This window comes from Tasmannia lanceolata, unplaced genomic scaffold, assembly GCF_043159265.1.
Source record: "Tasmannia lanceolata isolate RefF3 unplaced genomic scaffold, GAP_Taslan_0.1 ptg000037l, whole genome shotgun sequence".
Lineage (NCBI taxonomy): Eukaryota > Viridiplantae > Streptophyta > Magnoliopsida > Canellales > Winteraceae > Tasmannia > Tasmannia lanceolata.
Genome location: NW_027518714.1, coordinates 43202947 through 43275035, shown reverse-complemented (window position 1 = coordinate 43275035; position 72089 = coordinate 43202947). Strand labels below are relative to the sequence as shown.

The window sequence follows — 72089 nt, the reverse complement described above, 5'->3', positions numbered from 1 at the left end:
CAGCCATATTGTTGGTGGAGTCGAATTCTAATTTGATGGAGATTGGTATGTGCTCATCCCAAGGTGAGACAAGAATGATGCCAACTCCTCTGCCTCTTGAGTTTGATGCTCCGTCAAAGTACATAGTCCATGTAGTGTTACTAGGTGCATCTCTGGTCGTCATGATCCCTTCATCTTGAAATTCACGGCTCAGCTCTGTATCTTTAGTAGGTGCATCAGCTAACTGTTCTGCAATGATTTTGCCTTTGACAGACTTCTGGGTGACATATGTGATGTCAAACTCCGATAACAACAACAACCAAATAGCGGTTCTGCCAATCAGGGCGTGTTTCTCGAATAGATACTTTATCCGGATCCATATGAGATATGATGAAGATTCTCTGTGATAACAAATAGTGCCTGAGCCTTTGGGTAGCCCATACTAATGCTAGACAGGTTTTCTCCAGTTGAGTGTAATTCAGTTCATATTCCAACATCTTCTTGTTGAGATAATAAACTGGCATTTCTTTCTTCGATTCTGGATCTTCTTGTGCCAACATACATTCGAGAGATGTGTCAGTGGTTGAAAGATACAGAAGTAATGATCGTCTGGTGACAACACTGGTGGTGATGACAGACATTCTTTGATTTTCTCAAAAGCTTGCTGACATTCAGGGTTCCACTGTTTGGAAGCATTTTTCTTTAGAAGCTTGAAAATCGGCTCGCATGGACTCGTAAGCTGAGTTATGAAACGGCTTGATTTTCTCAAAAGATTGCTCAACCAATGGTCAAATCATTGAAACTCAAGTTGAGATCAAAGACATGAAGAAGGCATCATCAACACAATGGCAAATCAAAGCAAGAAACTCAAAGGCAAGACAAGGTCGAATTCAAGCCCAAAAAGGATGAACATCAACTCAAAGCCTGAAGCTATGCTCAAGCATCAAAAGAGTTGATTGAAGACAAGTCAAAGCATCTTCAAAGTGCCAACAAGATTGAAGACCAAGCTAATTTTAGAATGTATATGGTCAATCATTAATAGTCTAGGTCAAAGGCACAAAAAGGAGTTAAAATGAACCCATACTTAAACTTAATTGGAGAGTGAATGATCATGGTGTTGTCCTCACATATTTGGACCCACATGACATTCTATTTAACAAGGTAGATATGAGTTTCGAAGGCCCAAAGAAATCAACACTTAAAAGTTGAAAACATGTTAAAATAGCCTTCTTAGAAATCTGAGAATTATTCTCGAAGCTCCGAGCTCGGAACTCTGAGACAATTTCTCGGAGCTCCGAGAAATGTTCCAGGTTTAAAAAATTAACCTGTAATGGTCATCTTAGAATTCCGAGGGCGGACTCCGAGACGACTGTTGGGGAGTCTTAAAAAGGCCATATTTTCATCTCCCCTATATATATGAACCTTGGGGCCTTTAGAAAAATATTTAATGAGATAACCTAACATTCCTTGAGCATTTAAAGGCATATTTACTCATTCTAACAAGATTTTCACTCTCCCCTTCTCTCTTGTGCTTTGACCTTAGATTATTCTTGAGATACCTTAGGCTTTTATTTGTTCATCTTCTTTTTAAGTGAGAGTGAGTGCTATTTACTTGTAATCAGCCTATCTAGAGGCAAGTGAGCTACATCCTTCATTCTCTTCATTGTACTTGGCAACAAAGGGTGCCGAAGAAGACCCTTGGAGCTTGGAAGCTCGGTTTGTACTTGGCGAAAGGAACGCCGTATTTAAGTTCCTTGGAAAGAAGATAGTGGGTACCTCTTGGAGACAAACTTGAGAAGAGTGGAGTAACTTTTAGGTTAAGACCGAACCACTATAAACATCCTTGTGTCAAGCCTCTTGTCTCTTTTCCTCTCCTCTTGCTGTAAGCGCTTTACTCTTGTCTTTGAATCTTAATTTTAATTTTCTAATCAATCTAAAACTAGTGCAAACAAAGTTTTTTAAATCCTTATAATTTGAAAAGACACCCAATTCAGCCCCCTCTTTGGTTGCTAAGTGAAATTTCACTTGGTATCAGAGCTTAAGCTCTTACATATGATTTCTCTTGAAAACCTACAAGGGAAAGATCCAAATGGCAACCTTCTCTCAAAGTAGTGAGGGGCAATCCACTGCTAGACCTCCTTTCTTCAATGGCTCAAATTACCCTATTAGAAAGCTAGGATGAAAGTGTTTTTAAAATCTTTGGATTTTGATGTATGGAGAATCATTAATAATGGATATAAAGAACCCACAAGTGACATGAGTCTTTGGTATGATAATGAAAAGAAAGAATCTACTATTAATGCTAAAGCCATGAATGCCTTGATTTGTGCCTTATCTCCCGAGGAGTTCAACCGAGTTTTGACTCTTGAATCGGCTAAGGAGATTTGGGATATGCTTGAAGTAGCACATGAAGGAACAAATCAAGTCAAAGAGTCCAAAATGAACCTTCTCTTTAGAGAATATGAACTGTTCATGACGGACACAAATGAAACCATTGCCGAAATCCACACTAGATTCACAAACATAACCAATGGTTTGAAATCTTTAGGTAAACAAATGTCTAACAAGGATTTAGTCACTAAAATCCTTAGATCTTTACTTAGAGAATGGGACCCTAAAGTGACCGTCATTAAAGAAATAAAAGAAGTGTCTAAAATTGGACTAGAAAACTTGATAGGATCATTAATCACTTTTGAAATGGTTCAAAAAGGAAGAGACACATTAACCAAACATAAAGATGATATAAAAAAGAAAAGTATAGCTTTCAAAGCAAGAGTTGAAAGTGAAGAGGAGAGTGAAGAAAACATACAAGATGATGATCTTGCTCTCTTCACTAAGAGGTTCAAGCAATTCCTCAAGTACAAGAGAGGATGAAGCACAAGCCAAGGTAGAAATAGGCCTACAAGCAAAGAAGAGATGCGTTGGTACAATTGTAGGAAGATTGAGCATATTAGGCCAAATTGTCCACTCAACCAAAATGATGACAAGAACAAGAAGAAGAAAAGAGTTGGCACGAAGGCTTTATCTGCGTCTTGGGATGAAGGTAGTGCCTCTTTCGAAAATGAATCAAATGGAAAAGATGAAGACGACCTTTGCTTCATGGGACTTGCCGAGGTAACAAACGACATCTCCATTTCCAAAGTAAATGAACTTAATGATATTGAGCATGAATTTTCTAATGATGAATTGTTAATTGCTTGTGAAAAACTTCATGAAAACTTGGATTTGTCACTTGCCAAAAATAAAACCATTAAAAACTCTTTGCAAGATATAACTAGAGATTTTGCTTTCTTGAAAAATGAACTTGATTTGCAAACCAACACAAGTGAAAATTGATTTTGGAAAACAAAGCCTTGAATGAAGAAATCGATAAGCTAATTTTTGAAAATAAGAATTTAAAAGAGGAAAATGAAAAAATTGATTTGAAATGCAAGGAACTAGATCTATCTTTTAGAAAATTCTCATGTGAAAAGAACAAGTTGGATGAGATTCTTGAAAACAAGCTTGTCTCTTTAGAAAAAGTTGGTCTTGGATACCAACCCTTTTTCCAAAGGAGAAGCCTCATTCAAGAATAAGTTTGTAAAATATTCTTCTCACATGCATGCTAGTTCTAGCTCATATTTCCTACTTGTCACTACTGTGGTAGAGTAGGACACTTAATATTTGCATGTAATGTTAAGAAATCAAAAACATCTAATTTTGTTTGGGTTAGAAAAGATGAACTTTATGATGTTGCTAACCTTGAAGGACCCAAGAAAATGTAGGTACCTAAAGCTTCAACATGAGTTTTAATTTTTGTAGGTTTGCTTGAAAGGAAAGCTCTCAAAGGACAAATGATTTTTGGATAGTGGTTGCTCAAGGCATGTGAAGGGAGACGTAACCAAGTTTGCCTTCGTCACCATGAGCCACCAAGGAAATGTCACATTTGGGGACGAAACAAGAAGCAAAATCATCGGTGAAGGTACCATTAAAATTAAAGATATATGGGTTGAACATGTTTTGCTTGTTGTTGGTCTTTCCTTTAATTTGATAAGCATTAGTCAACTATTTGATCTTGGTCACAAAGTTCTCTTTGAAAAAGATAGATGCAAGATTTTGAATGCTAAGAATAATGAAGTAGAATTTGTTGCATATAGAGATGGTAACATGTACTCATTGGCCTTAGAGGACCTTGAGAATAAAAACATCAATTGTCTCTCCGCCATGGAAGATAACCCTTGGTTATGGCATAGAAGACTTGGTCATGCTCACATGGATTTGATCTCAAGATTGTCATCTAAGAATCTTCTGAGAGAGCTACTTAAGCTCAAGTATGTAAAAGATAAAGTTTGTAGTGCTTGCATTCATGGAAAACACACTAAAGACTCTTTCAAACCCATAAGTGTGATATCTACATCTTGTCCACTACAAATTCTTCACATTGACCTATTTGATCCCATGAAGACTCGTAGTAGAGGTGAAAGTAGATATGTGTATGTGATTGTTGATGATTATTCTAGATTTACTTAGGTGTTGTTTTTAGCTAGTAAAGATGAAACCCTCAAAAGTTCTGTCAACTTGTGCAAAAGTTTTCAAAATGAACAAGGGATTTTCATAAATGAGATAAGGAGTGATCATGGAACTGAGTATGAGAACATTGAGTTTGACACCTTTTGTAAAGAAAATGGAATCGAAAACAATTTCTCGGCTCCAAGAACACCTCAACAAAATGGGGTAGTTGAAAGGAAAAATAGATCACTTATTGAAATGGCTAGAACTATGTTAAATGAGCACAATGTTCAAAGAAATTTTTGGCCTGAAGCCGTTCGCACGGCTTGCTATATTTTAAATAGAGTGCTCATTAGACCTCCCCTTAACAAAACACCTTATGAACTATGGAGTGGAACACCCCCTAAAGTTAGCTATTTCAAAGTTTTTGGTTGCAAATGTCTTCTTTTAAACATGAAAGATACTTTGTATAAGTTTGATTCAAAATCCGATGAAGGTATCTTCTTAGGCTATTCTACTCATAGCAAGGCTTACAGGGTTTATATCAAAAGAACTCAAATTGTTGAAGAGTCCGTGCATGTTAAATTTGATGAGTCATTTGAACCTCCTAAAGTCATTGATGAAGATGATGATGATGCCATCCTTCTAGAGCCTCCTAGTCAAATAGATTCTCTTGTTCAACTCTTAGAAAATCTTGATTTAGAAAGTCAACCCATAGAAGAAGTTGAAGTAAAAACAAAAGATAACTTGCATGGACTAGGCATCCACTTTAAATAGTAAGACCTGACTTAGTAACTGGACTGACCATAATGACTGACTCAACATAAAATAGTAAATGACTAAAACTTTAACTTCAACTGCTACAACTGTCTGGCTTTGGAGGCTCTGCGAAGGCTTCCTCATAACTGGTACTTTCAGCTTCTGATTCTTTTCATTGCAACTAGACCTGTGCTTCTTTGAACTCTGGGTTGTCTAAGCATTGAGATTTCCCGGCAGCAGTACCGCATGGGTCGGCAGAGGGTTATTGACGGTATTGGGCCTCTGCTGGAATGCTAATAATTTATCATCAATCAGTTTTTGGATCCTAAATTTCAAGGCAATGCAATCATCAATAAGGTGGCCAGGGCCTCTATAGTATTCACAATGTTCATTTGCTCTCCAATCTGCTGGTAAAGGATTAGGAGGAACCCTAATGCCAGGTAGGGTAATGTGGCCTGAAGCTAACCCTTGCTGTAAAATGACTGATGGTGGCAACGGGAGAGGGGTAAATTTTACCTTGGGCTTTCGTCGAGATGTAGCCCTTGTTTGATCATGTCCGAAAACCATGGAGTACTGCAACTGGCCAGTCTTTGATGCATTACTTATTTCGGGAATCTGAGCTGGTATAGGATCCTTGATATTTTTCGAAGTAAAATTGCCCCTATTATAAGCCCCATGTGCCATGCCCTCTTTAATTTCTTGACTCGTGGAGATCAGGCTTGCAGTATTCATAGTGCATTGATGATTCTCATTTTGATGATATTTCATGGGTTCTTCGGGCGACAAGGGATGAAAGAATCCATTTGGCAACACTACGTCCAATTTTCCTTCATCATCTGAATCACCATCACTGTCACTGCTACTATTGAGTTCGATTATCGGATCCACTTTGGAGAACTCGAATCTCTGATTTCCCACATCCGAAATTTTTTGTCCCTTATTCTCGACCATTTCAGATCATCGGATCATGGGATTAGGAGGTTAATGAATTCTCATATTCATTTTTTAAATGATTCTCCATGATCATGTTCATGAGTTAGAGGCCTGAGAGGTTCTTTTGAACTTTGACCTGCCGAGTTCCATGTAACAACACTTTATGCTCTATCATCCTGGTGGTCAGAGTCTTGAGGTTGGGAATAATGCATTTGCTGCTTCATTTGATGAAACTCATGCGCCAGGGCGGTCACTTGTCTAGAGAGATTCGCAATCAGTTCTTCAAAACCCATAGCTATTGAATTTTGAGAACACTCATATGCCATGGAAAAGCTAGGACCTTTAACCTTAGAAGCAACAGTGGTTGGACCAAATTTCTCAGTCAGTTGAGCTTTGATGGATTGATTTTCTTCCTTCAGTTCCTTCATCTGCTGGACAAGAAGGGTCAAGGTTTCCATGATATAAGACAGCTGGAAATTTTCCATAGAATCTGCCATGAGTATGCAAAGAGGAGATTAGGGATGCTTCCAAAGAAAATGGGGAATTAATTTCCTCGCTAATAGATTCAAACCCAAAGAACTTTCCTGGATTCTCAGTGGTGAACAAACCTGACATGGAAACAATAAAAATGATATATGAGCTTGACATTCATGGAGTGTTATCTCTCAATGACTGAAAATAATTACGAATAAACATGTAATGGGGATGATAGAATGAATCCTAAATGACTGAGATATGATGATGAAGACACGACTGTGCAGGGGGATGCCCCTAGTTTAAGGACTATCAAAATGAACTCTGAAGGGCTTAGCAGATGATCTTGAAAAGGGTTGCCCCTAGAGTAAGAAGGGATTGTCCCTAAACTAGGGATGTTATGATCCTAAGAGAAAGATGACCTAAGTAAAATGACCGAGAATGGAAACCCTATCCTAGATAAATGAAATGGCTTACGGAAACTCTAAGCTACTAGACGCATGACCTTTAATGATAGAAAAATAAGTACCAAGTGATGAACAGAATGAGACTTAAATAAAGACTCACAAAAAGAAGACCAAATGGATGACAATGAAGGTAACCATCTATAAGAAAGACTAGATACCCTAAGAAATGAATTTTTCTAGCCTAGGCAAACGATAGAGATTATACAAATTAGGATTGCCTATTGTAGACACCCCATTTTGCTCCGCTTTAATCAATGAAGTGGTTAGTGTCTTTCTATCTGTTTTCTAGTGTTTTTTATTTTCGTGTCCATCTCTTAAATCTTTTCGGTCATTTCCTTCATGTTTTGCGTTTTCCTGCTAAGTGTTGAGAGGGATTATTCACAAGAATCTAAACAAGAGAGAATTTGGACCCACTGGGTGGGCCCGCATTGAACATTTTTTATTGGAATGGGATCAAGCAAGTGTGCCCTTCATTAATTTTCATAAAAAAAACATAATGTTCATTTAATATGGAATGGGACTCACTTGTGGTTTAATTCGGCAAATTGGTAATTGGCCATTCTCAAAGTCCATTCGGATTTTCTTATTAAGATCTTAAACCTTAACCAACCAATGGACATCCTTCTTGTGATTGTGGCCAGCCAAAAGGAAGCTACTATGTATTTGACATTCTAATATTTGGGGTGATTTAAAGAGGCAAGCATGTCCATCTTGAGGATAAGGAAAAATTAGCAAGTCATCTTCTGTTCTATATATGTGGACGTTTCCACAAGGAAAAAAAGATTACCACTCTCTCTCTCATCGGTTACATGGGGGATGGACTTCTAAATATTTTGGACTCTTTAACTTTTGAAAGAAGGAATTATTCAACTCCAAGAATCCTTCTCAGATACTTTCCAAGTCAGCAATCTCATATTTTTGGGAAAGTTATAACATTGGGCAACTCATTCCTCATCTTTCTAGATCTCAGCAACACTTTCTATTCTAGAAATCTCGTCAATTTTGGAATAAAAGTCTTTCCCATCCCATACAATAGGGGTAATGGCAATACCTTTTTACACTTTCTAAAAAAGGGGACGAGGCCTCTTCCTTTTTTTACGACAGCTACCATACCCCAGGTGGAGAGATGGAACAAAACCTTTAATTCTCTGAAGGGGGTGACTGGGATAGATGTTCAAAAGAGGATTCCCTGAATTTGTGCAAATTGGAGACGGGCAAAAGCTGCAGCTCATGAAAATCTCTTCCGTCTTCTTTATTACTCAATCTCTCTTACACGAATATGGTCTTTCTTTTCTTTGTTGAGTGAAGAAGGATAGCATAAAGGAATAGTTTCTCTAGTTCTCTTTCTCTCTGGGATTCTCGTCCAATACCTCCTCTTTCATCCGGGTTAGAATGCAGCCCTCACGCCCTCTCTCTATTGGCGGGGTTGAACACGCTTTCTCATTCCTTCTGTGGACAAATCCCCTGATCGGATCTCTCTTCTCTTCCAAGTGTGGTTCAGCGCTTTACCACAAGTAGGTTCAATTTTCCTGATATTATGATCTAATTTGCATGATGGAAATTATATTCTAGAATAAGCTTTCATGTTCTAATTGCATAATTACATATTCTAATGGAGATTTAGGCATGTTCTAGTTGTAGTTTTTATTCTGAATAATTTTATATTTTGAATGTAATTAGGACTATTAACTAGAAAAGTTAGGTTTCTTGAATTCAAAGCTCTAAGGATTTTCCAAGCTCTTTGGGCGAAACTAATATTTTTTTAAAATACATATATACCCAAGAACTCAAGCTCAAAAATCCAATTATGCAGTCAAAAAACCCATTCAACCTTTGCAACCATCCCAATTTTTCAGCCCACTCAATGATTCTAAACCCAATTTTGTAGCCTGTTCAATTAACCCGAAACCCAATTTCGCAATTCCTTTTCCAATTGACACCCATAGGCCCAATCTCAATTGATATTTGGAGACCCAATATCCACCGTTGATATTCACACTCCCTTTCCCAAATGATTTTCACACCCAATGATTTTTTAATGCCCTACATCAAGACCAGTACACTCATGAAATCCACATCAACTAAAATCCAAAACCCAAGTCCTTGCAAAGCCCGACTTGTTTAGAACCAAAATTTAAAAGCCCATTTCGTTCCAGTTCAAAACGAGTTCAAATAGAGCAAAAAGACTAAATAAAAGAAACTAATAAAAAAAGTAAAAGTTAAAATTATCCACCTCTTTTGTAGCTTGGGTCACTTCTCCTACAATAGCTATGACTACTCTTTTTATATTGAGGGAGTGATTTGGGTGACGAAAGGGGGTAGATACATCTTTTCCTAGGAAAACTAAAGGGTAAGCAAAGAAATGACATAGACAGATCCATGTTCTGATGACTGCATTACCATATTTATTTCCAGGGGAAATGATATAAGCATAACCATGTTTTGCCATTTTCACCCTTGCTTCTTCACTTTTAGTATGTGAGGAGTTTCAAAAGTCATCACATTTCCTAAAAAGCTCTCACGTGTCAATTATAAAAGAAGATACAAGCTTGGTTCATGCAATTAATAAAACATGGTAGTGCGAATAGCATTCCCGCTATAGGGCTGGCTGCCCATCTAGTGAACAGATTTTGAAAATTCAAACAACATATTCACAGAAAATGGTAAACTACAAAGTTGTAGCCTTTTAAAAGATTTTTAAACGCATATTCGTACGTTAAATTTTGCTAAGCTGTTAAAAAGTTATGATTGTTTTAGTGGGCTGTGTTCATTAGATTTTTAAACGGTCAAGGTTTTGTCGAATTTTCCTAATTGTCGAAACATGGTTGTGTTAACGTCATTTTCCAAATAAAAATCAAAAGACACTAATGTAAAATATACCGAACCTAAAAGTCACAAATCTAAAATTTACCCATGTAAAAAACCATCGCTCTAAATCCGTTAAAAGCCATTAACCAAAAGACTACTCTCAAGTGAAACTAAAACCTTCTAAATAAACAACTTTAAAAGCTACCAAAAACACTAAATACCTTCAGATAATAAAAAGCTTCAAGAAAACTCATAAAAGTCTCAACAAGCCCAGAAGAATTCAAAATTCCTAAGAGCTTTTGGATTCAAAATTCCTTTAGGAACCTTTAGGGCCCCTTAGGAACACTTACGTCATGTCGTGTCCTAGGTTTTAGGGAGTCCTAGAGTTAGGGAGTCCAGCCTCATCACGGGTGTTTGCTATGGATAGCAACCGTGCCATAGATCTAGTTACACTAGTCACCCAATTTTTTCCTAGGACAAGCCTAGTTACCTAGGATGTAGGTTAACTTGCATTAGTCTAAGGGACAACTTGCATTTAGATAGGATCATATAGCATCTTAGATGAAGTCCTAGGATAATAAAAGCTTCAACTTGAATTAAAATAACTTCTCTTAAAACTGTTGAAACAGTCAATCCAGTCTAGATCGGTGTCTTAGATGAGTTAGGCATAAGTAGCTTAGCTTAGGTGCACCGAACTATGTCGACTCTGATCCCAGTGAGGCTTGGGTACGTAGGCAGCTTGGATGCTTGATGGCATACCAATCACGAGTCGCCCCACACATAAGTGGTTGGGTTTTGTACATTAATCCTTAAATTAAAAGTAATGAAATCACTTAGGACTTTCCATGTAATTAGAATTTTAGGAGAACTTTCACTTAGATTGAATTCAAACAAATTAAGAAAATTAAGATGCACATTTAGGAATTACACTGAAATTAGATCTTAGGATGCATGTCACGTAGTTCGCACATTAATACAGAGTTAAATGAGCCATTTAAAAGAAATTCAAAAGAGTTAACTTTTGGAATTGAAGACCGATTATCGGGCAGGAATGATGCATGTGGTGGTAATTCCCCATACCTTCCATTCTCGTAACCAAGTAACGAGTCTAGATTTCTGGTCAATTATGGGTCCTAGATCCCCATCTAGGTGGTGACTCTGTCACTCTCTTTTGCGTGGAATTCGGATTGCCTTAGTGATCCCAAGTTCACGGAAAAGATGAATTAAATCACACCTTGCAAGGCTCGGCGGCTTACCCCTGCCCTTATAGGTACTGGGTTGCATGTTTATTTGCACCCTATGGCTTGGTTGCTGTCTGCTTGGTTGGGTAATTAAAATCAATAATAAAAAGCACACGCCATTCACGTGGGTACGAAAGACCAAGGGAGAGTGTAGCGCCTCGCGCGCCGCGACCCTCTCATGGGATCGGGTCCCACAGTTTGACGACTCTGCTGGGGATCACCTAACTTCATTAAAATTTCAAAAGATAATTCATTTCAATTTATTTTAATTGGCTCATGAAAACTCTATGCTTGCTAGGTAGTTTGTTTACTTTATTTTTTCTTCACATAATACTCTAACTTAATCTAACAAAACCTGAAGGCATCATAGATTGCGCAAACATATTGCACACACTTACATCACTTGCATCTAAACTCTTGCATCTCACATGCACACACATCCTATTTTAGGAACCCGGAGTGTTATCTAGCATGGTTGACTGGGATTTCATCACCTGGTGCCTCTGTGCTAGAGAAGCATTCCACTCTTAGCCTAGTATCTTTATGGTACGTAAACGGATCTCTTGTTCACGTACTGATACACCGGACACTGGTACAGTATATTGAGCACGAATTCGCGCTAAGGGAACTCTTGGCCTTACCCCTAGATTAACTCACACATGCATGTAGTATACGAACACACGTGCATCAAGTGTGTGAGCCTAGCTTAGGATATCCTACCCATTTGTGTCTAGATTAGGCCGTAGTCCATCTTCCAATGGCTACGATCGGTCCTTAGGTACACAAACAAAGTAATGAGTCAAAATTCTCTCTCCACTCCGCTAGATTAGGATTAGGGTTTGATGCCTTCAGGCAACATTGTTAAAATGTACGAAGATTAAAAAACTTTCCCTTTGGGGTTAGGATATAAATCCCGTCTTTCCTAAGATCGCATAGGATTAGTTATTCTTGATCTACCCGTTGAAAGTAACCTTATGTAAGCTATCTAATCTTTTGATCATGTATCTATCATTCGCCTCTTGTGTGATTCGATTATATCTTTATTCCCTTTCTCAATTGGCAGGAATTGTGTCCCAATCATTTGATTATGCAATCTTGATGATCTGATCGTACTTGTACCCTTAGTCTCTTCTTACTCTAAGGGCAACTTTTTTCAAGAATATTTTGCTAAGTCCTTCAGAGTTCACTCTCATAATCCTTGAACTAGGGGCATTCCTCTATATGAATCTATCATCATTGTCATGTCTTGGTCCTTTAGGATTCATTCTACTGTCCCAATTACTTGCTTAAATGTGTAATCTTTTTTTCAGTCATTGAGAATGAACACTCCTTGAATGTCAAGCTCATATACCGTTCTTATTGTTTCCATGTCAGGACTGTTCAGAACTGAAAATCCAGGAAAGCATCTTGGGTTTGAATCTATTCGCGGTCAGTGAGGAAGCTAATTCCCCATTTTCTTTGGAAGCGTCTCTAATCCTCTCATTCCATACTCATGGCAGACTATATGAAAAATTCACAGCTCTCTTACATCGTGGAAGCCTTGACCCAGCTCGTCCAACAGACGACGGAATTGAAGGAAGAAAATCGATTCATCAAAGCTCAACTTACTGAGAAATTTGGTCCAACCACTGTTGTTTCTAAGGGCAAAGATCCGAGCCTCTCCATGGTTATGGGTTCGGAAGAACTAATTGTGAATCTCTATAGACAAATGGCTGCGCTAACAGAAGAAGTTCATCAGATGAAGCAACAAATGCAAACCTGGTATTGTCAGTCCCAAAGTTCTGAACATCAAAGTCCTGGATGTTGTTACCAGGAACTCTGTCTCTCAGCACCAGCAGGATTCTGTTGGGCCCTTAATTCTTGAATATGACCAAGAACCATCATCTGAGATTCCTAAAAAAGAATTCACCGACTTGCCGATCTCGCGACCTGATGCTTTGAAATGGTTGCTCAAGGAAAGAATGATAACACTATTGGGACCAGAGCCTGTCCCTAATCCTCTTCCCAGTCCCATGACCTTCCAAATGAAAGAATTTTGTGATTACCATTTACGTCCTGGTCATGCTACTGATAAATGCCTCAGTTTGAAATATGATATTCAAAACCTAATAGACATGGAGCTCCTCGACCCTCAAAATCTTTTGTCAAGCGGCGAAACTCCATCCTTTCCTGATGATCGCAAACCGTGGTTTGAGCAAATGAAGAGAAAGTCTCACGATAATCACGACCAGCAATGTACAATGATGGGTAGAAATATGTTGAGCCCGGTCTCCATAGGTCAGGAAATCAAAGTGGCCACAACATATGGGGCTTATAACAGAGGTAATTTTACTTCAAAAAAAAATCAAGGAGCTACAAAATCCTATGGTATTCAAATACAATCAGTTAACGGCTACACCTAAGCAAGCACTTAAGAAGGAATTGACCCCTCTCTCGTTTCCACCATCAGTCATTTTGCAGCAAGGGTTCGCTTCAGGTCACATTACCCTACCCGGGATTAGGGCTCCTCCTAATCCTTTACCAGCAAATTGGAGAATGGACCAGTATTGTGAATACCATAGAGGCCCTGGCCACCTTACTGATAATTGCATTGCCTTAAAATTTAGGATCCAAAAGTTGATTGATGAAAGAAATTAGCCTACCCGAATCATGCAGTATTGCTGCTAGCCGATCGCAATGCTTAGATAACTGAGGGTTCAAAGAAGCACAGGTTTGGTTGCAATGAAAAGAATCAAAAGTTGAAAGTACCATTTATGAGCCAGCCTTCGCCGAGCCTCCAAAGCTAGACAGTTGCAGCAGTTAAAGTTTTAGTCATTTACTATTTTATGTTGAGTCAGTCATCATGGTCAGTACAATTGTTGAGTCCGATCTTACAATTCGAGGTCAATGCCTAGTCCAGGCAAGTTATCTTTTGCTTTTCTTTTTATTTAGAGTTGTGAATCCTGAGCATGTTCAAGATAGGTCGTCAGATGTAATAGCTTTCTCTTTAAATAAAATTTCAGTCCCAATAGTTCATTTGTGTCTGTTTCTTAAGTATGCTTTTGATTTTAAAGTAAGACTCCCTCCTCAAATGAGGACAAAATTGATGAAACTCCACTTGAGTCACAACAATTACTTGAACAAGAGGAGGAGCGTCAATCCCAGCCTTTCAAAGATGAAATTGAAGTGGTAAACATTGGCACTGAAACTTTGATTCAGTGAATGCCGATTGAAAATACATTACCCTCTGAAGAATGTGAGGAATTGATAAACCTATTTCGAGAATAAAGAGAAGGTCCAGTAAGCGCTACCATTAATGCCAGGAGAAAGACCCAAATAGAAGGTTCAAGAAAGAATGAAGTGAATATCACATGCTATACAAGGGGCATGGATTCGAAACAACTTCCATATCTCCAGTCAATGGCCCTGGTCACAGGTTTCACCAGTGACAATGTAAAGCCATCAAATTCAATATGAAAAGTGCAATAGCAATCATCTCAGAGTGATCATCAAAATATCAAGGGCCACCAATTCAAGGATGAAATAATGTCCAAAAATCAGTATACACCTCAAAGTCAAATTACTTGTCAATATCCAGAAGGAAGAAGAATCATTCTCTCTTACCGGGAAATGCCGTCAAACTCCGTGAAAAAAAAAGAGAAAAAATGAATAAATAATCACTACCAGAGGGACTCTAGTAACCTAGATCGATTCCCAATCTAAACATCGGAAGGCCTTATTTGGCCGAATAAATCCCAAAAGCATAACCGAACGTCAAAAGAATACCGGTTTCCAAACCCTTCGAGCCTGAATGAAATTTTCTTGAAAACCCATCAAACTAGGGGCATCCGCCCCGAACTACGCGAGACCTGATCCCTACACTGAGGTACGTAGGCAGCTCGGTTAAACCGAGTTCGGTCGATTCAAAAAAAGAAAAGAAATTCAATCTTTCCCGAAAAAAAAAGAGGGACAAGTTCCAAAAGAAGAGAAGTCAATCATTCCAAAAAGAAAGGAAAAAAAGAAAAATCAATTAACCTTCAAACAATTTATCTTCAAACTAGGGGCATTCGCCCTGAACTACGCACGACCTGATTCCTACCCTGGGATACGTAGGCAACCTGTTCACAGGTTCGGTCGAAATCTTTGTTGAACCTTAAGCCATTCTTTGAAAAGCCCTATCCTACCTATAAAGTCCTTCCGGTGTTCAGAATTAATGATCTAGGTCCTGAAACACAAAAAAGTGAAAAAAAAAAGAAAAAGAAAAAAAGAACGGAGTTTGAAGATCTGCTAGACTGAAAAACTTGATAGGGCGGTCTAGGCAAAATTTAAGATCATTCCCCTGCTAAGTTGAAAACCCGAAAGGGCGGCTTAGGCAAAAGCTAAGGGGATAGCCTGCTGGATCGAAAACCTAGAAAGGTGGTTCAGGCAAAAGTTAAGGCTAACACGGTCCGCTAAGTTAAAAATCCCGAAGAGGTGACTTAGTCACGGTAAGAGAATCATTATAAGAAAGCTACAGCCGGTATCAAGACTGAAGATCAAAAAGAAGTTCAAGCGAGTTCAAGTGTCATCCTAGAAATTGGGGGCATTGAAACCAAGCAATCATAGGAATGGTAACTAAATCCTTAAGGCATTACTGTTTTAAGGAAGAAGTCCAGTGTTTATCAATTGAGAAACTACTCTTTGAAAGGATAGACTTACCAAACAAAACGTTAACTAATTCAGAAGCATCACTATGTCTGTCAGTGTAGTTAGTCAATCTTTGTCATCATAAGTTCACACTTTCAGAGTTCCTCAATCCTTTGAATAGTGTCCGTTACCCAAATTTCTTCTTTAAGAAGAGTCAACCGCCGCCCTTGTGTCCAAATGATGCAACTGTCTCGGTGAAAGAGGCTCAGTGTCGTCAGCTCCCTGCGGTTGTACCTGCGCCAAGTTAATCCTGAAGGAAAGATCTTGAGCATCTAGTCAAAGAGCTTCGTTTTAAAGAATATCAGCTCAAAAGTATTCCGAAGTAGAAACATCGGGAAGTGCAGTTTCCATAAGAGGACCATGCCCCAGAAAGGCACCTGAGGCTTGGTGGATTCCATATGTGATGATGGTTGGGCCAGTTTCTCCGAAAGATGAACCCTTAAAATTTTTAATTTCCTTCCTGGTAGTTGAATACTATCCTGGTCAAGAAATATTTATCTAAATACCTGTCAAAGGAAAATTTTCACTTCCCAATTTTTAGTATCCAAGAGAGCCGTTGTTCTAGATTACCAATCCCAAGTAGTTAGATCAAGGTTTCAGTTGTCAAAATCCCCAGAAGACAAGACCAACAGTCTCTTTGTGAAAAATCTTGTTGAAGCTTCATGAAAGTGTTCCTAAACCATTCTCATTGCTCATGCTTCTTCGTTCCTAAGGTTTGTCGTCTCATCATTCGTCAAAGTCTTAGTTTCCAATATCTTTATCAGGCACGATCTCTATTATCCCTGAGTTCATTGAGTTCAAAAAATCTAAAATTCATCAAATCCAATCTTACGTCAAATTCAAATTCATGAAAATTCTCTAAATTCTTCGTTGTTGAATTCATCAATCGAAGCTATCTCGTTTCTTTGAGCCCATTTGAGAACGGTGTCTCATTTTTCGAGTCCGTTCGGGAATGGTCTCTTATCTTCTTCGAACCCGTTTGGGAACGGTGCCTCATTTTTCGAATCCATTTGGGAATAGTTTCTTATCTTCTTCGAGCCTGTTTGGGAACGGTGTCTCATCTTCCGAGTCCATTTGGGAATGGTCTGTTATCTTCTCCGAGCCCGTTTGGGAACAGTGTCTCATTTTTCGAGTCCAGTTGGGAATGGTCTCTTAAAATTCTTCAAGCCTGTTTGTGAACAGTATCACATTTTTCGAATCCATTTGGGAATGGTCTCTTATCTTCGAGCCCGTTTGGGAACGGTGTCTCATTTTTCGAGTCTATTTGGGAATGGTCTCTTGTCTTCGACCCGCCCGTTTGTGAACGGTATCTCATTTTTCGAATCCATTTGTGAATGGTCTCTTATCCTCTTTGAGCCCGTTTGTGAACGGTATCTCATTTCTCGAGTCCATTTGTAAATGGTCTCTTATCCTCTTTGAGCCCGTTTGTGAACGGTGTCTCATTCTCCGAGTCCATTTGTGAATGGTCTCTTATCCTCTTTGAGCCCGTTTGTGAACAGTGTCTCATTTTCTGAGTCCATTTGTGAATGGTCTCATGTCCTCCTTGAGCCCGTTTGTGAACAGTGTCTCATTTCTCGAGTCCATTTGTGAATGGTCTCTTATCCTCTTTGAGCCCGTTTGTGAACGGTGTCTCATTCTCCGAGTCCATTTGTGAATGGTCTCTTATCCTCCTTCAGCCCGTTTGTGAACAGTGTCTCATTTCCTGAGTCCATTTGTGAATGGTCTCTTATCCTCTTTGAGCCCGTTTGTGAACGGTGTCTCATTCTCCGAGTCCATTTGTGAATGGTCTCTTATCCTCTTTGAGCCCGTTTGTGAACGGTGTCTCATTCTCCGAGTCCATTTGTGAATGGTCTCTTATCTTCTTTGAGCCCGTTTGTGAATGGTGCCTCATTTTCTGAGTCCATTTGTGAATGGTCTCATATACTCTTTGAGCCCGTTTGTGAACGGTGTCTCATTTTCTGAGTCCATTTGTGAATGGTCTCATGTCCTCCTTGAGCCCGTTTGTGAACAGTGTCTCATTTCCCAAGTCCATTTGTGAATGGTCTCTTATCCTCTTTGAGCCCGTTTGTGAACAGTGCCTCATTTTCTGAGTCCATTTATGAATGGTCTCTTATCCTCTTTGAGCCCGTTTGTGAACGGTGTCTCATTCTCCGAGTCCATTTGTGAATGGTCTCTTATCCTCCTTCAGCCCGTTTGTGAACAGTGTCTCATTTCCTGAGTCCATTTGTGAATGGTCTCTTATCCTCTTTGAGCCCGTTTGTGAACGGTGTCTCATTCTCCGAGTCCATTTGTGAATGGTCTCTTATCCTCTTTGAGCCCGTTTGTGAACGGTGTCTCATTCTCCGAGTCCATTTGTGAAAGGTCTCTTATCTTCTTTGAGCCCGTTTGTGAATGGTGCCTCATTTTCTGAGTCCATTTGTGAATGGTCTCATATACTCTTTGAGCCCGTTTGTGAACGGTGTCTCATTTTCTGAGTCCATTTGTGAATGGTCTCATGTCCTCCTTGAGCCCGTTTGTGAACAGTGTCTCGTTTCCCAAGTCCATTTGTGAATGGTCTCTTATCCTCTTTGAGCCCGTTTGTGAACAGTGCCTCATTTTCTGAGTCCATTTATGAATGGTCTCATGTCCTCCTTGGGCCTGTTTGTGAATGGTGTCTCATTTTTCGAGTCCATTTGTGAATGGCCCCTTATCCTCTTTGAGCCCGTTTGTGAACGGTGTCTCGTTTTCCAAGTCCATTTGTGAATGGTCTCTTATCCTCCTTGAGCCCGCTTGTGAACGGTGTCTCCTTTTCTTCTAAAAATAGTTTGAGAACGATCTTTGTTCCTTCTCTTCAGAATCTATTCGAAAATGATATCTCATTCTCTCATTGCCCGTTTGTGAACGGTGCTGCATCATAATTATCTTTCATTCTGAGTTGCGTAATTTTTGCAAATTTGATTGGATCCATTTCTCCATTATTCTGAACCACCAAGTCATGGTGTTTAGAGTAATTGATCTTGATTATGTTCTAGGACTTCATCTAGGGTGTTGCATTAGGTTAGGTTGCATTGTCTAGTGAATCCATTGTTGATTAACGCTGCGCAAAATGGTGTTGTCACTTTTGCTTTGGTATTCAACGACTACATCAACTCTACCAAAGAGGGGCATCTGTAGACACCCCATTTTGCTCCGCTTTAATCAATGAAGTGGTTAGTGTCTTTCTATCGGTTTTCTAGTGTTTTTTATTTTCGTGTCCATCTCTTAAATCTTTTCGGTCATTTCCTTCATGTTTTGCGTTTTCTGCTAAGTGTTGAGAGGGATTATTCACAAGAATCTAAACAAGAGAGAATTTGGACCCACTGGGTGGGCCCGCATTGAACATTTTTTATTGGAATGGGATCAAGCAAGTGTGCCCTTCATTAATTTTCATAAAAAAAACATAATGTTCATTTAATATGGAATGGGACTCACTTGTGGTTTAATTCGGCAAATTGGTAATTGGCCATTCTCAAAGTCCATTCGGATTTTCTTATTAAGGTCTTAAACCTTAACCAACCAATGGACATCCTTCTTGTGATTGTGGCCAGCCAAAAGGAAGCTACTATGTATTTGACATTCTAATATTTGGGGTGATTTAAAGAGGCAAGCATGTCCATCTTGAGGATAAGGAAAAATTAGCAAGTCATCTTCTGTTCTATATATGTGGACGTTTCCACAAGGAAAAAAAGATTACCACTCTCTCTCTCATCGGTTACATGGGGGATGGACTTCTAAATATTTTGGACTCTTTAACTTTTGAAAGAAGGAATTATTCAACTCCAAGAATCCTTCTCAGATACTTTCCAAGTCAGCAATCTCATATTTTTGGGAAAGTTATAACATTGGGCAACTCATTCCTCATCTTTCTAGATCTCAGCGACACTTTCTATTCTAGAAATCTCGTCAATTTTGGAATAAAAGTCTTTCCCATCCCATACAATAGGGGTAATGGCAATACCTTTTTACACTTTCTAAAAAAGGGGACGAGGCCTCTTCCTTTTTTTACGACAGCTACCATACCCCAGGTGGAGAGATGGAACAAAACCTTTAATTCTCTGAAGGGGGTGACTGGGATAGATGTTCAAAAGAGGATTCCCTGAATTTGTGCTAATTGGAGACGGGCAAAAGCTGCAGCTCATGAAAATCTCTTCCGTCTTCTTTATTACTCAATCTCACTTACACGAATATGGTCTTTCTTTTCTTTGTTGAGTGAAGAAGGATAGCATAAAGGAATAGTTTCTCTAGTTCTCTTTCTCTCTGGGATTCTCGTCCAATACCTCCTCTTTCATCCGGGTTAGAATGCAGCCCTCACGCCCTCTCTCTATTGGCGGGGTTGAACACGCTTTCTCATTCCTTCTGTGGACAAATCCCCTGATCGGATCTCTCTTCTCTTCCAAGTGTGGTTCAGCGCTTTACCACAAGTAGGTTCAATTTTCCTGATATTATGATCTAATTTGCATGATGGAAATTATATTCTAGAATAAGCTTTCATGTTCTAATTGCATAATTACATATTCTAATGGAGATTTAGGCATGATCTAGTTGTAGTTTTTATTCTGAATAATTTTATATTTTGAATGTAATTAGGACTATTAACTAGAAAAGTTAGGTTTCTTGAATTCAAAGCTCTAAGGATTTTCCAAGCTCTTTGGGCGAAACTAATATTTTTTTTTAAATACATATATACCCAAGAACTCAAGCTCAAAAATCCAATTATGCAGTCAAAAAACCCATTCAACCTTTGCAACCATCCCAATTTTTCAGCCCACTCAATGATTCTAAACCCAATTTTGTAGCCTATTCAATTAACCCGAAACCCAATTTCGCAATTCCTTTTCCAATTGACACCCATAGGCCCAATCTCAATTGATATTTGCAGACCCAATATCCACCGTTGATATTCACACTCCCTTTCCCAAATGATTTTCACACCCAATGATTTTTTAATGCCCTACATCAAGACCAGTACACTCATGAAATCCACATCAACTAAAATCCAAAACCCAAGTCCTTGCAAAGCCCGACTTGTTTAGAACCAAAATTTAAAAGCCCATTTCGTTCCAGTTCAAAACGAGTTCAAATAGAGCAAAAAGACTAAATAAAAGAAACTAATAAAAAAAGTAAAAGTTAAAATTATCCACCTCTTTTGTAGCTTGGGTCACTTCTCCTACAATAGCTATGACTACTCTTTTTATATTGAGGGAGTGATTTGGGTGACGAAAGGGGGTAGATACATCTTTTCCTAGGAAAACTAAAGGGTAAGCAAAGAAATGACATAGACACATCCATGTTCTGATGACTGCATTACCATATTTATTTCCAGGGGAAATGATATAAGCATAACCATGTTTTGCCATTTTCACCCTTGCTACTTCACTTTTAGTATGTGAGGAGTTTCAAAAAGTCATCACATTTCCTAAAAAGCTCTCACGTGTCAATTATAAAAGAAGATACAAGCTTGGTTCATGCAATTATTAAAACATGGTAGTGCGAATAGCATTCCTGCTATAGGGCTGGCTGCCCATCTAGTGAACAGATTTTGAACATTCAAACAACATATTCACAGAAAATGGTAAACTACAAAGTTGTAACCTTTTAAAAGATCTTTTAAACGCATATTCGTACGTTAAATTTTGCTAAGTGGTTAAAACGTTATGACTGTTTTAGTGGGCTGTGTTCATTAGATTTTTAAACGGTCAAGGTTTTGTCGAATTTTCCTAATTGTCGAAACATGGTTGTGTTAACGTCGTTTTCCAAATAAAAATCAAAAGACACTAATCTAAAATATACCGAACCTAAAAGTCACAAATCTAAAATTTACGCATGTAAAAAACCATCGCTCTAAATCCGTTAAAAGCCATTAACCAAAAGACCACTAAAAATCTCAAGTGAAACTAAAACCTTCTAAATAAACAACTTTAAAAGCTACCAAAAATACTAAATACCTTCAGATAATAAAAAGCTTCAAGAAAACTCATAAAAGTCTCAACAAGCCCAGAAGAATTTGAAATTCCTAAGAGCTTTTGGATTCAAAATTACTTTAGGAACCTTTAGGGCCCCTTAGGAACACTTACGTCATGTCGTGTCCTAGGTTTTAGGGAGTCCTAGAGTTAGGGAGTCCAGCCTCATCACGGGCGTTTGCTATGGATAGCAACCGTGCCATAGATCTAGTTACACTAGTCACCCAATTTTTTCCTAGGACAAGCCTAATTACCTAGGATGTAGGTTAACCTGCATTAGTCTAAGTGACAACTTGCATTTAGATAGGATCATATAGCATCTTAGATGAAGTCCTAGGATAATAAAAGCTTCAACTTGAATTAAAATAACTTCTCTTAAAACTGTTGAAACAGTCAATCCAGTCTCGACCGGTGTCTTAGATGAGTTAGGCATAAGTAGCTTAGCTTAGGTGCACCGAACTACGTCGACTCTGATCCCAGTGAGGCTTGGGTACGTAGGCAGCTTGGATGCTTGATGGCATACCAATCACGAGTCGGCCCCATACATAAGTGGTGGGGTTTTGTACATTAATCCTTAAATTAAAAGTAATTAAATCACTTATGACTTTTCATGAAATTAGAATTTTAGTAGAATTTTCACTTAGATTGAATTCAAACAAATTAAGAAAATTAAGATACACATTTAGGAATTACACTAAAATTAGATCTTAGGATGCATGTCACGTAGTTCACACATTAATACAGAGTTAAATGAGCCATTTAAAAGAAATTCAAAAGAGTTAACTTTTGGAATTGAAGACCGATTATCAGGCAGGAATGGTGCATGTGGTGATAATTCCCGATACCTTCCATTCTCGTAACCAGGTAATGAGTCTAGATTTCTGGTCAATTATGGGTCCTAGATCCCCCATCTAGGTGGCGACTCTGTCACTCTCTTTTGCATGGAATTCGGATTGCCTTAGTGATCCCAAGTTCACGGAAAAGATGAATTAAATCACACCTTGCAAGGCTCGGCGGCTTACCCCTGCCCTTATGGGTACTGGGTTGCATGTTTGTTTGTACCCTATGGCTTGTTTGTTGTCTGCTTGGTTGGGTAATTAAAATCAATAATAAAAAGCACACGCCATTCGCGTGGGTACGAGAGACCAAGAGAGAGTGTAGGGCCTCGCGCGCCGCGACCCTCTTGCGGGATCAGGTCCCACACCTATGACTAAAAATTGTGGAATACAATGATGGGGAATGACATAACTAAATGAGAGAAGGAATTTATAGAATTTGAGAATTATGAAATTGAATGAGCAGGAATTTATTGGATGATGGGATCAAGAAGAAATTAAGAAGGATACAAGTGCGGTTGGACTATTAGGAGAAAGATCAAAACTTATGATCGAATGATTTGGCGAGATCGCGGAAAATTGATTTGAAGGAGAGATCAAGAAAAGACTAGCCTATGAGATCTTGGAAAATATGAGATTTATATCCTAATCTCAAAGGAAAAGTTTTTAAATTTTCTTACATTTTATCTGATGTTACCTGAAGGCATCACATCCTAATCCTAATCTAGCAGAGTGGAAAGAGGATCTCGACTCATGACTTTGTTTGTGTAACTAAAACCGATCGTACCCATTGGAAGATGGACTACGGCTTAATCTAGACATAAATGGGTAGGATATCCTAATCTAGGCTCACACACATGATGCACGCGTGTTCGTACTATATGCATGGGTGGGGTAATCTAGGGGTAAGGCCAGGAGTTCCTTTAGCGTGAATCTGTGTTCGATATACTCTACCGGTGTCTAGAGTACCAATATGTGAACCAACGGATCCATTTACGCACCATAAAGGTACTAAGCTAAGGGTGGAATGCTTCTCTAACACAGAGGCACCGGGTCATGACCTCCAAGTCAACCATGCTAGATAATACTTTGGGTTCCTAAATAGGACGTGTGTGTATGTGAGATGCAAGGGTTTGAATGCAAGTGATGTAAATGTGTGTGCAATAAGTTTTCGCAATCTTTGATCCCTTCATGTTTTGTTAGATTTTAGTTTGCAGTATAGTGTGATAAGAAAATAAAGCATAGCATACAAACTAAGCAACACAAGCATATAAGATAGAGTTCTCATGAGTAAATTAAAATAAATCCAAATGAGTTATCCTTTGAAATTTTAATGAAGTTAGGTGGTCCCTGTGGGACCCGATCCCGCAAGAGGGTGGGGCGCGAGCCGCCACGCTTTCTCTTGGTCTCTCGTACCCACACGAATGGCGTGTGCTTTTTATTATTGATTTTAATTACCCAATCAAGCAGGCAGCAACCAAGCCATAGGATGCAAACAAACGTGCAACCCAGTACCCATAAGGGCAGGGGTAAGCCGCCGAGCCTAACGAGGTGTGATTTAATTCATCTTTTCCGTGAACTTGGGATCACTAAGGCAATCCGAATTCCACACAAAAGAGAGTGACAGAGTCGCCACCTAGATGAGGGATCTAGGACCCATAATTGACCAGAAATCTAGACTCGTTACCTAGTTACGAGAATGGAAGGTATGGGGAGTTACCACCACATGCACCATACCTGCCCGATAATCGGTCTTCAATTCCAAAAGTTAACTCTTTTGAATTTTTTTTAAATGGCTCATTTTAACTCTATATTAATGTGCGAACTACGTGACATGCATCCTAAGATCTAATTATAGTGTAATTCCTAAATGTGTATCTTGATTTTCTTAATTTGTTTGAATTTAATCTAAGTGAAAGTTCTCCTAAAATTCTAATTTCATGGAAAGTCCTAAGTGATTTAATTACTTTTAATTTAAGGATTAATGTACAAAACCCCACCACTTATGTGTGGAGCCGACTCGTGATTGGTATGCCATCAAGCATACAAGCTCCCTACGTACCCAAGCCTCACTGGGATCAGAGTCGACGTAGTTCGGTGCACCTGAACTAAGCTACTTATGCCTAACTCATCTAGGACACTGATCTAGACTGGATTGACTGTTTTAACAGTTTAAGAGAAATTATTTAATTCAAGTTGAAGATTTTATTATCCTAGGACTTCATCTAAGATGCTATATGATCCTATCTAAATGCAAGACGACCATTAGACTAATGCAGGTGAACCTACCTCCTAGGTAACTTGGCTTGTCCTATGAGAAAAGTGAGGTGACTAGTGTAACTAAATCTATTGGCACGGTTGCTATCCATAGCAAACGACCATGATGAGGCTGGACTCCTAACTCTAGGACTTCCTAAAACCTAGGACACAACATGACGTAAGTGTTCCTAAGGGGCCCTAAAGGTTCCTAAAGGAATTTTGAATCCAAAAGCTCTTAGGAATTTCGAATTCTTCTGGGCTTGTTGAGACTTTTATGATTTTTCTTGAAGCTTTTAATTATCTGAAGGTATTTAGTGTGTTTGGTAACTTTTAAAGTTGTTTATTTAGAAGGTTTTAGTTTAACTTGAGATTTTTAGTGGTCTTTTGGTTAATGGCTTTTAACGGATTTAAAGCGATGATTTTTTACATGGGTAAATTTTAGATTTGTGACTTTTAGGTTGAGTATATTTTAAATTAATGTCTTTTAATTTTGGTTTAGAGAATAATATTAACACAACCATGTCTTGACAATTGCACAAACTCAAAATCTTGACCATTTGAAAATCTAATGAACACTGCTCACTAAAACTATCATAACTCTTTAACCGCTTAGCCAAATTTAATGTACAAATATGCTTTGGAAAGATCTTTCAAAGGGCTAAAACTTTGTAGTTTACCATGTTTCATGAATCTGTCGTTTAGAAGTTCAAAATCTATTCACAAGACGAGCAGCCAGCATTATGACGGAAATGATGTTGGCACTACCACGTTTTGATAATTGTACAAACTCACCTTGTGGCTTCCTTTTTTGTATTTATTTATTATGCCATGGTTGTCATCTTGTCTTGTTATACTGTACCTATGGATTTTTGTCTCATTATGCTGTCTTTCTTAATTGTTAATTTTGTTTTATTTGTTAACTTTGTTTTATTTTTGTTTGTATGCTATTTTTTTTTTGATTAGTTTTTTATATTACAGTTGAGATTCGGATGAGATGGGTTTGATGGTATGGGTAATATGATTATGCGAATAAGGTGGGCTTGTGTAAACTTTAGACAAAAGAGGTCTATAGGTGCTGTTGGACATTACATGGGATGCATGGCTTTATGGAGTGGCTGTGAATATTAATAAAATAAAATAAAATAAAAAAGTGGGTTGTCTCTATCAATATGGAATGGGCTGTTATTATTGGGTTCTTGAGATTGAGTGGGGGCTGTTGTTATCAACTTGGAAGTGGAGCTGTTGTTATCAAAATGGAATGGAGGCTGTTATTATCAATTTGGAGTGGGGGCTGTTGCTATCAATATGGAATGGGCTTTCTAGTTTATGATCTTTCAAGTTAAAAAATCATTTTTTTATTTTATTTTTAATGGCTTTGTCCAAAAGATTCGAAAATCCCTAGAGCTAATAAATCCAAAAATCCTAATCAAACTGGGGAATCCTAATGGTTTTTCAATTTGGGTTTTGATTAAACAATCTTTTAATCATGCAATGATTAACACTAGAACATGTAAGTAAGGGACAGAAATTGAATTGAAGCATATGAAAATTATGACTAAAAAAAACAACCCTAATCATGCAACAAAATTCATTAAATTTGGTACTTACCTTGAGATGGAGATTCAATGACCCAGAGAAAGGAGATGAATCCGGCCACAAGAGATCTAACTACTACGAGCTTTTGATAGCCAAGATTTCAATCACCAAGCCCTTTAATGGAATTCAGCCAAAATGGGTTTTTGATCACCAAGAGATTTTGTCCTCCAAGAGATTAACCACCAAGTCAATATTACGTCGAGAACAACTAGGCCTAAAACTTTGGTGGTTCGGTCACAAAATAAAAGTGATAAGGAAGATTAGAGATGATGAGAGGTGAGATGAGATATGAGAGGGCTGATGAGAGATGGGATCTGTTCAGAGGAGAGAGGGCTGAGGGAATCTTCTGAAGAGAGAGAGAGAGAGAGAGAGAGAGAGAGCTCCAAGAAACGTGAGATCGGAAGAGAAAGCCATAAGCGTGTAAAAAAATTCCTCCCTGGCGGAAACCCGCTGTCCTTTTAAAAAAAAAAAAACTTGCTTCACGTGAGGTGCTTCCCACTTTAGAAAGCCACAAAGAGATTCTTAAAAAAAACTCTCCTCTTCCTAAATTACCGAGTACCATGAGCTTCTCCAAAATAGAAAGGAGATCAACCTACTTTCTTTACTTTGCACCGATAGATGCCCTTTCTTAATCGAAGGGACTAAGGATAGAATTACGTTGATCATAACTCATGTATCCCTAAGTGGACATTTCCACTAATGGATTAATTCAATTTTTCTACCGTTCCTTGTGGAGCTAATTATCAGTCCTATTTAGCAATAATGATTGTAGTCGGTGAATGTTTCCCACAAATGATCTTCAACATGTCCTGTTGACCAAGAAATAGCAACGTATCCCTCCTTCAAAATAGAAATATCCAATCCCATACGTCCAAAATTAGGAGTTGTACGGGCTGCCCATAATAGCAATGCAATCAGCACCTCTACTTTGACATATCTACAAATTTTTAGAATTTCCCAATTGAGCCACCCTAGCAGCTTGTTGCCGCATCTAAATCTGGCCGCTCATCTTGCCATGCGTGCTCACCCATTTCTAAAACTCAAAGGATTTTGTGTGGGCATTTGTTCCCCACAAGTTGGTACCCATTCTAACTTTGCCAAAATCCCATGCAAAATAGAATTTAATTTCTTTAAAGCTTTAGTGGGTCCATTTTGGACAAAATTCAAAATCATGGACAACCCCTAAATATTGGCCGAATCCTTCTTGGACCAAAGTTCAAAACTCCATCCGATCTGAACCGTTCATTTAATGGGGTAATTTGAACCACTCAATCGATGGATCACAATGGGAATGGGTGGCTCACTTAAAACGGCCTTAATATCACTGTACTACCCTCACCATAGTTTATCTAAAATTGCACATTTGATTGGGCCACAATGTAAATTGATGTATCCCATAAATCATATTCGTGGGATGATCCAAACCGTTCATTTGGTGGACCATGATATAAATTGGGTGCACCCCTTCCTAAATCAGTCTAATGAGATAATCCAAACGATCCAATTGATGAGCTTTGATGTAAATTGACCGTGCCCGCCAAACCATTTACATAGGTTGATCCGAAGTACTCAATTAATGGGTCGCCACCTTAATCTTGAATTACAACAATAATGAGCCCATGCAAGATTGGCCGAAATACACTACGCCCGCCATGAAAAAATGACTTTGCTCATTAAATCCAAATAAGTTTAAAAATTCATGTTTTCATGAAAAACAATGTAGGGCACACTTGCTTGATCCAAATCTAATCAAAATATTCAATGCGGGCCCACCAAATGGGTCCAAATTCTCCCTTCTTTGGATTCATATGAATAACCCTTCTCCACTCTTGGCGAAAGAAATGCAAAACATGGCGGAAAGGACCAGAAAAGTTTAAGAAAACATAAGAGACGGACACAGAAATGGAAAACATTAGAAGTGACCGATAGAAAAATACTAACTTCTTTGTTGATTAAAGTGGAGCAAAATGGGGTGTCTACACTCCCCAGCAGAGTCGTCAATTTGTGGGACATGATCCCACGAGAGGGGCCCGACCCGCCTCTCTCTTGGCCTCTCATACCCACGCGAATGGCGTGTGCTTTTTATTATTAATATAAATCAACTTTTCCGTGAACTTGGGATCATAAAAGAAATTTAAATTTCATGCAAAAGAGAATGACCAGAGTCGCCACCTCGGTAAGAGACCTAGGACTCATAAGTGACACTGCAAGGATCTGTGATCCCAGAAGTCTAGATTCGTTACCTGATTACGAGTATGGAAGGTATGGCGGATTACCACCATATGCATCATTCTTGCCCGATAATCCGGTCTTCAATTCCAAAGATTAATTCATTTAAATTTCTTTTAAATGGCTCATTTAAACTCCCTTTATGTTCAAACTACGGGACATATATCCTAGATGATCTAATTTCAATGTGGTTCTTAGATGCATGTTTTGATTCTCTTGAATTAGTTTGGTTCAATCTATATGAGAGTTCTCCTAAAATCTAATTTGAAAAAAATCCTAAGTGATTTAATCAATTTAATTTAGGGTTTGAAAATGATCAAGAAATAAATAAAATAAAACCCTAAAACCCTACTGAAGTGTGTGTAGGGTCGACTCGTGCTTGGTATGCCATCCAAGCATCCAAGTTGCCTACATGCCCATGCCTCACTGGGATTAGAGTCGACGTAGTTCGGTGACCTAAACTAAGCTACATGCGTAACTCATCTAGGACATCAATCTAGACTGGACAGATTATCTTAACAATTTTAGAGAGATTATTTAATTCAAGTTATTATATTTTATTATCCTTGAACTCCATCTAAGATGCTATATGATCCTATCTAAGTGCAAGACACTCCCTAGACTAATGTAGATGGGTCCTACATCCTAGGTTAACTAGGCTTGTCCTATAGGGAAAAATGATTAACTAGTGAACCTAATCTATGACTCAGTTGCTAATAATAGCAACCGGCCGTGATGAGGCTGGACTCCTTACTCTAGGACACGACACAATATCAGTGTTCCTAAAGGGGCTATAAAGGCTCCTACTAGATGGGACCGTGATCCAACGGTTCCAAAATCGATTTGGACTTGGGTTTGCCCAACCCAAATTATTAAGTTAATAATTTTTTTTTACTTTTAAGCGATTCCTATGACCTAGAATTCAAAGTATCCTAAGGCTCTAAGGGTTGGCTATTTCCATGCTTGGGTTGAATTCATAGAAGGAAATCGTGCTTTCTACCCTTATACTATTCAGTAAATAAATTATGAATTTTCTCAGGATTTCCGTGGACAAAAACCTCGGAGTCAACAATATATTTAAATTTAGATATTAAAAAGTCCAGGGTCGATCGCAATGAAGAAACAATTATGAATACAACCCTCTCATCTAAGATGACCTAGAATAGCAAGTTATGAAGGAAGTTAATGATTTTTAAGGTTTCTGCTCCAGTAGCTTAGGGATTACATGCATTCTGGAAAGTTATGGTATTTTACAATTTTTCATGATTTTGAGAACTAAAATGTATTTTTAATGATTTTGACAAAATTAGGCCAGATTAATGGTGTTACAAAGCAACAAATAACAAACATGCTCCAAATCAGTCCAAATTAACACTAGAACATGCTCATAATAATAGAAAATCACAGTAGAAATTTCACACATTATTTCTGGATTTTACTATTTTTAACATATTTATTTTGTCACACCTTGTATACGCGCAAAAGAAAACCCAAAGATCGCCAAATATAATCCGCTTTGACGTATGTTGAAGAAGAGATGAAGAATTCCAATTGTGCTTTGGTGAAGAACACTTGTGAGAAGCAACCAAAACCACACAATGAGGGGGACGAAAAAAATTTATTAGGAGATAGGGCTGGACGAAAATCCAAGAGTGTGCCCAATGATTGATTGGCTTGTTTTTATAGAAAAACCTAGGGTTGAGTGAGAATTGGAAGTTTCCAATTTGAGCTCTCTCTCTTTTAGCGTGTTTCTTAATTGTTCCATTGACTTTCTTTCTCTATTGTTTCCAATTTGAATTTATTTCTTAATAGTGTTTCTTGCATGCTAAGGCATGCCATTATGCATAAGAGAGATCTTTCAAAATCCTTCTAGAAGCTCTCACATATTGGAAACAACCTATTATCACTACAACAAAGCTGGGTTTTCCCTACGAACAAATCCATAGGGAAAAGTACCAAAATCCATAGGTATAGGGTTTTCCCTACGGATATTCTCGTGCACAACTTCCGTAGGCTAGGTGAGGGTAGGGAAAGCCCTTTCCCTACGAATTTGAAGTGCCGTAGGGATAGGCCACATTTCCCTACGGAATATTCCGTAGGCACAGGACTAGACTTTCCCTACGGAAGCTAAAATAAATCGGTAGGGAGAAGGTGTTTTTCCTTATGGAAGTTCAAATAAATTGGTAGGGAGAAGGTGTTTTTCCCTACGGAAGTTCAAATAAATTGGTAGGGAGAAAGATTTTTCCCTACAGAATTTCAAAAAATCCAAAGGTAAAAAGTGCATTTCCCTACCGAAGTTTGAAAAATCAGTAGGTAAAATGTTTCTTTCCCTACGGATTTTCCAAAAAAAAAAAAACCATACCCTATGGAATTTCAATAAAAAATCCGTAGGGAAAAGGTACATTTCCAAACAAATTTCATAAAATCAATACGTAGAAAGTGTTTTTACTAACAAAATTTCCAAAAACTCAGTAGGGAGAAGTTGCTTTTCCCTACAAAATTTCAAAAGAAAGTAGGGAAAATGTGTTTTTGTAGGGAAAATTCATGGATGTTTTTCCCTACAAAATTTTAAAATAGAATCCATAGGGATAGCCATTTCAATTTTTTTAATCCATTAAATAACAATTTCTTGTGACATATTGTAGCTGTATATTCCACAAACAATCTATGTATAACATCAAAATTTTTACAATTACCACATCCATTTTACCATAACATCACTTACAAATAAAAAGAATAACTGTTTTAATTAAATATCTTTAAAATCACAATTCATGAATAAAAAATGTCTTGAAATTGTTCCCTCAACAAAATAATACATCATTCAACATTCATCATTTAATGATTTGATAACGTCATCTTCATCATCTCCTCTTTATCTCCTCTTCCATTGCCATAACCATTTGAGATTTAGTGATTTAACCTACAAACAAAAAGCATGTATATATTAATGATAAATCAATGCATGCATAAAAAGTAAATTCACTTAAAGAATTTATCTTGCCATTTAAGACTAATTTTACATTTACAAATGCATGAGGCCAAGCAACGTTATTTCCTAGGGTATCCGCAATGATTTGCAATTTTCTATTGGGTCTTAGCAAATTCACTTGTCGGGATATATTTGAATCAAGGCACGGCACAAGATTATTCATTTTCTAAATTATATAAAGTCATTTAAGTTAACCTCAATTTGCTAGACGCAGATAAGATGGATTTTGGATTCATTAGCAAAAAAAAAACAATTAGAAGCAAATAACTAGACTATCTACTGTAACATGCAGTATAGGACACACTTTTTAGTACAAATTCAAAACAAAAACATCTAGTATAGTGATAAGTGTAAGTATGCACTGGTGAAATTACGCACCGATTGGGTTTCCTTTTTTGGAATAATTGACACAAAATTTGAGTACTTAAAGTAGGTGTTCAAAATGGACAGAATGAACGTGTGGAAGTACCGGTCATTTATGTCATTACTAAGAGTTGAAACCTTCTTGAAATTATGTAATGCACTACGTAAGATTGATTTACCTACTACATGATATAGTAAAACACAAGGTTAGATATATTTATAGGTGAGTGGATCACAATTTCCTAGTTTATAACCATACCATATTCCACTATATTGCATTGCACATTCATTTCTTTCCCAGAATAGAGTTCAGGTTGTGTTTGAATAGAATCAGTGTACTCAACAAATAGTAAGGACATGAAAACATTGAAAAAGGAAAGTAGAACTGCAACATCTATGTAACTAAAATCAAATTCTCCAACTTATGGTGAATCAAGCAACTTGAATACATGCAACAACTCATTTGGAATTTTTCCGGGTATTTAGATATGTTACAACGAGAGAAAGTCATAAACATGGTTTAAAATTTCGGTTTCGGTAACCGTTTCGGACCCCACCGCCAAAATTTGGTAATTTGGTTCGAAATTCCGGACCGAATTTCTAAAATTTCGGACGAAATTTTGTAACACTTTTTTTTAATAAATAATGGCACTTAATCAAAATTTCGGATTGAAATTACCGAAATTACAAAAATTTCAGACCGAAATTCGGTAAATGGCAAAAAGTGAAATTTCGGTAAATTTCGGTTTCGGTCCCCACCGAAATTCGAAATTTCGGATTTCGGTAGAAATTTAAAACCATGGTCATAAATACCTCAAATAAACAAAGAAGCTAAGAAGTCTACTACCATGGTGGAAGACTTCATAAATACCTCATAACCTCGAGGCTTACTATAAAGGATTGCTAACCAATCACTGATAAAATCAGAAGCAAAATATCCCTATGGTCTAATAGGCATCTTTCCAGGGCTGGGAGGGTAGAATTGGTTAAAATTATACTTAGTACTTATCAGTTATACTTGTCAGCAGCATTCCACCTCCCTGCTGAAATCATAGGTGATATTGAAAGGTTGCTAAGGAACTTCATCTGGTCAGGGTCAGACCAAAAGAAAAACTTCCACTCTCTATCTTGGGAAACAATTTGCAGGCCAAAGGATGAGGGAGGTTTGGGTCTCACGACGCTTTCCGACATAAACCTTGCTTCTCAGCTTAAGCTTCTCTGGCAAATAGTTGGTAACAAAAACTCCCCTTGGGTGATCTGGTTCCAGCGCAAATACATCAGGAGAAATAGTTTTTGGAGCATCAAAATGCCCAATCGTCCTTTTTCCTGGGCTGCAAGGAGCATCCTAAAATTAAGAGAAATCGCTAAACCCTTCATATGTCATGTTGTAGGCAAGAAAAACTCCCTCCTTTTCTGGTCAGACCCCTGGCATCCAAATGGCCCTATAAACTCTCTGACTTCATTGGGAACCACTTTCAATTCCATTCCTCAAAATTCAACTGTCGAAGATGTTATGCAAAATGGCTGGTTGGAAAGGATAAATGATGAACCTTACCTTCAAGAGTTGAAAATCCTGATCAAGTCAGCTCTTTTCACTTCAGGATCTGATCGAAGGCTATTTGGAAACCCTAGCCAGATGGTTCCTCTAGTGTGAAATGTGCCTGTAACACTGTCAGAACCAGAAACCCAAAACCTCCCTGTACCAAATCTTTATGGTTCCCTAGGCACATTCCTAAGCTTAGCTTTGTTACTTGGCAGGCTATTCTAAACAAATTGCCAACCAGAGATAGGCTCGCATTCCTGTCACCCTCAGATGACCACTCCTGTATTCTCTGCAATGCAACTCCTGAATGTGTGGATCATATCTTCTTCAATTGCAGCTACACTGCTTGGATCTGGAGATCACTTCTGTGGAGGATTTCCAACAGAAAGAAACAAAAAAAGACTCTTTTGGAGGAAGAAGAATGGATCGAAGGAAAGTTCAAGCACAAGGGTCAAACAGGAATTCTAGCAACAGTGTTATTCACTGCATCTGTCTACTTCATCTGGATGGAAAGAAAGAACAGATTGCACAATGGTATCAAGCAGCACAAATAGTTCATTTTGGAAAAGATTCTTTCAGCTTCAAGACAATGAATGCTATTCCTCAAGCTTAATGATCATGACGAGGAAGAAAACTCCAGAATTGCAAGGAATATAAACATCCCTTTATTCCATTACCTTGCCTCCACCAAGCAATGCAAATGGGAAAAACCTGCAGACTAACCAAGATAAACTCTGATGCATCCTTGAGTTCTGATGGAACTGCCATTGGAGGCATACTGCGGGACAAAAATGATTACCCATCAGCCCTCTTCTCTATCAACTGCCCTCCCACCACGATCCAAGAGCTCGAAATTGATGCAATTCAGCAAAGCATTCGTCTTGCGGAGGCAAAAGGAATTACCCATATTTGGATTGAATCAGACTCCCTCCTTGCTGTGAAGGTCATCCTCAATGAATGGCCATGCCCTTTGACCAAGATTCCAACTCTTGAGAAATACATTGCTCCCTTCAAAAAATTTCTTACTGGAACCTCACCCATATTTGGAGAGAAGGCAATCGAGCTGCTGATTTTCTATCTAAAACTGACTGTATTTGTAAGGGGGAAGACATCCCCATCTCTTCCATTCCCGAAAGCCTTGAAGAAATTCTTTGTGAAGATGCTTCGGGGCTTTTGTATTTCAAACTGTAATTCTCTCTCTTGTCTATAGAATTTCTGGTCAGGGTCTGCCTAACCCCAAATTACCGATCAAAATAAAAAAAGAAAACAACATGTCCAAGAAAACAATATGTGTAATCTAAATGTAAACTTAGATCACATCTTACATGTGGAATGCCAATATTAAGGGTGCAATGCTCCCATTCTGCGGGTGGTGGAATGGGAGGGCTAATTAGAGATCATTCTGGGATGATTATAGCCATGTTCTCTCTACTGGAAGACGATGAGCCGATTTTTTAACTTGAACTCTCTGCCATATATCACGGATTACTGCTGGCCAATGCTCTCAATATTTCTAGAATTTGGGTGGAATCGGACTCCAGTTTTGCGGTGGACATTATTCAAGGCAATTCAAAAGCGCCATGGAGGAAAGAAATGTTGTTCCATCATATTCTTTATCTAAAAAGTCATCTTCAATCCTTTCGCATCACTCACATTTGGAAGGAAACAAACAAAGTTGCTGATATCCTTTCAAAAAGACACTTCCCCTTCAAGGATTCTTCAGTGCCAGTAGTGTTATCGCCCCCCTCTTTACTTGAAATTGTTAGCTCGGACAGAGAAGAAGTGGATTGTTGTAGATTTTGATTTTTTTTGTTGCTATTTTCTTGGCCCTTGGGGTCCCATCTCTTCTTGTACTATCTTTTTCTATTAATATATCTGGTTGAGGTCCTGCCTAACCCCAACTTACTCACCAAAAAAATAAAATAAAATAAAATAAAATAAAATAAAATATATATATATATATATATATATATATATATATATATATATACATGAGGAAAGTTTTTCTAGTCGGCCGACTAGAGAAGCTTCTCTAGTCCGCCGACCAAAAAACACAGTGGGCGTTAGGATGATCCTATGGAGATGGTTTTTTAGGCACATCCTATATATATATATATATATATATATATATATATATATATATATATATATATATGAGGAAAGTTTTTCTAGTCCGCCGACTAGAGAAGCTTCTCTAGTCCGCCGACCAAAAAACACAGTGGGCCCATGTTGTTTGGATGATCCAAAGCATTCATTTGATGGGCCCTATCATAGATAGGGTGTGCCCAAAAAATCAGCTACATAGGATTATCCTAAACCTTTGATTTGTGGAGGTTAAAAATGGATAGATTTGTGGAGTTTATACGCGTCCATTTTAACCTCCATAAATTGAAGGGTTAGGATGATGGAGATGATTTTTTAGGCACATCCTATCTATGTCAGGGCCCATCAAATGAATGCCTTGGGTCATCAAAACAACGTGGGGTCACTGTGTTTTTAACCTCCACTGTCCATTTTTAACCTCCACAAATCGAAGGGCTAGGATGATCCTATGGAGCTGATTTTTTGGGCACACCCTATCTATAATAGGGCCCATCAAATGAATGCTTTGGATCATCCAAACAACATGGGCTCACTGTGTTTTTGGTCGGCAGACTAGAGAAGCTTCTCTAGTCGGCCGACTAGAAAAACTTTCCTCACATATATATATATATATATATATATATATATAAATGCACTAGAGTGACGTGCAACCAATGGGGGAGTCCTTTCATCTCATTTTTGCAAGGCTCGCTTCAGTCTAGCATTCCTCATATTAGGATTATGAATAACATGAACTCAAGGCTAAGATCCCAAAGCTCCAAGGTCAAATAGGAGAAAAAAATGACATCTGTAACTTACATTATGAGTGTTGATAATACATAACATGTGATTAGCTTGACTTATGCCTGTCATGGAAAGGAAAGTGTATCATCAGAACAAATAATAATGATATCAAGTATACCCATAAAATGTTTTTGTCATTATCACATCCAAAGAGAGAAGAAGATACATTGGAAGTTTGCAACCAGCGTAGAGCAAATACATGTCCAAAAAAAACAAAAACATTGGAGGTCATCAACTCATTACCGACGCCAAATGAAAGTTGATCACATCTTTCTGTCAGCATATATCACCAAGCCACAAAGGCATCAACTCCAACTTGACTTCTTCATTACAGTTAGAATCGTCATCAAGGTCCAAAATGGTGTTGGACAGGTGTTCTTGTTGCTACACAGATTTATGCTGCAAGATGAACAAAAAATGTAAACCCTATAACTGAACTACACCATCTGCTTAGTCAGAAATGACAACTACACAGATTTATGAGACTATAAAGAGGAAGGAAAATGAACAAAGCCAGTAAATTGTAATGCTCTTTACCACTATCGGATTGCAGTCAACAGAGGAGATTAGTACATGGGACTCAAACACATGGTGGGCCCGACTTGCCACTGCCATCTGATCATGATCAGATAGGGGGTACTTAGCCTGCACACCGAATTTTCAATGTACAGTTGACATGCAAACTGTGCTTCTTAAATATGGAAATCTCTGATTAGCAAACCCATATTTGTAAATTTTGCGTGGAAAATGCCAAACCAGCACCAGAGACTATGAATTCAATGATGCTAAATTTAGCATGAACTACATTGATGCTCAGATAAAATATCCTGAAAATCCCACAAAATGATCATAATTATAGCATGTTCCAGATGGAAAGGAAATCAACAAAATCAAGAACAGAAGTAACCAAATAAATTGGAAAATAAAGTCGAGCCATCAGGTTTGCCGTGCCGATCCTGACGGCTTCACCGGAAGCTAATCACAGAATATGTAGCTGCAATGACCCTAAAAACATTCAAGGCCTCAAAATTGATTAAACTAATAGTGAACTATGATCGAGTCATCATAGTAAAATTACTGGTCTAATGAATTCTATTAGGGGTTGAAAACTATTTCCAAAACCCCTCTTATAGGCCTAGGCTTCCCCTGGGCCTTCGAGAATTTCTGGAAGGGCTCCATCAAATCAAGGGTAAATCCCTACAATTCTTAATTTTAAACATTTCTTCTACCTAGGCTCTAACCCATAAGGTGTTAGCCTCATAAAAACATGGGTGTGTCAACTTCATCACCCTTCCTACAATGTGTGATGCAAAAAAACCTAAAGATCAAACCGTTTTGTTCGGATAAACTTCTGTTGGCCCGAAGCTGCCAAAGCACTTCCTAAACACAGCGCCCTCCAGTATCAGACTCGTTCTTGGAAGCCATGCCTCGTCTAACTAATTTAAATTCTTACTTATCGCCTTACAGCTTGGGGAAGAATTGAAGATCCGAGAATTCTTGGGTTCAGAGAAACACAAGAATTTCAAGAACCAAAAAACAATGGCATTTCCTTCCAAAGTACAAGAACTTCTATTGGACTAGAATTGTAAGCTTTTATCTAGAAGATAGACACGCAGATCATTCTCCTCTTCCAACCCAAAATATTGATGAAGAACATAAATCGCAGAAAAAAACCCAGAATTTTGAATAAAATAAACCCTAATGAAGAAATCCTATCAAACCCTATTAGAATTATTATCTACTTCTAACCCCGTCAAATCTCTCGTGCAAAATGAAACCCTAATGAAGTCCAGTAATTTAGAACAGAGATCTCATCCCAAGAAATGTTCTATGCAAAAACCAACAAAAAGAAAGAAAAATGCAGCACAAAACATACTTGCGGAGGATTAGAAAAGAGATGGCGAGAGAGAGAGAGAGAGAGAGAGAGAGAGAGTTTACCGGAAATAGGGTTTCGTGAAGGGGAAAGTTAAAAATAGAAAGTCTAATGAGGGAAATCTTCAAAAAGGGCAAGTATGAAAGTTCACTTCTTTTCGTGGATCATCTCAAGTAGGATCACTTGGAAACCCCTGAAAATGCCCAAAATGCCCCCTAGAACACAAAATTTCCAAAAAAAATGAAACCCCTGAGAAATTTTAAATGTAGCAAGTTTCCCAAAATACTTGAAATCATTCATGATTTCTCAGACACACTTAGGGGATAAAATAGTTCTCACTGGAAATGACTAAAATACCCCTAAGAGTCAGAAAATGATAAAACTGGGAAAAACCCTGAGAACCCTATGTCAAGCAGATTTTCAATTCTTGTTTTTGGGCTTCCAACTTTACACCAAGTTGGGATTGTTATGAGGGTTCCAAAGAGTTGGAACACCACAAGGACAATCACTTAACCATTTAGGGTGTGTGTTTATTTACTTAATTTTTGCCTCTTAAAATCTAAAGCTAGGATTGGATCTTAAACATTCTAATATGACTTCGATCTTCAATTGATTCTTCAAGTCTTCATTCGTCTTGGATCTCCAATGTCTTTGGCCTTCATAAGCGGTCCAATGAGAGCTTCTTGGCCTCAATCTAAGCAATCTTATCTTAGCACAATTAAGATCTACAACTTAGACATGCAAACACATTAGTGATCTTAAATCACTTGTGTATTGGAATCATCAAAATAAGATGGGAATGCCAAGGTGGGAACCATTAGGCTTACAGAGTCCTCTGAGGCATCCAACTGGTGTGAGTCCCCTGACGCATCCTGAACAACCAAAGTCTCCCTGAGAGCAAATGCCTAGAGGCTTTAAAACTATGGAAGCTCACTTAGGCAGTCCAAATCAAAGCAAATTTGTTACCACGCGGTAGCTCTCCATGGTAAGTCCATTTCTACACGGTAACCCTCCGAATAAGAGCAAATCTGTCACCACGCGGTAGCTCTCTAGGGTAAGTCCGTTTCTATGCAGTAACCTTCCGAATCAGAGCAAATCCGTCACCACGCAGTAGCTCTCCAGGGTAAGTCCGTTTCTATGTGGTAACCCTCCAAATCAAAGCAAACCCATCACCAAATGGTAGCTCTCCAGGGTAAGTCCGTTTCTACGCAGTAACCCTCCAAATCTGAGCAAACCCGTTATCACACGGTAGCTCTTCAGGGAAAGTCCGTTTCTATGAGGTAGCCCTCCAAATCAGAGTAAGTCTATTACTACGCGGTAACTCACTCAAGATCAATAACCCTTAAAAAACCATAGGTGAGATTTTATAAGAAATTCTCACCTTTGTAAGTGTTTGTACCCGTACAAACACTAGTCTTTTGGCGAACCCTCAAGACAAATCAACTGTAGATGTCAAAGAAACATCTTTTCAAAATCGAGACTGTTAGAATACAGTATCACATCACATCAAATCACTCAACCAAATCAAAGAGCAAATGATAGTCATGCATCTGCTCTACTCAAATTAAAATCCCACTAGGCAACCCAAGAGGGGGGTGAATTGGGTTTCTTTAAAATGCTTATCCTCTTTAAAAACTCTTCACCATAATTACTCTAGTTTTAACTTTTCTCAATCAAGTTAGTTTGATTAATTAAGCTTAATAGTAATGATGTAAACTTTATTTCCTATTTGATTTTATAACTTGATTAGAATGATGAGAGGTTTAATTAGCAAGAGATGAATATGCAATTCAACTTAAGTGCTAATCACTCACTCAAGCAAGGGTATGATTATTAAAGCACATATAAGAGAGAGTAAGAGAGATATGTACCAATCACCAATCAAGATAAAGAGGTAGAGAGACACGAGGCTTTGACACAAGGACTTTTATAGTGGTTCGGTCTTAAACCCAAGACCTACTCCACTCTTCTCAAGTTTGCTCTCCTTGAGGTATCCACTATCTTCCAAGGAACTTAAATACGGCGTTCCGTTCGCCTTGTATAATCCGAGTGTTCAAGCTCCAAGGGTCTTAAATACGGCGCCCTCGCAAAATACAATGAAGAGAAGGTGTTGTTTACTTGCCTCTAGATAGGCTAATACAAAGTAAAGCTCACAATGCACTCTCAAAGATGACTACAAGTAATGCCTAAACCAATCTCAAATGATTTTCTCAAATCAAGGCACCAGAGGTTGGTGAGAGAAAATTAACCCAAAACTAGTTTCAAGTAGTTTTCTAGGGTTCTTTAGAGTTGGAGCATATTTATCAAGTCTTTTGGACCCTTTGAATGGGTTTATATGAACTCCCAACTCCATATGACCGTTTGGGAGGCAAAACAGTCAGAACTGGGTCAAACAGTCAACTAGCCGTTGGGCCTCCAACGGCTATTTTGTTTTGAACAAATACACTGCTCGGAGTTCCGAGAATTTTCTCCAAGTTCCGAGCTCGGAGCTCCGAGGGTATTCTCGGAGTTCCGAGAAACCAAATAGGGATTTAATTTTAATAGCCTGGAGCATTTCTCGGAGATCCTAGAATTTTCTCAAAGTTCCGAACTTGGAGTTCCGAGACTGGATTTCCAGCAATCAGTGTCCAACTTGAAAAATCCATATCTCCTTCGGATTTTGACGTTCTTGTACTCTACGGATATGAGAGAAATGAAAGCTATCTATTACAAATATTTTCCAAAATATTTGAAAATGTTTTAAACAAGTTCTGATAGGATTTAATTGTTGGTCCAGGTTGTTCACTTGGAACTCTGTTTTGCTCTTGTAGACACCCTCATTTCCCCCCAGCTCTAGTATCACATGTCGTTGCAGTATTATCCAGACTTCAAACACTTTATCGTGGCAGGCACCCAAATAGAGGAGGCTATGGCTCAAGGTGTATTCAACCGAAGTAACCCGAATACCAGAGAATTCAGGAAGTCTCCATCAGCTGAAATTAATAACCTTTCCCGCTCCAAGCCTCAGCCTTCAAAACCTCAGAACCCCATGGTGATGGATTATACCCAACCTGTTGTCGCATCTCGACCACAGGCCCAGACAGAATTTACCCCTCTCCCTCTTCCACCATCTGAGATATTCAAGGAGTGTCTAGCCTCAGGTCGCATAATCCTGCCCGACATTAGGGCTCTTCCTAATCCTTTACCAGCAAATTGGCGAACAGATCAACACTGCGAATACCATAGAAATTATGGCCATCTCACTGATAATTGCATTGCCCTAAAATTCAGGATCCAGAGGTTGCTCGACAACAAAGATCTTGTGTTCGAGCCAAAACCCGATAACCCATTACCTGGTCATGCAAACCCTGCTGCTGCTGTCAGTGCTATAACCATAGGGGACCCAAAATTTGATCCTCTCACTCTTACCTGTGCCTTAGAACCTACCTGTGAAACGTCTGCGTCGGAACCTTTTGAAGAAGAAGAAGATACAGACAGTGAAGATGTTCTAGTAGTTGCTATCCTGATATGAACCAGCCTTCGCCGAGCTTCCGAAGCTAGACAGTTGCGGCAGTTAAAGTTTTAGTCGTTTACTATTTTATGTTGAAGTCAGTCATCATGGTCAGTACAATTGTTGAGTCCAGTTTTACAATTCAAGGGTAATGCCTAGTCCAGGCAAGTTATCTTTTACTTTTCTCTTTATTCAAAGTTGTGAATCCTGAGCATGTTCAGGATAGGTCATCAGATATAATAGTTTTTTCTTTAAATAAAAATTTCAGTTCCAATAGTTCACTTGTGATGTTTTAGGTTATTAATATCTCGATCTGACTTTACGGATCATCAATCGGGACAAAATAAGCTAGGGTCACTTCACAGCCCGGGACCTGATTCCATTCCGAGACCCGATTTCCGTAAATCGTTAGATCAAGGGCAGATCTTAACCTGGGTGTCTTTCCTTACTAAGAATTTGTGATCATTTAGTCAAAATAGGATCGATCAAGGTTAATCTCAAATTCAGATTAAACATTGTGTCACTTAATTGAGCAAAAACCCAGTGAAAAATCACGGATCAATGTGGGTGAATGAGAGCCGTCGAAATAATTTAACCAAATTATCAACAACAGTGCTTTCAGTACTTTAATTGTTGTCAAAATTTATATTTCAAAGGTTAGGATCATTCATCAAAAATTGATTAAGTTGGTTGGATCAATCGAATCGTCAATTTGATCAACGGTTGGAAAAACGATTCGCTGTTAAAAACCGACGGCTCGCATTGGTCAAAAATTCTGAAAATAATATTTCTATGGCAACATTGGGCTTAAATGAAAGAGGAAAAATCAACGATTTTAATAGCGAAAGAATTATCGAAATCGGACTTCAAAATATCCTGAAAACCGCGTTTTTCGATTTTTACATTCAAAATATTTGAAAAATCTTTTACAAGATTCTAGGAGATTTGGAGGCATCATCTCGTCCATTCTTTCGATCGAAATTGATCTCAACCACCCAATCTTATTCCATATCATTGCAAAGATTTCAGGATATTTGGAGACCCGATCTCGCCCGTTCTTTCGATCACATGGAGATTGCAGTTAATCGCAACCATCCAAATCGTTGCCATTCTCTACAAAGGCAACCAAATTGGACATTTCCCTTGCCTTGAAATTTGCTTCCAAAATCTACAAAGATTCCAAGGACAAATGGCATCGTCTTGGACCGTGAATTGTTCCTAAATCGTTAGTACTTGATCCTGGCCGCATAAGTGCCTGCCATTTTTAACATAGCCATGGCTTAAATGGAAGATGCCAAAGAAGAGGGAGAATATTCTAGAAAAATTCGATCTTGGCCATTCTTTCCCCTTCCTTTTTCCATCACTCAATCTCCACCCTACACCTCTAGGCCCTAAAGATGGCAACCTGGCTCATCCCTCACCTATAAATACCCATGCTCTCTTCTTTCAAAAAAGGAGAAAAAAAGAGGAAGAAGACTCAAAGAAAACTACTAGAGAAATCCTCCATATCCCCGCCTTCAAATCTTGTCATATTCAAAGGATACCCAAAATCTCCATCACAGGTAGGTACACTATTCTCAGATTTTTCCAGGATTATTTGATATTTTTCTATGTATTTTTGCACGATTTTTAGCATTTAATTGAATTTAATTCAATATTATATGTGTGTGCTCAAAATCACGATCTACATGAGTGTTTCAATTCCGATTCGTCCCGAAATTTAATACACTGATCTATTTAAATAGACCAAAATAACCATCGGATTGGATCGGACATTGAATCAAAGGATTTTGAAAATTTGAGTGATGAGTGGAATTTTATTTAAAATAATGGCTGAGAAATTACAAAATTCGAAAAAATAGCCATCTCAGGATGATCTATTTTTTGGAATTTAAAATTTTTCTTGTGTTCATCATATTAGAACAAGATTAAAGGACGTTTTCCGGAGTCGTAATTTCCTCGAAAATCATGTTTTAAAAATGGAAAACTCTTCAAAAATATCTTTTCGACGAAGAAAACTAAAATATATACTAAATGTATTCCAAAATTAATGAAATTTTGTGGGAACATAATATGGTACTGATACATTCTACCATGAATTTTTAAGAATTTTTGGATTCTGTTTGATATATTATTTAATGCTTTCTTTGAACATTATCAGATTTTGTGAGAATTGTTACTGACTTCCGATCATCATTAAAATTCATAAACTTTTTACAGTAGTTTTATATTTCATATTTCTTGCTGCTGTAAAAGTTTCAATTTATTTGGATCTTGTTTCCTATGAGATGTAGTGTTAATTCATAATCTGGTCTGAAAATTGAAAAATCCGAAATTGATAGTAAATAGTTTCTAAAATTCATGAAAATCTCACCGCATGCTATTTTTACTTATATCTTACTACTGTAGAAATTTCAATGAATTTAGATTTCTATTTCTAGTAGTTTCTGTATTATTTTTGTAATCTGGTCTCGTTATTGTTAAATCAAAATTAAATATGAGCTGAATGTAAAAATCTGTAAAAATCTTTCAGTAAGCTACATCATCATGTCTTGCTGCTGTAGAAGTTTCAATTCATTTCGAATTCATTTGCAATAATTTCACTTGTAAAATCACTCATATGGTTTAAAATTGATAAAATCCATTGAAAATTCGAAATTAATTAAAAATCATCATAAAGTTTCTAAAGAACCTTGAATTTTTGTCACATATTAATTCCTAAATCCATTGAAACAAAAATTTTAGGATCTTTAGATTTCCCTGGAAAAATGGCATGTGCATCTATAATCGTATCCCTATTGCACTCGATCTTTGACAATTTGAACATTTAAGCTATAGCATGTTGTTGGCTCCGAGGTTACTGTCCACGGAAATCCTGAGATATGCCAGGCAAGAAGATGCTATAACTTAAGTATTAAATTGCACAAGGAAGGAGCGCACGATTCCCTTCCTTGGATGTTATTCTAGGCCGAAATTGGTGAACCCTAGAGCCGTTGGTAATCCTTAAATGTCCAGAAACTGAAAATCCTTGAAATCTGAAATTCATTAACTTCAAGAACTTGAATCGATTTGTCTCGAGTCTTTCGGAACCATTAGATTATGGTTTCCGATATAAGAACCATTAGAGCCCAATTTAGGAACACTGGTCGTGTCCTAGGTTTTAGGGAGTCCTAGAGTTAGGAGTCCAGCCTCATCACGGACGCTTGCTATGGATAGCAACCGTACCATAGGTCTAGTTACACTAGTCGCCCAATCTTTCCCTAGGACAAGCCTAGTAAACTAGGATGTAGGCTAACCTGCGTTAGTCTAAGGAATAACTTGCATTTAGATAAGAATCATATAGCATCTTAGATGAAATCCTAGGATAATAAAATCCCCAACTTGAATTAAATAACTTCTCCTAAAACTGTTGAAACAGTCAATCCCGTCTAGGTCGGTGTCTTAGTCGAGTTAGGCATAAGTAGCTTAGCTTTAGTGCACCGAACTACGTCGACTCTGATCCCAGTGAGGCTTGGGTATGTAGGCAGCTTGGATGTTTGATGGCATACTAACCGCGAGTCGGCACTACAACAAATTGTGGTGTTTTGTATATTAATTTTCTTGTAAATGCTTAATCAAATCACTTAGGATTTTCCATGAAATTAGAATTTTATGAGAACTTTCACCTAGATTGAATCCAGACAAATTAAGAAATCAAGATACACATTTAGGATTCACATTGAAATTAGATAATAGGATGCATGTCCCGTAGTTAGCACATTAACAGAGAGTTGAATGAGCCATTTAAAATAAATTTAAAAGAGTTAGCTTTTGAAATCGAAGACCGATTATCGGGCAGGAATGGTGCATGTGGTGGATAAATCCCCATACCTTCCATTCTTGTAACCAGGTAGCGAATCTAGATTTTTGGTTAATTACGAGTCCTAGATCTCACATCTAGGTGGCGACTCTGTCAGTCTCTTTTGTGTGGAATTCGGATTGCCTCAGTGATCCCAAGTTCACATAAAAGATGAATTAAAGTCAACATTAAAAATGCACACGCCATTCGCGTGGGTACGAGAGACCAAGAGAGAGCGTGGCGGCTCGCGCCCCACCCCTCTCGCGGGATCGGGTCCCACAGCTCTATGTTGTGTTGAATGCCATATGGGACCCAACATGTTGGTGCACCACCATGGCCATTCACTTATCCATTTAAGTCCTTAAAGGGTTTGTTAGTCTCTTTGAAAAACATATTTTTAGGGGTTTTAAGATGTGCCTTTATGAAGAGAAAATACAAGAGAGAAAGGTGATACATACTACCATTCTAAGTACTCTCTTGTTCTCTTGAGCCAATCTTCATTTGATCTTCAATGGTGTGCTTGGCTTGCTTTGGGATCTTCAAGGTTGATCTTCTTTGCTTCACACCTTCCAAGGATGATGCCACCATTTGGTTCAAGCTCCTTTGCAAGTTGTTGATCCGCAAGCTTTGGCCTTCATTGATCTTCCTTTGTTTGTTCAATGCTTTGAGATGGTTATGTGGAACTTCTTTTTGGTTGATCCTCCAAGGTATGGTTTGTCCAAGTATGCTCTAGCTCCTTTGTCCTTTGTTTGGTTTATCTTCAAGCATAGGCCATCAATGGTGTGTGCTAGCATGGATTGACATGTGAATTCCCTGTGTATAGCACAACACTCAAGGCCAACAATAGTCCATAAAGGACTAATCAATTTGTGTTTGTTAAACATCAAAACAAGGTGATTGAATGAACCCATGGGGAACTCTTGGGCTAACACAAATCGAATCTTACGTACGATCCGTCGTACCAATCACCAGATGCCACTTCAGCATCTCCTTTATCAGTGTCAGCACTGGATGTTAGAACGACAACCCTTGAATTCCCTCCCCAAGTCAGTCGCTAAACCTGACTCCCGATGACCCTCCCGACTGTTGGAAACGATGTTCACCCAAGACTCCTTCTAACAGTCGTATTTTCAAAACCCTAAAAAACCGTCAGCAAGAGGTTTCCACTCGAGGACCTGACAGCAAGATTTCTCGATGAAGGCTTTACACTAAAGGACCCGATATGAATCTTGCAAGCCTGTCATTAGTCCCTAGTGACAAAATTTTGTTGTCTCCTTACTTTGGCATTCAGGTGCCTTGCACCCCCTAACAAAGAGGGGCATCTGTAGACACCAAATTTTGTCAAGGTGAAACTAATGATAGGCTGTCGCGAGGAAGAGTCTAATGACGAGTCTCAGAGCACCTATTCTCTTTCTCTTAATCTCTCTCTAGGTTATAAATTAAGATAATTTTTCAAAAATGAACTTTACCCCAGAGGTGAAACAAAAGCCCATTTTTACACGGTATCCCGCCTTTCTTTTGTAGCCAGTTTTTTCCTGTGTTTCCGCATGACGACAGGGGATCACCACAATCAGGTTTTCAAGGGGGTGTTGTTTGATCTGCGTATCTTACGAACTCGGGACCAAGGTCCTAATTTCGTGAGATAAAGAAACTCAAAGTCGCCACCTAGGTTAGGGCCTAGGATCCCTGTCTATTCTTCCAAGGAAATGAGTAACGACTCAAATTTCTTTGGAAGAATAGTAATCAGAGGTTCCTTTCGTCTGGGCCTAGAACCTTATATTTTACTCTATTTGTAAGGCGTGGGGTTTATAGATATCTGGGTAAGGGTTGTGGTTACAATTGGGGAAGCTGTTAGGCATCCCTCTTGCCCGGATTAATCAGGTCTCTTAACTTAGATTGGCATTTTGGAAAATTTTAAAATGAAATATTTTTTATTTTATTTCCCTTGTTAGATTACGCTTAATTCCGAATGTAAATGAAATGAATTTACAGAAAAAATTGAAAACAAGCGGTAGTTAACCCGATCGATATCGTAAGTTACTTACGGAAGATCCAGATATCGCAACTACTTACGATCAGGTCAACTCAAATCAAACGGAAAATTGTTGTACAGGAGGTAAAAAAGAAATCGAAACAAAGGCGGTGTTCGGTTCGATCCTGTTTGAGACCATATGTCACAGGCTCCAAAGGAACTCTGCAACTGATCCCAAGTAGGCCCCATCTCCTTAAATCAAAAGGAAAATGAAAGTACAGAAAGTAAAACAAAAGAAAGATAGCGGGGTTTATATAAGTTCGACGTGGGCCGGAGAACTTATTCACCACCACATACCTTACTTCTGTAAAGCAGTAAAGTGCAGAAAGTAAAAAGCAAGTCGGAGGGATTTTTGTCCTGAGCGCTAGGCCATAGCGGAACAAGTCTCTTTGACATCTCAACCTCGTAGCTTACTTGTGCAGAAAGTAAAAGCATGTCGGAGGGATTTTTGTCTCGAGCGCTCGGCCGTAGCGGAACAAGTCTCTTTGACATCTCAACCTCGTACCTTATTGTGCAGAAAGCTGTAAATTGCAGAAAGTAAAAGCAAGGCGGAGGGATATATCATAATCTCAGGGGGCAATTTGAGCACCTGCGGTCCTATGATGTCACCACCTCGTACCTTACTGTGTAATGTAAAAGTACAGAAAGCAGTAAAGTGCTGGAATTAGTAAAAGGCAGGTAGAGGGGCTTGACACCAAAAACCTGGGGGCTAGATGAGCCGGAGGTCTTATGATGAAACCCACCCTAGCAGTTTTGTAAATACTCAACTGGAATAAATTGCAGAAAGGAGTAAAGGGGCAGCTAGAGGGGCTTGACATCAGAAATGATGAAACCCACCCATACCCGTTTTGTAAATGCTCAACTGAAAGGTAAATAGCAAAATAGTAGTAAAGTGTTAGGTAGAGGGGCTTGACATCACGAATGATGAAACCCACCCATACCCGTTTTGTAAATATACAACTGAAAAGTAAATGAATTACATCTTTCTTTCATTTACATTTTTTTAGGGTTTTAACGTACCACTGAAGAGTTGGGCAGCGTAACCGCGCTTGTTGAAAAGAGGCCTCCGAGGCTGCGGAGAAATCGGCGGTGTAACGACGCTGTATTGATGTGGAAGCTTTGAGTTTGCTGAGATTTTGGCAGAACAACGGCGCTGCTATTGAAAAGCAGCTCGTAGTTCTGTGAAATTCGGCAGAACAATGGCGCAAACGGAGGGTGTCGCTTTGAAATTCCACTTAGCAACCCAAGAGGGGGGTAAATTGGGTTTCTTTTAAAATCTTACTAATTTAAAAACTTTGTTTGCACTAGTTTTAGATTGATTAGAAAATCAGTATTAAGATTCAAGACAAAAGTAAAGTGCTTACCACAAGAGAAGGAGTGAAGAGACAAAGAGGATTGACACAAAGATTTTTATAGTGGTTCGATCTTAACCAAAGACCTACTCCACTCCTCTCAAGTTTGGCTCCTTGAGGTTTCCACTATCTTCTCTAAGGAACTTAAATACGGCGTTCCTTTCGCCTTGTACAATCCAAGCTCCAAGCTCCAAGGGTCTTCTACGGCGCCCTTTGTTGCCCAATACAATGAAGAGAAAAGGGTTTAGCTCACTTGCCTCTTAGTAGGCTGATTACAAGTAGAACACACACTCACTGTTACAAGAAAAAGATGTACAAATAAAAAGCCTAAGGTCTCTCAAGAATAATCAAGGTCAAAGCACAAGAGAGAGGGAGAGTGAAAATCTTGAAGAAAATGAGTATTAATGCCTTTGAATACTCTTAGAATGTTAGGTTAACTCATTAAGTGTTTTCTTAACAGTGCCAAGGTTCATATATATAGGGGAGATAAAAATATGGCATTTTTAGACTCCCCAACGGTCGTCTCGGAGTCCGTGCACAGAATTCCGAGTTGACCGTTACGTTATAATTTTTTTCAAACAGGGGCTTTCTCGGAGTTCCGAGAAATTGTCTCGGAATTTCGAGCCTTCTTCTCGGAATTCCGAGAAAGCTATTTCAGCAATATTTCAAGTCTTGGTTGCTGATTTGTTTTGAGCCTTCGGAATTCACATGTATCTTGTCAAATGGAATGTCATGTGGGTCCAAAGAGTGAGGACACCACCATGATCATTCACTTGTCCAATTAGATTCATTTTAGGTTAATTTTAAACTCTCTTTTGTGCCTTTGACCTAGACTATACATGATAAGCCATATACATGTTAAACTAGCTTTGTCTTCAATCTTGTTGACACTTTGTAAAGGCTTTGACTTGTCTTCAATCATCTCCTTTGATGCTTGAGCCTTGCTTGAGCTTTTGAGTTGATTTCCATCCTTGTAGAGCTTGAATTCAACCTTGTTCTTTGAATGACCTTGTCTTGCCTTTGTATTAGTTTGCCATAGATGGTGATTCCTTCGTCATGCCTTTGATCTCACCTTGAGCTTGAATGATTTTGCCATTTCTTGTGCAATCTTGAATGTACTAAAGCTATGAACACAATAACTTAGCCAATGGAAATCATTAGTACATTAAACCTTTTTATATCAAATTGAGTTTGTTAATCGTCAAAACATGTCAATGGGAGTACTTGTTGAACCCTTGGGCTAACAATCTCCCCCTTTTGATGATGACAAACACAATTTGCTTTAGGGTAGGATCTCCCCCTTGAGGGATGAATAGAACAATTTATGCTCCCCTTAAGAGATTGATTTAATTGAACATTTAAAGCATTAATTGTAATGATGGAAATTGATTGCAAAATTATAAGCATGGAGCTTTGCTCCCCCTCAATATATGCATATTGTTATGACTTGGGAGCTCCAAAGTTCTCTCCCTTTTATCATCACCAAAAAGGTGGAACAAAAGGAACGAGGGCATGTGAGAAGCAAGGAGACAATGAAAGGGCAATGCAAGAGAGAAAAGAATCACAATACAAGGTATGCGAGCAAAAAGAAATAGAACAGAGAAGCACATCTCACAGCAAACCAAATAGAGATATATATAGATGATGGGAAAGGCTACACATAGAAGTGCATACAACCATTCAAAGGACATAGTATCCACCACACATCATAACATTTACAGAAATATAAATGCATACAACCATTCAAAAGACATAGTATCCATCACACCTCATAACATTTACAGAAATATAAACCTAATACAGCCCAAAAAGATCCAACTGATCATATAAGCAACCATCCAAATAGGATCCATACAAACAACCAACAATCCAAATACAACCTAGTCAAATACAAACATATAGAAAAGCCTAATATATCAAAGGAGTCTGAACAAAACGATGTCCAGCATCAGAGAATGAAAGTCATCTACTGCTCTGGAGGAGGCGGTGGCTGATAAGAAGAGGAACTGCCCGGGTGCTGACGCGACGGACCACGAGAGAGGTACTGATAAATGGCAGTGAACTGGTCATCTACGTGAGTGGAGAGTGACTGGAATCGAGTAGACATCTCTGTGTCAACATGGGTAGTTAGCCGCTCAAACTTTGTGGTCATGGATCGCTCAAGGGCCTCCTGCATGGCTGCGAAGCCCTGAGAGAAAGCCTGAGATGCATAGGGCGCCTCAGGGGCCTGAGTGTCCGGATCTGCCTCTCCTTCACCGTCGTCATCGTGATCTACTGCAACTTTATTCATCAGAGTCAATGGCAACAACTTCTTTGGCAAGTGCCATGCGCCGGAAGGTCCGATCGTCAAAAGGAGCGGTGAGAGTTTCGGTGGCCTCACCCTCCAGAGCGATACCGAAGTGGCGGAATACACAGGTAAGGAGCATGCCATACGGCAGTGAGGCGCAGGATCGAGTACGAGTTTGGAACATGAAGCAAAAGATGATGTATGGTAGACAAAGCATGCGACCCTCAAGGATGCAATATATGAGGTAGGCCTCAAGGGGTCGTATGGCATCGGTCATCCCACCGCGTGGGGTGAAGTTGTTGAACATGAAGTTATGAAGCATTTTGGCCACAAGTATGAGGTCAGATGTTTGTACAAGCATGTTGGGCCGATAGCGCTTGGTAATTCAGCCATACACAGTGTTGTGATCAAGATCTGGAAGGGAATGGATCCCATTGTCTGGCCAAAAGTAATGTTCAAAGCCATCGGAATTAATCGCGAGAATCTCAGCAAGTTGATGAATATTGAGTTTGATGTGGGTTTTCTTGACACGAGATTCAATTTGGAAGTAAGAGGAAGTGATAGTGAAATTGGTATAGAAAAGACGAACTAACCTAGCGTAAACAAGCTCATGGAGATGAAGAAATTGGGTCCATCCAAGGGCATCAAATCGTGCTTGAAAGTCAAAATGTTGGAGAACGTCGCGCTCAATGAATCGGCCGATGAGGATGCCCCGAGTAGCCAGTGTTGGCCATTTCTTCTTGGCGTGTGCAGAGGAGAAGTATGAATTGGGAATAACCTCGGGTTCCGAAACCGGAGCTTTAGCCTTGGCTTTCTTCCTTGATGGCCCTTCATCGTCCCGCCCGCTGGAGGAACCGCCACTGTGAAGATTTTTCGTTCTAGGTATGATTGGGAAACTAAGGTTTGAAGAGAATGAACAAGAGAGAAAAAAAGAGGGATTGGAAGCCCTAGAGGGAAGAAAATGATGAAAGAAAGGGAGAAAAGGAAGAAAAAGAGTTGGATTGAGGATGGAGATGAGAGAATGGGGAAAAGAGGAGAAAGGGATACCAAAAAAAAAAGGAAAAATGGGGGAAAGAGGAAAGGGTTTTTTTTTAAAATGGAGTTTTGAGGGTTTAGGAGAGAACTCTAGGGTTTCTAAGGAAGAAGATGGAGGATGGGTGGAGTTGGGAGGAAAAAGAAGAAAAAGAAGGTAGGGTTTGGAGATGGAGGAGAGAAAGGAGGAAAAGAAAGAGAGGAAAAAATGAGAAGAAAAGAGAGACGGTCCGGGCATTATATGCGCCTGGACCGATTCTCGGACTTCCGAGAAAATTTCTCAGAATTCCGAGAGTTAATTTATTTTTTTGTTTTGTGTACTGCGGAATTCCGAGAAATTTCTCGGAGTTCCGTGATTTATTTATTTTTTTACGTTTCTTTACTGCCGAATTTCGAGAAATATCTCGGAGTTCCGAGAGTTAAAATATTTTTTGTTTCTTGGCTTACTACGGAATTCCGAGAAATTTCTTGGAGTTCCGAGCTCCGAATTCTGAGAATTTTCTCGGAGTTCCGTCTAGTTTTTTTTTTTTTTACATGAGTGTTGGCAATGGTAAGCTTAGAAAAGATACGTCATGTACGACAAAAGATACGCCAGTACGACACTATAGACACCCCCAGTTTGCTACGCTTTAAAAAGTAAAAGATTCGGTAATTTGTCAAGTCTCGAGTCCATATTCCGCAATAGATTAGGCATTCATGCATTCTAGGGTAGATTTCATCTCATTTTAGGTGTTTGGAAGTTGATTCGGAATCCTAAGGGTTTCTATGGTGTTCCAATGGTATCTGGAAGATGAAAGTACAAGTTTCTAAGCATGTGAAAAAACCTGTGATTTTTAGAAATTTCAGGGTTTCCCTCATTTTTGCATTACAGGGGTATTTCGGTCATTCCCGATGTGTCCCGTTTGACCTCCGAAGTTGTGTCTGAGAAATCTTGACCGATTTCATGAATTTTCAAAAACCTGCTATTTTTGGAATTTCTCAGGGTTTTCCCTAGTTGTATCAATTTTTGCATCACAGGGGTAATTTGGTAATTTCTAATGTGCTTCATTTGACCCCCGGGTTGTGTCTGAAAAATCTTGAGTGATTCCATGAATTTTGAAAAACCTGCTAAATTTAGATCTCTCAGGGATTTCGCTTGATTTGGAAATTTTGAGTGTTGAGGGCATTTTGAGCATTTTCAGGGAATGCCAAATGATCCTGTTTGATATTACCCACCAAAAGAAGCAAACTTAAAAATTTTCTATTTTTGAGGTTTGACCACGAAAACTTTCCATTTTTAACTTTCCCCTTTAAAACATGAACTAATTTGAGGGTATTTTGGTCGCATTTTGGTGGGTAATGGTAAAAAAGGGGATGGTTCAACCATATGTTAGAGGTGCACCATAAAGGTAACATGGGTTAGGTCCATCCATAAAATATTGAATTTAAAAGAATTTTATTAAATTTTTATGAAAAAAAACCCAAAACCCATGTGAGAAGGCCCATTGGGCTAAAGCCCACAAGGTGGGGGTCCATGTGGACCCACCCACATGGGTCGGCCACATAAGTGGGCACCCCACATGAGGAGGTCACATGCAAAAACGTCCAACATGAGATGAGGTAGTTGGTGACATCATATTTGTTTTAGAAAAATAATAAAGAAATGAAGAGTTATAATTAGAAAGGGCTTGTATGGTCAGGTTACTAAAATAGCCATAAATTTTTACCTTTTTGTCCAAACAATTTGAAATTATATTTGTTTTGAACGTTTCGAAAAGATCTACAACTTTTTAGTTTATGATTTTTCCTGAATCAGCCTCTAAATATGTCAAAAATGAGCTCAAACATTGGGCAGCCCTTTTTGGACGAAAATCATTCATAAAAGCTAGTTTCCTATGTGAGAGAAGACTTCTAGATTGATCTTGAAGGATCTCCATTGTGCAATTTAGCATTGCTTGGCTTGCAAGAAATCAATATTAGAAGTAAATCCAATTTAGAAGGTAAGGGAAAAGCAAGCCATAGGTGAGAATTAGAAACTAACTAAAGGTAGGAGTCCTCACATTGGAAACTTCCAAATCCAATCTAACCCTAACTTTTTCTATAAAAACAAAGCAAGCACAACTTTTGGCTTTTCTCTAGAAAATTCATCCCTCTCTCTCTTCCTCCTTGAAATTGATTCCTCCCTTCAAGTGTGTTCATCCTCTCTCAAGTGTTCTTCACAAAAAGGGTTCTTGAACTTCTTCTTCTTCTCCAAGGCATCATATAATCAAGGATTATTAGAGCACTCTTTGGATCTTTTTGAGCGTATATAAGGGTTGAACAAAGTGTATATCTCGGATCACCAACCCTAAAGACAATGATCGCGATCAACGATAAGGATCTCCCTTCTTTGCAAATTAGAAAAACATGTTAGGGTTTTATTTTTTTGGAATATCAAATCTATGAATTTTCTTTTAAAATTCCAGTATGATAGAATATAAGTTTTTGAAATAAAAATTTTCGCCCAAACATTAGTTTTCCTCCATTCAAAGATCGATTTTCTTTCTTTTCTTTTCGGTATGGTTTTAAACGAGATTTACAAAGTAAGTGTTTGAAAATGGGATCCTTTTCAAAAATAAATATTTTTTTAGGATTTGAAAAATTCCAAAACTACTAGAAATCGTGATCTTGGACCATGGTTTGACCGTCTCGGTTTCCGTTCAATTTTTCGAAAGGTGACCCAACAAAGGGTTATTTTTTGAAGTATAAAACGGAAAACAGATCAAATCAAGTCCCAACTTGATGAAATTTTGACCCAAAATCGAGTTTTGAATTTCTAATTCACCCAAAAATTTTCAAAATTTGTTGAATCTTTTTAGTCCGATTTTTAATTATTTTAAATTTCGGTCATTTTTAATAAATATCAAAAGGTTTTAAAAATTGATTAAAATCTCGAGAATTAATGTACATTAATAAATTGAATTTCTCAAGAAAATAATTTTTCAAAAAAATGTTTTTTTTATTTGTTTTCTAATCGCTTCTTCCTTTTACATGTCATAATTCTTATTTATATTAAATTAATAAAATTTCAAATCTTTTTCGTACAAACCAGTTGTTTAGGCCATTAGAAGGTTAGTGAATAAATTTTAAAAGATTTTACAAAGTTTCAATATGATTTCACAATTTTCTTTAAAAAAACGGGTTTTAATTCCTAGGAAATGAATTCCCCTTTTTATTCAAAAATCAATTTTGTGGATGAGCATTGATTTTTAGGTCTTTAAATTTTGACAGTAAATCATATAACTTATTTTATATCTATTGGAATTTGTACATGATTTTAGGATACCATTTAATCTACTTTTTAATTAATTCATTGATTTTATCCGAATTTTATGTGACTTTTAATTGGCATCAAATCTTGATAAAAACCTTTGAAATTTTTTAGTAATCTAATACCATGATTCTATCTATATTGTAAACGTTTTACTTGATTTAAGATTCGTATGCTATGAGTTGATTTGTTAATTTGTAATCTGACCCACATTTTGGAAATTCGAAAATTGATAGACAAACTTGTTCAAAATTCATGACACTCTTCTAGTAGTCTAAACTCATTCATATCTTGTTGCTAGAAAAGGTTCAATGAATTTGGATTTCGATTGCTTAGGGTTACCGTGTAATCATAGCAATCTGGTCTAAATGATAATAAATCACAACTTAATAGCAAACCAACACAAAAGTCAGTAAAAATCTCCAAAAGACCTTAACTTTTCATCATAAATTCCTAACTTGTTTGAAACAGAAACCTTAGGGTTCATAGATTGCCTTTGTAAATTGGCTATGCTGTGACAATTTAACTGCCGAGATCGTAACCATAATCGTATACTAATTGCGATCGATCCTGCATTATTTGAGCATGTAAATTATAGTATGTTGTTGGCTTCGAGGTCCACTATCCACGAAAATCCTGAGAAACATACCAGGCAATAATATACTATAACTTATGTGTTAAATTATACAAGGATTGAGAGCACGATTCCCTTCCATGGATGCAACTCAACGCTGAAATTTGCCAACCATAGAACCTTTAGTATTCCTTAGATGTTAGGAATCGAAAATCTTTGAAAAATTGAAAATCATTTACTTAGTAAATTAAAATCATTTGATCAATGCTTTTGGAACCGTTGGATAACAGTATCTATTCGTAAGGACCTTTAGAACCAATTAGGAACACTTACCTCGCGTTATGTCCTAGGTTTTAGGGTGTCCTAGAGTTAGGGAGTTTAGCCTCATCACAACCGATTGCTATTATTAGCAATTGAGTAATAGATCTAGTTACACTAGTTATCCCTTTTTTCATAGGACAAGCCTAGTTACCTAGGATGTAGGTTTACCTGCATTAGTCTAAGGGGTGTCTTGCACTTAGATAGGACCATATAGCATCTTAGATAAAGTCCTAGGATAATAAAATCTTCAACTTGAACTAAATAATTTCTTTTAAACTGTTAAAACAGTCAATCCAGTCTAGGTCGGTGTCCTAGATGAGTTAAGCATAAGTAGCTTTGTTCAGGTGCACCGAACTACGTCGACTCTGATCCCAGTGAGGCTTGGGTACGTAGGCAGCTTGGATGCTTGATGGCATACCAATCATGAGTCGGCCCCACACACAATTAGTGGGGTTTTTTATGGTAGTTTTTATTTTCTTTCATCATTTAAAACCTTAAATTAAAATTGATTAAATCATTTAGGATTTTTCCAAAATTAGATTTTAGGAGAACTCTCACATAGATCGAATTAAACTAAATAAAGAAAATCAAGATACACATTTAGGAATTACATTGAAATTAGATTTTAGGATGCATGTCACATAGTTCGCACATTGATATAGAGTTAAATGATCCATTTAAAAGGAATTCAAGAGAGTTAACTTTTGGAATTGAAGACCGGATTATCGGGCAAGAATGGTGCATGTGGTGGTAATTCCCCATACCTTCCATTCTCGTAATCCGGTAACGAATCTAGATTTCTGGTCACTTATGGGTCCTAGATCTCTCATCTAGGTGGCGACTCTGTCATTCTCTTTTGCGTGGAATTCGGATTGCTTTAATGATCCAAAGTTCACAGAAAAGATGAATTAAATCAATAATAAAAGACACGCGCCAATCGCGTGGGTACGAGAGACCAAGAGAGAGTGTGGTGGGTCGCGCCTCCCCTCTAGCGGGGATCGGGTCCCACAGACACACTTGCCAGCCAATACATATACATGACATTACACATTTAACCCACTGATTATAGATATATATTTTTAATAAAAATAAAACATTGTCACAACAATTTCAAACCATGATTTGCATATGTGACTTATCCACGATTTTGATGATGGCACATGGCCAAAGTATTAAGTGTCTTTGATTAGAATAACGATGCTGACTCCCCCTTTGAACAAAGTGAGCTATGGGCACCAATTGAGTGAGTTTTAGATTTAAGGTCTGATCATCTTGAATCATGTAGTCACTATCAAAACAAGGGTGATAAAGATACATATATATACATATATAGAGAGAACGTTAACACTCACTCATGCATCATTATCAAACTCTTTAATTTGATTCAAACTCCAAATGTTGAGTCCAATTCTAATGTCGCAAAATCTATCCTCATTTAGAGGTTTAGTGAAGATATCCGCTAATTGATCATTTGTATGGATATACTGGATGGATATATCCCCTTTTTGAGAATGATCTCTTAGAAAATGAAGCCTTACCTCTATGTGCTTGGTTCTAGAATGTTGAATTGGATTCTTTGTCAAGTTAATTGCACTTGTATTATCACAATGGATTGGAACATTACTAAATTCAAGATTGTAGTCCATGAGAGTATTCTTCATCCATAGGATTTGTGCACAACAAGCTCCGGCCACGATGTATTCGGCTTCGATAGTAGATAGGGCTACGGAGTTTTGTTTCTTGCTAAACCAAGACACAAGAGACCTACCTAGAAATTGACATGTGCCACTTGTGCTTTTTCGATCAATCGTACATCCGGCAAATTCGGCATCCGAATACCCTACTAGGTTAAATTCATTTGATCTTTCATACCACAATCCTAGAGAAGGAGTTCCCTTAAGATATTTGAATATCCTCTTAACGGCACTCAAATGGGACTCTTTTGGAGCTGATTGGAATCTAGCACAGATGCACACACTAAACATTATATCCGGCCTACTAGCGGTCAAATATAATAGGCTACCTATCATTCCTCTAAACTTCTTCTCATGAACCGATTTGCCAATTTCATCCTTTTCTAATTTTGTGGAGGTGCTCATAGGAGTTGGCTTAATTTGTGAGCTATCCATGCCTAGTATACTTCTCTTGGTTGATGAAAATTCCATGTTTACATTGTTTGATTTGAAGTCCTAGAAAATAGGTAAGTTCTCCCATCATACTCATCTCAAACTCTTTTTGCATGGATTGTGCGAATTCTTCACACATCTTATCATTGGTTGCACTAAATATTGTATCATCCACATATATTTGAACAATAAGCATATCTTTTACTTTTCTTTTAATGAACAATGTTTTGTCAACCTTCCCATTTGAAAGCTACTCTCTAATAGGAATGAGCTAAGCCTCTCATACCAAGCTCCAGGAGCTTGCTTTAGGCCATACAAGGCTTTGTCCAACCTATATACGAGATTAGGGTATTTGAAATCCTCAGAACCGGTAGGTTGTTCAACATAAACTTCCTCTATAATATATCCATTTAGGAATGTACTCTTCACATCTATTTGATACAACTTAAAGTTTTTATGGCATGCAAATGCAAGTAGCATCCTTATGGCTTCCAATCTAGCAACCGGAGCAAATGTCTTATCATAATCGATACCTTCCTCTTGGTTGTAACATTGGGCTACTAATCTAGCTTTATTCCTTTGAATTTCTCCATGCTCATCGAGTTTGTTTCTAAATACCCATTTAGTCCCAATAACCAGGTGATCACTAGGCCTAGGAACTAACCTCCATACTTTGTTTCTTTCAAATTGGTTTAGTTCCTCTTGCATAGCAACCATCCAAAATTCATCATTTTCGGCTTCTTTTATGGACTTGGGTTCAATTTGGGAGATAAATGCCATGTTGGCACACACATTCCTATAGTGAGATCTTTCTTGACTCCTTATGAGGTTTCACCTATGATTTGAGTAGAAGGATGAGTAGAGATGATTCTACTATGTTTGGGAGGACCTTCTATTTCAACCTCTTAAATAGGTTGACCTTCTAAATTAAGATTTTTTAAGAGTTGAACAAGGGACTCTACTTGACTAGGATACTCTAGAAGATTGGCACCATCATCATCTTCATCAATGACTTTGGAGGTTCAAATGACTCATCAAATTTGACATGCACTGATTCTTCGACAATTTGAGTTCTTTTGCAATGTGTCTTACCTTCATCGAATTTTGAATCAAACTTGTGCAATGTGTCTTTCATGTTTAAAATAAAACATTTACAACCAAAAACTTTGAAATAGCTAACTTTGGGGGGTGTTCCACTCCATAGTTCATAAGGTGTTTTGTTAAGGTGAGATCTAATGAGCACTCTATTTAAAATATAGCAAGCCGTGTGAACGGCTTCCACCCAAAAGTTTCTTGGAACATTGTGCTCATTTAATATGGTTCTAGCCATTTCAATAAGTGATCTATTTTTCCTTTCAACTACCCCATTTTGTTGGGGAGTTCTTGGAGCCAAGAAATTGTGCTTGATTCCATTTTCATTACAAAAGGTATCAAACTCAATGTTCTCAATCTCGGTTCCATGATCACTTCTAATTTCATTTATGAAAACTCCTTGTTCATTTTGAATTCTCTTGCACAAGTTAACAAATTTCTTGAAGGTTTCATCTTTACTAGTTAAAAACAAGACCCAAGTAAACCTAGAGTAGTCATCAACAATCACATATACATATATACTTCCTCCTCTACTACGAGTCTTCATAGGACCAAATAGGTCCATGTGAATGAGTTGTAGTGGACAAGAGGTAGATAATACACTTATCGGTTTAAAAGAGTCTTTAGCATATTTTTCATGAATGCAAACACTACAAACTTTATCTCTAACATACTTGGGTTTAGGTAACTCTCTCACAAGATTCATAGAAGACAATCTTGAAATCAAATCCATATGAGCATGACCAAGTCTCCTATGCCATAACCAAGGGTTATCATCCATGGCGGAGAGACATTGGATGTTTTGATTCTCAAGGTCTTCTAATGCTAATGAATACATATTACCATCTCTATATGCAACAAATTCAACTTCATTATTCTTAGCATTCAAAATCTTACATCTATCTTTTTCAAAAAGAACTTTGTGACCAAGATCACATAGTTGACTAATGCTTATCAAATTGAATGAAAGACCATCAACAAGCAAAGCATGTTCAACTTTAATATCCTTAATTTTAATGGTACCTTCACCGATGATTTTGCTTCTTGTATCATCTCCAAAGATGACATTTCCTTGATGGCTCTTGGTGACGAAGGCAAACTTGGTTACGACTCCCGTCATGTGCCTTGAGCAACCGCTATTCAAGAACCACTTGTCCTTTGAGGGTTTTCCTTTCAAGCACACCTACAAGAACCAAAGCTCATATTGAAGTTTTAGGTACCCACTTTTTCTTGGGTCCTTCAAGGTTAGCAACATCATAAAGCTCATCTTTTCTAACCCAAATAAATTTAGATGCTTTTGATTTCTTAACATTGCATGCAAACCTTAAGTGTCCTATTCTACCACAATAGTGACAAGTAAGAATAAAAGCACTAGTGCTAGCATGCATGTTGGAAGAATTCATTATAAACTTATTCTTGAATGAGGCTTCTCCTTTAGAAAAGGGTTGGTATCCAAGACCAATTTTTTCTAGAGATACAAGCTTATTTTCAAGAATTTCATCTAATTTATTTTTACCACATGAGAATTTTCTAAATGTTAAATCAAGTTCTTTGCATTTCAAAAAAGTTTCTCATTTTCCTCTTTCAAGCTTTTGTTTTCAAAAATTAATTTGTCTACTTCTTCATTCAAAGCCTTATTTTTCAAAATCAATTTTTCACTTGTAATGGTTTGCAAATTAAATTCCTTTTTCAAGAACCCAAAATCCCTAGTTATATCATGCAAGGATTTTTTCATTCTTTTATTTTTGGCAAGTTGTAAATCCAAATTTTCAGGAAGTTTTTCACAAGCAATTAATAGTTCATCATTAGAAAATTGATGAGAGATATCATCAACATCATTTACCTCAGATACGGAGATGTCCTGTGTCACATCGAATTGTCCCATGAAGCAAAGGTCATCTTCATCTTTTCTGTTGGATTCATTTCCGGATGAAGCACTCCCTTCATCCCAAGCCTTCGCACACAAAGCTTTTTTCCAATTCTTCTATTCTTCTTGTCATTGTCATTGTTGTTGATGAGTGGGCAATTTGGCCTTATATGACCAACCTTGTTGCACCTATAGCGTCTCATCTCTTCTTTGCTTGAAGGCCTATTTCTTCCTTGGCTAGAGTTGCCTCCTCTCTTGAACTTGAGAAATTTCTTGAATCTCTTGGTGAAGAGAGCAAGATCATCATCTTGTATGTCTTCTTCACTCCTTCTTCACTCTGAACTCTTACTCTAAAAGCTATTCCTTTCCTTTTATTTATTTAAAGTTTCACTTCCTTTTAAAACCATTTCAAAAGTTATCAACGAACCTATTAAGTCTTTTAAGCCCATTTTTTATACGTCTTTTGCTTCTTCAATGGCAGTGACCTTGGGATCCCAATCTTTAGGTAATGACCTAAGTATTTTGGTAACTAAGTCTTTGTTGGACAATTGTTTGCCTAATGATTTCAAACCATTAGTTATGTTTGTGAACCTAGTATGCATTTCGGCAATGGTTTCATTAGGGTCCATCACGAATAGTTCATACTCTCTAAAGAGAAGATTCATCTTGGACTTTTTCACTTGATTTGTCCCTTCATGAGCTACCTCTAGCATATCCCAAATCTCCTTAGCGGTTTCAAGAGTAGAAACACGATTGAACTCCTCGGGAGATAATGCACAAATCAAGGCATTCATTGCTTTTGCATTGATAGTGGACTCTTTTCTATCATTATCATCCCATAGGTCCATATCAATAATAGGTTCTTTATATCCATTTTGGATGCTTCTCCAAACATCAAAATCTAAAGATTTCAAAAACACTTTCATTCTAGCTTTCCAATATGGATAGTTTGAACCATTGAAGAAGGGAGGTCTAGTAGTGGATTGCCCCTCATTGCTATAAGAAAATGTTGTCATTTGGATCTTTCCCTTGTAGGTTTTCAAAGAGAAATCCTATGTAAGAGCCTAAGCTCTGATACCAAGTGAAATTCCACTTAGCAACCCAAGAGAGGGGTGAATTGGGTTTCTTTTAAAATCTTACTTATTTAAAAACTTTGTTTGCACTAGTTTTAGATTGATTAGAAAATCAATATTAAGATTCAAGACAAAAGTAAAGTACTTACCACAAGAGAAGGAGTGAAGAGACAAAGAGGATTGACACAAAGATTTTTATAGTGGTTCGGTCTTAACCGACCTACTCCACTCCTTTTAAGTTTGGCTCCTTGAGGTTTCCACTATCTTCTCCAAGGAACTTAAATACGGCGTTCCTTTCGCCTTGTACAATCCGAGCTCCAACCTCTAAGGGTCTTCTACGGCACCCTTTGTTGTTAAATACAATGAAGAGAAAAGGGTTTAGCTCACTTGCATCTTAGTAAACTGATTACAAGTAGAACGCACACTCACTGTTACAAGAAAAAGAAGTACAAATGAAAAGCCTAAGGTCTCTCAAGAATAATCAAGATCAAACCACAAGAGAGAGAGGGAGAGTGAAATTCTTGAAGAAAATGAGTATTAATGCCTTTGAATGCTCTTAGAATGTTAGGTTAACTCATTAAGTGTTTTCTTAACAGCCCCAAGGTTCATATATAGGAGAGATAAAAATATGGCCTTTTTAGACTCCCCAACGGTCGTCTCGGAGTTCGTGCACGGAATTCCGAGTTGACCGTTACGTTATAATTTTTTTCAAACAAGGGCTTTCTCGGAATTCCGAGCCTTCTTCTCGGAATTTCGAGAAGGCTATTTCAGCAATATTTCAAGTCTTGGTTGCTGATTTGTTTTGAACCTTCGGAATTCACATGTATCTTGTCAAATTGAATGTCATGTGGGTCCAAAGAGTGAGGACACCACCATGATCATTCACTTGTCCAATTAGATTCATTTTAGGTTAATTTTAAACTCTCTTTTGTGCCTTTGACCTAGACTATACATGATAAGCCATATACATGTTAAACTAGCTTGGTCTTCAATCTTGTTGGCACTTTGTAAAGGCTTTGACTTGTCTTCAATCATCTCCTTTGATGCTTGAGCCTTGCTTGAGCTTTTGAGTTGATTTCCATCCTTGTAGAGCTTGAATTCAACCTTGTTCTTTGAATGACCTTGTCTTGCCTTTGTATTAGTTTGCCATAGATGGTGATTCCTTCGTCATGCCTTTGATCTCACCTTGAGCTTGAATGATTTTGCCATTTCTTGTGCAATCTTGAATGTACTAAAGCTATGAACACAATAACTTAGCCAATGGAAATCATTAGTACATAAAACCTTTTTATATCAAATTGAGTTTGTTAATCATCAAAACATGTCAATGGGAGTACTTGTTGAACCCTTGGGCTAACACGCTTCAAACCTTCGGAATTTCGACGGAGTGCCGACGCCCAGTGTTAGCTACCTAGTGTTTCTCTACATTCTCTCTTCTAAAAAAAGGCAAGCTAACTAGGGTTTTTTTTGGATTTCTACAGCGGTTCGGTGTATAGAAATACACCAGAGGAGGGTGTATACACCCAAAACCAGAGAAGGAGAGAGAGGGAGAGAAAGGAATGAGAAAACCCTTACCCCCCTCTCCTATTTATAGGCAGAGAGGGGGTTATTTTGGGGTTTTTTGGCCCAAATTCGTCTCAGAAGAATTTAGAATTCGTCTGGGACGAATTTGGGGGGTGGCCCCATTCCCGGGTCCCGCGATGTTTTTTTTAAATGCTTTCATCTTTTATCGGTAGTTTAAAACACGCATAACTTCTTCGTTTGAACTCCAATTTACGCGCGGTCAGGTGTGTTGGATTTGTCGTTTCGCGTACTTTCCAATGAACAAATATTGCTTAGTTTTGGAAAATAAAATTTTCTTTGGTTTGCCAGAAAAAGGCGGGTGCTGTGTAGAAACAGGCGTTTTGGTTGCCGAAAAAGGCGGGTGCTATAAAAATAATCTTTCCGGTTTGTTTCTCTAGGATAACAAGGTTTTTTTTAAATCATTCCCTTCTGTAAACACCCTAAAGAGAGATTGAGAGAAACACTACTGGTGCTCTGGGACTCGTCATAAAGTTCTTCCTCTCGACACCTATCATTAGTACCGCCTTGACAAAATTGGGTGTATACAGATGCCTCTCTTTGGTAGAGGGTGCAAGGCACTTGAATTCCAAAGTAAGGAGATAGAAAAATTTTGTCACTGGAGACTAATGATAGGCTTGCAAGAATATGAATGCCAAATTGGCACCTGGTTGATTGATATGATGAATCGTACGTATGATCTTTATATGATACTGTGTTAAGTGGTTGATTACGATGAGATATCATGTGCAGACGGACTTGCTTGGGCTTTGATTTGATTTGCAAGGTCACTGCATGGAATTGATTTATCCTGATTTGGAGGGTTACCGCGGTGAAACAGACTTACCCTGGAGGGCTAACGCGTCGTAAGGGTTTCGCTCAGATCAGATACCATGTTCAGACGGGTTTACTTTGGTTTGAAAATATTTTAAAAGACTCTTGCTGGGAATGATGCCTCATGAGGCTTTTGCTGGTTTTGAATGCCTGGTTTGGTCACAAACTCTGTTGTGGATGCGGGTACAAACTTTGTTGGGGATTTGGTTGCAAACTCCGCTGGGGATTTGGGTACAAAGTCCGCTGGAAATTTGGTGGCAAACGCCGTTGGGGATTTGGTGGCAAACGTCGTTGGGGATTTGGGTACAAAGTCCGCTGAGGATTCAGGGGCAAACACTGTTGGGGATTTGGGTACAAAGTCCGCTCGGGATTTTAATGCAAACACCGTTGGAGATTTGGGTACGAAGTCCGCTCGGGATTTGGTTGCAAACACCTCTTGGGGGTTTGGGTACAAAGTCCGCTTGGGATTTGGTTGCAAATGTCGTAGGGGGTTTGGGTACAAAGTCCGCTGGGGATTTGGTTGCAAATGCCGTTGGGGGTTTGGGTACAAAGTCCGCTGGGGATTTGGTTGCAAATGCCGTTGGGAATTTGGGTACAAAGTCTGTTGGGGATTTGGTTGCAAATGCCGTTGGGGGTTTGGGTACAAAGTCCGCTGGGGATTTGGTTGCAAATACCATTGGGTATATCATGTTGGAGAATCTGAAAACATACATCCTTTGTTTAAAAGACTACGTTCGAACGACTCTCTAGGGATGTGGGGTGTTGGTGAGAATAGGATCTATGACAGCGTGTTACCTCGACCCTGGTGAGGAAGACCGTTCGAGCTATCGGAGCTAGTAAGGTTCCTTGGATGCTGTAAATTGGCTGAGAGTCAATCGGGATTGATTCTGATGATGGTGACCCTGACTATGTCGAGGGACCCGATGTTATACCGACTATTTGGAGAATTGACTCTGAAGGGGATGTAAACATCCATCAATCAGTGTAGGAATCGGTCATGTTTCACCATGATTTGATGAATCCGTTGACAGACAGATTGCCCGAGCAAGGGTTCTCATTCATGGAGCACCTGACAAACATTTGTTTATCTAGACTCTACTAGGGAGAAGGGCTTTGGTATTTGACTTTGCGAGAGGTAAACCAGGGTTTACCAATGTTTCTGGTTTAGTATCACGATGACGAGGAATCTCATGAGAATCTCTGAGTGACATTGGAGGATAAACCAGGCTCTATTGGAGAGACTTTGGATGGCAAACAATTGACTTGGAATCTTTCCAATGGGGAGTGAATGCTGATACACTCAGCTGGAAAGAAATCGGGACGATTTCGTGCCCTGGATTAGATTTTTGACATGGTGTGAGACTCTTTTGGAGTGAGTGGACTCTGCAACGGATGATGCAAGATATATAAGATTGTCTCCATCGGTCTCGGAATCCCGATGGAAAAAGATTTTTGGGAGGCTTGGTTGCCTTGAGCATGCTTTATACAGACCCTGCAAGGAAAGATATATGAATCCATGGTTATTCGGGAGCAAAAACAACTCAGCTCTGCTGGGGGAACACCGAATAAATGCGGTTGGAAGACTCAAGGAGTGTCCAAGGAGTTGATTGATCTATCGCTGAAAGATTCAGGGAATCCACAGATGAAACATCAACGAAATGAGCAGAAAACGGCGGGAGTTCCGAGACACCTTGATTTGAAGTGAGCTTGCTAGAGCACTACCATGGAGAGAGGCCAGCTGAGGGATCTCGAGAGTTAAGGAAGTCTTCGGTTTCCAAGCTAAAAGTAGACCCGTCGTCCGCCTCAGATGTAGTCCAGGATCTTCAGGAGCAGGGTCTAACAGACCCGAGCGATGAACAATGATTTTTTATTCCCCCAGTTGGGGATGAGATGTATTTTATCTGCTGGATTGATCAGACATACATTTGATATATGGATCAGTTTTTGTTTGTTTGCTTTTATCTGCAGTTGTTTGTGTTGTTTGTATTGAAATAAAGAGTATTTTGTATAAATAGACATTTGTTCTAGATGGGTATTTATACAAAAATGCCCCTAGTATAGTTCGTTAAACAACTTTGGTTGAAAGCATTTTACATTATTAGCGACGGCTAACTTGATTTTGAGCATTTTGCATTATTAGCGAAGGCTAATCTTGATTTTGAGCATTTTGCATTATTAGCGAAGGCTAATAATGCAAAATGCCCCTGGCATGATTTTTTTAATTATTTGATCATGCATTTTGTGTTAATAGTCATATTTGTAAGACTAATAATACAAAATGCCCCTAGTGTATTTATTCTCATAGACAAGAGAAAGCTAATACAAGGTAAGAAATGAGGATAGCAATTTTGATGTAATGAAAAGAGGGTTCTTTCTGAACGCTCCTGATCAAGAGGTTACGTCTTTCTGAACATTCATTTCCTGTACACGGAGTACTAAACTGGATTTTGACCTTCTGAGACCTGTACACTGAGTACTGAGCTGGATCTTGATTTTCTGAGATAGGAGAATTCGCTGTGTTTTCCTTCAACGTATGATTACCTTTGCTGGGCAACTGACTCAGCTGAGGGAAAGAAACTTTTCTTTTCTAGATTCCCATATAGGGAGGAAAAGAAAGGAAGGAGACTCGATTTTACTGAAACAAATGCTTTTGATTTATTTTTAGGTAAGTCGAACCTCTAGATGGATGAGTTTAAATGTTCTTACGCATAGGCAGTGTTCCCTGCCTCTGGTTTTCTATCATGGTGTAGACACCCCCATTTTGTTACGCCTTAGGAAAGCAAAAAGATTTAGTTGGTCTGTCGAGTCTTGAGTCAATATTCCGCAATAGATTAGGCATCCATGCGTTTTAGGATAAATTTCATCTCATTTTAGGTGTTTGGAAGTTGATCCACAATCCTAAAGGTCTCTAGGGGGTCCATATATGTTTTGGCCAATATCCATTATAGCCCCTTAATCAATGTTTTGGATCATTTATTCAGATTGATTTTGGCGGGACAACTTAAGGCTTTGTGGTTCAACAAACGGACAATTCGGATCATTCCCAAATTTCTGGAGTTTTTTTTATGGATTTCATTTTTTTATCAAAAATTGGGTGCGGGGCCGTTGTTATTGATTCCAAACATAATAATGGGTCCGTCTAATTTCCATGTAAATTTCATTATGAGTCTCTACCCAAATTAGTAAGGCCAGCCGTATTCTCAATTCATGAATTTTTACTGAATAAGTGGGCCTAGCAAAGTGTAAAAATCAATTTTCATTCTGTGGAATAGAGGGGACCCACTTGTATCGAAAGCACTAAATCTACTCCACATAGCATTTGTCCAACTCAGTGTAGGGTCTACCAAATACAAGAATCCTAATTTTTGTACCATGGGTATTCGACCAATTTGAAGATGGGCTAAAAGGGTAAGGAATTCGGCCAATGGGGCCCGCCAATGTTGATTTTTGAATTTGGGGGTCGAATTCACCATTATAAAATAGGATTTTTATTCTAGGATGTTCGGCCAAGGAGTGGGGTCTGCCATGTTCAAATTCTAATGGAATTTTTCCAACTTGGTGTGGGCCACCATAAAAAGAGAGAAGGGAAATTGAATTTTTAATCTTATTTGGCGCAATCCAAGTGGGGTCCACCCATCTTTGAAAAATTCTATTCCATTGGATCCGGGGATGATCGACATGTTTTTTTTACAAAATATAAAATTTTATTGAAAAGAATTCGGTTACAATAAGTAGGGCCCACATTTTCATCTTGCTTAAATTTGGGTCAAGCAATGGAGCCGTACACTTTTCCATAAAAAAAATGCATTTTTGCTTTACTTGGAATCAACATTGAAAAATTGATTTCTATGAGATGTACCCATGTGTTTTAGCCATGGGATGGGGCTCAACATGCGCCCAACATGTTGTGGGCCCATCACCATAATTATAAAGCGGTCGGCCAAATTTGGTTGTACCTTTTGAGGAGTTGAATATCAAATGAAGAAGGCTACTAGAATAGAAAGGGGACATTCTCAAATGGATGGCTTTTGGTAATTGTATCTTTCTTCCCTTGCATCACACGAGTAGAAATCCATGAGTTTCCATATGCACATTATTCCCTGAAAATTCAGTTGCTAAAAGTAAAATATATCTTGGGAAACCCACTCCTTGGTTTTGGTATTTGCCACTCTTAATTGTAGATATAGCCAAGATTTTTGTCAATCACACGTAAACTTTACCATTTTTATTTTTTTTGAGATACTGGTTTTTGAAATTTACACGGAAATTAGTCTTAAGTATTATATTTTGTTAAGTTTCTATCTTGACATAGGATTTCGTATGTGGAGATTTACAAAGATGGCATGGCATTTTCATAATTGAGGACAAGCTATTGGTTATTGGAAACAGTAGCTTTGAAATTTTTTTTTATTATTGGAAACTTTTTTAGAAAAAGTTATTTTCCAATATCACATGGATATACTTGGGGAATTTTGGGGTGGTTTCTTTATTCTTTGAAACTCTCTTTGGGTTGAATTTTGGCAATTCCTATGCTTGGATATCACGACTTTTTTTGGACAGCATTAGAAAGGCTGGGGAAATTCGACTCTAGGGGGGACAGATATAAAAGAGAAATTGAGAGGGTAGGCGAAAAGGAGAAAAAGAAAAAAAGAAAAACGATTACTTTTGGGATGTGTATCTCCCTCTCTCTCTCATCACTTTCACCTCTATGATCAATATTGTGGGCTGAAACTTTTGTTTGGGAGGTTTTCATACGCTTGGGGGAGAAGATTTCGTTCACACACTTGGGGGATGAAGCTCTTGTGCCACCCGTCTTCTTCAACGATTGTCCCTTGCTTCCTTTGGGATATTGGCAGCCCTTTGATCACTTGGATATTGGTAGCCTTCTTATTCATTTGAAAATTGGCAGCCCTCTCATCAATTGATATTGGCAGCCCTCATCTACTCCATTCAATTGATATTGAATTTCGGCATCAAATTACGCTCTCGGATTAACGTGCTCTCGATTTCGTATCAAAGCGTCATCAAAAGGGGCTTTTCTAGAGCGTATAAAAGGGTGCAACAAGCGTATACCTCTGATTTACACACCCTAGAGACAAGGAGCGCGATCAACGGTAGGTTCCTCCATTTTTATAATATCAAAAGTAGAAAAGCATGCTTAGGGCCATTTCTTCTTTGTTTTCTTCATGATTTTCGTAAAAGCTACCATACATGATTAGGATGAGTCAGTTTATTTAATTATCAATTTTTGGTAAAAAAACGAATTGTTATATGAGAAAATTGGGCGTTTAACTGATTTGGATGTCTAGTGGTTTTTGAATCGTCTTCACAAAGTGAGTGTTTTAAAACCAAGGTTTTTTCGTAAAGCTATGTTTTCTGAGGTTTAATGTGGTTAAAATAACACCAAAAATCTAAAAATTCCGGTAGATTTCATTTGTCTTGTTGGCTCAAAAATTCGTTCAAAAAATACCCGGAAATAGGGTTTTCATGGTTCTAAAAATCGTTCGTATAGCAAAACAATTTGAAACTTATTGAAATTTGGTCCCCAGTAAATTTTTAATGTTTAAATATCATATAAAAATTTTCAAAATATTTGAAATTTATTTATTATTTTTACAGGAATTGTTTTGATAAAATCATTGATTTTCAGATATATGAAGGACATATCACTAAAAGAACTCCTTAAAATCTGAAATTTGGTAGAAAAATGAACTGACCTGTCAGAATCATATTGTGAATTTCTCAAAAAATTTGGGCATATTTTAATATTTTTGTATTGAGTTTTAATTGCTCTGACTAAAACATGAATATATCTGTTAAAAATAGATAATTATTGAAATAATGTCTGAATATTTTCTCATAATTTTTTATTTGTTCGAGAATGGTCTAGTAAAAGTTTGGTTAGATTTGAAATTAATTTGCTATATTTGTTAGTGTAATGTCATCAATCTGGCCCGAAAGTGGAAAATCAATTAAAATCGAATTTCAATCTTTAAAATTATGAAAAATTAAAACAGAATATATTATTCAAGAATACATCATATCCTAAAATTTCTGGAACAGATAACTTAATTAGCTATAGGCTTTTTTTTTAAAATCATTAATCTGATCCAATTGTGATAAATTCATTTAAAAATCCAAATTAATTCAAAGCACTTTGAAAATTTTCAAAGAACTCTAAATTTTCATAATGTATTCGATCATTAAGCTATCTGAAACAAAAATCTTAGGAGTAATAGATTTCCTTTGTAAAATAACATGCTAGGATAATTTAGATGTCGAGATCGTAACTATAATCGTATATTAACTGCAATTAATCTAGCATAATTGGAGTGTGTAAATTATAGTATGTTATTGGCTCCGAGGTCCACTATCCACGGAAATCCTGAGAAATATGCCAGGCAATAATATACTATAACTTACGTGCTAAATTATACGAGGGTCGAGAGCACGATTCCATTCCATGGTTGCGATTCGAGGCCGAAACTTGAGAACCATAGAGCCTTTGGTATTCCCTAGATGTTTAGGGATCGAAAATCCTTGAAATCGAAAATCATCAACTTCAACAAATTGAACTAACTCAGTCCATGTCTTTGGAACCGTTGGATTACGGCTTCCCATCGTAGGAACCATTAGAGCCCCATTTAGGAACACTTATGTCATGTTGTATTCTAGGTTTTAGGGTGTCCTAGAGTTAGGGAGTTCAGCCTCATCACGACCGATTGCTATTATTGGCAATTGAGTCATAGATCTAGTTACACTACTTATCCCTTTTTCCCATAGGACAAGCCTAGTTACCTAGGATGTAGGTTAACCTGTATTAGTCTAAGGGGGAACTTGCAGTTAGATAGGATCATATAGCATCTTAGATGAAGTCCTAGGATAATAAAAGCTTCAACTTGAATTAAATAACTTCTCTTAAAACTGTTGAAACAATCAATCCAGTCTAGATT

At 38.1% G+C, this 72089-nt stretch overlaps 1 protein-coding gene and 1 long non-coding RNA gene across 2 annotated transcripts; both read left to right on the top strand.

The window, feature by feature from the left end:
• The first annotated feature begins 19876 nt into the window (after nucleotides 1-19876).
• On the top strand, nucleotides 19877-26055 carry LOC143860100 (uncharacterized). The gene is made up of 2 exons (XR_013239590.1): nucleotides 19877-20253; nucleotides 25866-26055. It is a non-coding gene; the product is annotated as an uncharacterized LOC143860100 (long non-coding RNA).
• Nucleotides 26056-28638: 2583 nt separating this feature from the next.
• Nucleotides 28639-34164, top strand: LOC143861461 (uncharacterized). Its single transcript, XM_077372391.1, has 4 exons — nucleotides 28639-28745; nucleotides 33214-33299; nucleotides 33459-33706; nucleotides 33826-34164. The coding sequence occupies exons 1-4, from the start codon at nucleotides 28639-28641 to the stop codon at nucleotides 34162-34164; spliced, it is 780 nt and encodes a 259-aa protein (XP_077228506.1).
• Nucleotides 34165-72089: the final 37925 nt, after the last annotated feature.

Coding starts and splice junctions, on each gene's coding strand:
- LOC143861461 (XM_077372391.1), top strand. CDS start 28,639: ATGACCAGAGTCGCCACCTCGGTAAGAGACCTAGGACTCATAAGTGAC. Junction 28,746..33,213: donor CCTGATTACGAGTATGGAAG/GTATGGCGGATT, acceptor AACAATTTGCAG/GCCAAAGGATGAGGGAGGTT. Junction 33,300..33,458: donor GCTTCTCTGGCAAATAGTTG/GTAACAAAAACT, acceptor GTCATGTTGTAG/GCAAGAAAAACTCCCTCCTT.